This window comes from Dendropsophus ebraccatus, chromosome 9 (genome assembly GCF_027789765.1).
Source record: "Dendropsophus ebraccatus isolate aDenEbr1 chromosome 9, aDenEbr1.pat, whole genome shotgun sequence".
NCBI classification, from domain to species: Eukaryota; Metazoa; Chordata; class Amphibia; order Anura; family Hylidae; genus Dendropsophus; species Dendropsophus ebraccatus.
The window spans coordinates 9,457,412-9,529,500 of NC_091462.1; the positions used below are offsets into that span (position 1 = coordinate 9,457,412).

Sequence of the window (72,089 nt, forward strand, 5' to 3'; positions counted from 1 at the left end):
CTTCTTCCCCCTCTGGCAGCTGACAGGTATATACTACAGAGGCTCTGCTTCTTCCCCCTCTGGCAGCTGACAGGTATATACTACAGAGGCTCTGCTTCTTCCCCCTCTGGCAGCTGACAGCTATATACTACAGAGGTTCTGCTCCTTACTCCTCTGGCAGCTGACAGCTATATACTACAGAGGCTCTTCTTCTTCCCCCTCCGGCAGCTGACAGCTATATACTACAGAGGCTCTGCTCCTTACTCCTCTGGCAGCTGACAGGTATATACTATAGAGGCTCTGCTTCTTCCCCTTCTGGCAGCTAACAGCTATATACTACAGAGGCTCTGCTCCTTACTCCTCTGGCAGCTGACAGCTATATACTACAGAGGCTCTGCTTCTTCCCCCTCTGGCAGCTGACAGCTATATACTACAGAGGCTCTGCTCCTTACTCCTCTGGCAGCTGACAGCTATATACTACAGAGGCTCTTCTTCTTACTCCTCTGGCAGCTGACAGGTATATACTACAGAGGCTCTTCTTCTTACTCCTTTGGCAGCTGACAGCTATATACTACAGAGGCTCTGCTTCTTCTTACTCCTTTGGCAGCTGACAGGTATATACTACAGAGGCTCTGCACTTTCCTCCTCTGGCAGCTGACAGGTATATACTACAGAGGCTCTTCTTCTTACTCCTCTGGCAGCTGACAGCTATATACTACAGAGGCTCTGCTCCTTACTCCTCTGGCAGCTGACAGCTATATACTACTATAGGGTGTTGGGCTGAGAATGAGGCTAGCGCTGTTGTCATTATGTTCAACGCTAATAAAAGATATTTACTCCTGTGTACTTTTACTTTTATTTGTTTTAGCCCAGACAATGAACCCCTGTCCTGACTTGGTGCTGCTGAGGGTTTGTTACACTGTATCATGGTAAGTGGGCGCTATCGGCCCATGATAAGCGAGTGGTTGGCGCTGCTGCTGTATTCGGGTAATTCCAGCAGCGCGTTTCTTCCTGGAGGTGTAAGAGATTGTAGAATATAACCGGAGCGTTATCAGCAGAACAAACATCAAACAGCAGCAGACGGCCAACGTCCCCGGGTTCACCCCGCGCCAATATCGATTTATATTGTTTAACATTTCTACAGCAATGGATCAAAGAAGACACGACTATAGATAAGGTACACATAACAGTACCAGCAGGGGGCAGAGCGTTAGTCACTGACTACAGAATGATGGTATGTAGACATTTATGCATCTAACAGAGACTCTCAGTAGGTTCATGGTGTCCTATCTCAGGGTAACATAAACTAGTGACAGAGAAGCTGAACAGAATGATGGATCACTTACATTGTTCTGTGCAGCTGATCCACAGATATAACATGGACAGTAAGTAGTCCTTTCTATTATGTGCGTGTGCTCAGTAGTCCTGGATATTCATGAGAAAACTCCACCCACCAGCTGCTGATTGGCAGTTATCTATCCATGCTGTGTATAGGCAGTCACCTGTCAATCAGCAGCTGGAGGGCGGGGGAAGGGGTGAGGCAGGAATCCTATTCTCCTGCATATTAGGAGAATGGATAAACAGAATGATGTCAGTAATACACTGATCTGTTCAGCATTTCTGTCACTACTTTATGCTCCCCTCATTTAAGGCGGAATAAACCTAGTGACAGATTCCCTTTAAAGGGACTCTGTCCCCTCCAACCCACCCTCCTCAAAACCCTAAACGTAAGTCATCAGTAAGTAGGATGAAGGAGGCTGATTCCAGATCTGTAATATGTAGTATTTCCCGCTGTAAGCCTGCAGGGTGGGCATGTGGATGCATACAGAGGACGACTTAGGGTCCATTTACACAGAAAGATTATCTGCCAAAGATTTGAAGCCAAAGCCAGGAATGGATTTGAAAAGAGGAGAAATCTCATGCTTTCCTTTATGACCTGATCTGTTTATAGTCTGTTCCTGGCTTTGGCTTCAACTCTTTGTCAGATAGTCTTTCTGTGTAAATGGACCCTTCACTCAGGAATATAATGGAGAGGGCGACTTCACTTGTGGCTTGTAGCAAAGGAATGCTATAAAAACAGCAGCTATAGAATCAGCGTTGTCTGCTCTACTGATCTATAATCTACTGATAAGTTAAGCGGGTGTTTAGGAGGTGACAGTCGCTTTAAAGGGGTTATCCAGTCTTCGTTACATAGGGATTAATTACTCCTTACAATATTCAAATACATTGATACGTTAACTTTCAAAATCTCTGCTTGCTAATTGGCCGTTGTACAAGAGGGATGACAGCACATGTGACTACAGATGAGCGTATTTACAGTAATAACGAATCTGCAATCCGCTCATCCGCTGCTGCCTTCTGACTGACTGCTGCTCCTCCCCGGGGGCTGGGAAAAGCTGGATCCACTTCTGGGAAATATTCATTTCTATGGAAGCAGTAAGAGTGTGCTTAAAGGGGAAATTCCGGGCAAAATGATTTTAAGATCTGTTATTGCCCAACAAAAGTTATAAAAATTACAGACACACCTGTAGTGCATTTCCCCTGCACTTCCTACAGCATGGCGGCTTCAGGTCTCTGTAAAGTTGGTGACGTCACGTCACATAAGCTGCCGACCCTGCTGCTCCAGTCTGTCCCACTGCTGCAGCACTATAGGTGTGTCTCCCATAATAAGTGTACATTATGCTGCGTTTACACGGAACGATTATCGTTCGAATTTTTGCAATAACGATCACATTTAAACGATAATTGGGTCGTGTAAACACAGCAAATGATCAAGCGACGAACGATAAATCGTTCATCATGATCTTTCAACAAGTTCTCAAATCATCGTTGATGGTTCACTGAAAATTTGCAGATCGCTTTGTGTAGACAGTCTTTCATCGATTTACCCTATGTGTGACATGGGCTTTAGAAATTTTCCTAACTTTTGTTGGGCAGTAACAGATTTTAAAGTTATTTTGCCCGCACTTCCCCTTTAAGAGGTTAGTAGCAGCCAGGTGCTGCTGATCACAAGCCCTGGATTAACTGATCCTTAACAGGTGTGATCGGATAAGGTCAGACTGTTTTACAAACAGCTGTCAGTCACTGAGCAGGACCGCCCACTTGACTATTTAGCCCAGAATGAGCAGAGTTACACTGATATATCAGTCTGCTCGGCTCCTCCTGCTCTATAACATGATGGCAGCAGGGGAGGCGGCATTTACAGTGTAACAGGTTCCCTTTAAGAAATGACACAAAGTCTATGGATAGCTGCAGAACGTTTCATCCTCTATCTACGAAGCTTTATTTACAGGAGACTGCGGCCATACTTATTAATGGCTGTCGGTGTCCTCGTGTATATGAGGTTGTGCTGAGCTGTGTCTGCGCACCCAGTGATATGCTGTGGTATCAGACTCCTGCTTTCTATGCATCTATGTCAGCTCCAGGCTCTGTACTGTGCTGATAGTCCAGGAGGAGAATATATATATATGTTATCCTGGGCTCACTCCGGGGGCTATGAAGGCATCATGTGATTCCAGAAAGGCAGCAGTGTTACTATGATGGGGGGAGGGGGGTATACATGTAGCAGTCAGTCTAATATCAGACGGTTGTTGCGGGACAGAAGCTTCATCTGTTTCAGGTTTCCTTGTACTTTATCCACCAGTAAGTTTCCCTCTGCTGGAACATGGGAGTCCTCCCGCTGCTCACAAGTGTCCCTGAGAGAGAGACACACAAAACGTGACTGTGATGTCATAGACTACTGCTGCCCTGTCCTATGATGTCACACTGCACTGCTGCTGCACTTATCTATAATGTCACACTATACTACTGCTGCACTGTCCTATGATGTCACACTTTACTGCTGCACTTATCTATGATGTCACACTGCATTGCTGCTGCACTTATCTATGATGTCACACTGTACTACTGCTGCTCTCCTATGATGTCACACTGTACTGCTGCACTGTCCTATGATGTCACACTGCACTGCTGCTGCACTGATCTATGATGTCACACAGAACTGCTGTTCTGTGATGTCATACAAACCCAATAAACAATACACAAGATTCAGTCATTGTATTCCCCTTGTCTGGATAAGATGAGCCATTGCGGAGCAGTGTAACGGTGTCCGGCGCTGGTATGAGAGGACGCCCTGGGACCTATGACCTGTGCAGTCACTGTACATTTGTCTTCTCTATGTTTAATAAGTAACTTGTGAGTGGCACATTCCTCCAGCGTCAGGAACCAGGAGGCCTTGGGCCGCCACACGTATAACAACTAATGGGCGTCATTAATAATCATCACTATCAACATCACTGCCCGGCCTGTGGGAGAATATCGATCCCGAAGTATGGAAGAGTATGTGCAAGAGGAAATGACAGGACGGCTGCCGGAATGTGTGTGTGTGTGTGTCCTCCTCCACCAGCAAAGCTCTGATGGAGTAGTACTCACAGTGTATGGTGTGCGGCTCTGGCGGAGTAGTACTCACAGTGTATGGTGTGCGGCTCTGATGGAGTAGTACTCACAGTGTATGGTGTGCGGCTCTGATGGAGTAGTACTCACAGTGTATGGTGTGCGGCTCTGGTGGAGTAGTACTCACAGTGTATGGTGTGCGGCTCTGGTGGAGTAGTACTCACAGTGTATGGTGTGCGGCTCTGATGGAGTAGTACTCACAGTGTATGGTGTGGGGCTCTGATGGAGTAGTACTCACAGTGTATGGTGTGCGGCTCTGGCGGAGTAGTACTCACAGTGTATGGTGTGCGGCTCTGGCGGAGTAGTACTTACAGTGTATATTGTGCGGCTCTGGTGGAGTAGTACTCACAGTGTATGGTGTGCGGCTCTGATGGAGTAGTACTCACAGTGTATGGTGTGCGGCTCTGGCGGAGTAGTACTCACAGTGTATGGTGTGGGGCTCTGATGGAGTAGTACTCACAGTGTATGGTGTGCGGCTCTGATGGAGTAGTACTCACAGTGTATGGTGTGCGGCTCTGGCGGAGTAGTACTCACAGTGTATGGTGTGTGGCTCTGATGGAGTAGTACTCACAGTGTATGGTGTGCGGCTCTGGCGGAGTAGTACTCACAGTGTATGGTGTGCGGCTCTGGCGGAGTAGTACTCACAGTGAATGGTGTGCGGCTCTGATGGAGTAGTACTCACAGTGTATATTGTGCGGCTCTGGTGGAGTAGTACTCACAGTGTATGGTGTGCGGCTCTGGCGGAGTAGTACTCACAGTGTATGGTGTGGGGCTCTGATGGAGTAGTACTTACAGTGTATATTGTGCGGCTCTGATGGAGTAGTACTCACAGTGTATGGTGTGCGGCTCTGGTGGAGTAGTACTCACAGTGTATGGTGTGCGGCTCTGGCGCAGTAGTACTCACACTGTATGGTGTGCGGCTCTGCTCTGTAACATGGCGAACTCCGCTCTCAGCATGTCCGGGGTCAGCCACATTTTTGAGTCTGCATCATCTCCATCTCTGACAATAACAAACAAGATTCGGTGAGTATACGGTGATAAGAGGACGAGGAGACGGCTGCGGCTCACTGACCTCCGCTCTGCAGGTTACTATCCAGCAGACAGTGACCCCGCACCATAGCTCATACATATACAATAGCGGATGGTGCTGAGCTAGGGCTCCTCTACTGACTGTCTCCGATGCTCCTCCTGTATCCTGTATTTATAACATTGTGTGGATGGAGTTATGGCTGTAAGCTGCCCGCAGACAGGAGATACGGCCAGTGGCAGAAACAGTCCTGGTCCCCATCCCCGGCAGCTGCGTAACCTAATCTGCACAGGAGTCTCTAACATAAAAGGCCCAGGAAGGATTACATCACATACAATAAAGGTTTATGAGGCTTCATCCTAAGCCTGGCATCTAGCTGAGGAGAACATGAGAGGGAAGCAATGTGCATGCTGCTCTAAAGCCAACCAAACCCCTAGGACAGTGATCACCTGACCTGCGTCACACCTGCACAGCACAGCTCAGGTAATGGCGTATTTATAGGGAGACGGAAAAAAAATCTGTTCTGTCTGGACTTCTCTGCTCCCTATAGACTCCTCTGTCCCCTCCAGATTCTGCTTTCCTCCTCTGTTGCCTATAGACTCCTCTGTCCCCTCCAGATTCTGTTTTCCTCCTCTGTTGCCTATAGCCTCCTCCATCCTTTCTAGACTCTGCTTTCCTCCTCTGCTCCCTATAGACTCCTCTGTCCCCTCCAGACTCTGCTTTCCTCCTCTGCTCCCTATACACTCCTCTGTCCCCTCCAGACTCTGCTTTCCTACTCTGCTCCCTATAGACTCCTCTGTCCCCTCCAGACTCTGCTTTCCTCCTCTGCTCCCTATAGACTCCTCTGTCCCCTCCAGACTCTGCTTTCCTCCTCTGCTCCCTATAGACTCCTCTGTCCCCTCCAGACTCGGCTTTCCTCCTCTGCTCCCTATACACTCCTCTGTCCCCTCCAGACTCTTGTTTTCCTCCTCTGTTTCCTCCAGACTCCTCCGTCCTGTCCAGACTCTGGCTTTCCTCCTCTGCTTTCCTTCTCCATACACCTCTGTAGTCCTTCCTCCAGACCCCTCTAGCAATACTAATCTCCTAGAACAAGCGGGTCAAGGTTGCGACAGGCTCCTCACTGTCCTGTCCTGCTGGATGCCAGGCAGAGGGTGCAGTCGCTGGACTGGGATGTACAGGGGGAGCTCACAGGTGGCACCAGTTTAACCCCTTACTAGCCTCTTATGGACGTCCTGGTATGATGCGCTCAACGTCATTGGCTGTTTCTTCAGGTTGACAGTCTCATCAGTATTTGCAGCCAATCATCTTGGCTCCTCTGGGCTGAGATACAAGTATCAGCGCTTGTTACAGGCAGGTGAAGCTTGTTCTGGCCCAAGCAATTTTACTCTTTCCCATGAAAACATTAATGAAGCTTGCAGTCACTTCCTTCCCCTCACTTACTTTCCATGTTATTCCTACAGCCGGTCGGGGCCCCAGGGGTCGGTGCGTGGATCACTGGAGGTTCGGCCCTCTGCAAGGTATGTCCTGCAGGGGCCCCAGGGGTCGGGGCGTGGATCACTGGAGGTTGGGCTCTCTGCAAGGTATGTCCCGCAGGGGCCCCAGGGGTCGGGGCGTGGATCACTGGAGGTTCGGCCCTCTGCGCGTTACACCCTGTGGGGGCCCCAGGGGTCGGGGCGTGGATCACTGGAGGTTCGGCCCTCTGCGCGTTACACCCTGCGGGGGCCCCAGGGGTCGGGGCCTGGATCACTGGAGGTTCGGCCCTCTGCACATTACGCCCCGCGGGGGCCTGGATCTACCCTCAGGTTGTGTTCATGTGCAGCAGGGGGAGACAGTGAGAATGGAGCACTCACCTTGGCACAATGTTTTCCTTGTCCACCGCCGGTAAGCTGCTGAGTGCCGGGGGGGCGCTCACCGGGAGTAAATCCACATTGAATGGGTCAGACCTGAGGACATCAATGATAAAGGCCGGTTATTGTTTGGGGGTCAGTTCCCCCAGCACTGGCTGCACCAGGGACCCCTCTGATTATTATAAGACAGGACAGTGACATCACATGACTCCATCCGATGTCCCAGCTAACCTGTTATACAGTCAGGACAGGGACATCACATGACTCCACCCCATGCCACAGCTAACCTGTTATACAGTCAGGACAGTGACATCACATGACTCCACCCGATGTCACAGCTAACCTGTTATACAGTCAGGACACAGACTACGCTATGGATACTTACCAGCGAGGCCTGTGGTGATCAGGCGGAGGGAGCGGGATGGACAGGGAGACTGTGGGGAACTTCTTCCAGCTCATGACTCCTCGAATAATCTCCTGCAAATACAATAGATATTAATAGGAGAGACTGGGGGAGGTATCCCCTGAATGTCCGCACTACAATAAGAGTAAGTGGTACCTTCCTGCCTGCGCTGCCCTCCTGATGGGGCGCGTACTTGGGCAGCGGGCACAGGTGATAGTCCAGGTCTGTTTCAGAGTATGAGAGGGGTCTCTTAAAGGCCAGAAGTCCGGGAGCAGGATTCTAGAAGACAAGAAGAAGAATCTGGAGCCGTGCTGAGACGTCAGTGAAGAGGTGAATACTGAGGAAAGGTCAGCATTTACATCCAGAAGCAGAAAACCTATCCTGACCTAGTGCTGCTCGCACAGCTGAGGGTGCGTTACAATGCAGCAGTGCAGGTGCTGAACCCAGCAGCAGTATACATCTCTGCCGGTCCTGAGCAGCATCTACAACCCCTTAATTACTGTTATCTAGAAGTATACAGGATATAGCTGGGGTTCGGGTCTACATCCTGGCCACCATCTCTTCATAGCACAATCCTTTTTCCAGTGTTTGGACTGGGAGGATTATGAGTGACACAAGGGCCGAGAGCCAGTCCGGTAATAGCTGCTCATAAGCCAGGAGGAAAAGGTGAAAAGAATCGTTCCAGGAAACGTCCGGATCTCTGGAAAATGAGAATATATCGACTGAATCCATCCAGAGATGATATAAAGGAGTGTCACCTCTCTATATAATACTACACAGAAGTGTCACCTCTCTATATAATACTACACCGGAGTGTCACCTCTCTATATACTACTACACAGGAGTGTTACCTCTCTATATAATACTACACAGGAGTGTCACCTCTCTATATAATACTACACAGGAGTGCCACCTCTCTATATAATACTACACAGGAGTGTCACCTCTTTATATAATACTACACAGGAGGGTCACCTCTCTATATAATACTACACAGGAGTGTTACCTCTCTATATAATACTACACAGGAGTGTCACCTCTCTATATAATACTACACAGGAGTGTCACCTCTCTATATAATACTACACAGGAGTGTTACCTCTCTATATAATACTACACAGAAGTGCCACCTCTCTATATAATACTACACAGGAGTGTCACCTCTCTATATACTACTACACAGGTGTAACCTCTCTATATAATACTACACAGGAGTGCCACCTCTCTATATACTACTACACAGGAGTGCCACCTCTCTATATAATACTACACAGGAGTGTCACCTCTCTATATAATACTACACAGGAGTGTCACCTCTCTATATACTACACAGGAGTGTCACCTCTCTATATACTACACAGAAGTGCCACCTCTCTATATAATACTACACAGGAGTGTCACCTCTTTATATAATACTACACGGGAGTGTCACCTCTCTATATAATACTACACAGGAGTGTCACCTCTCTATATAATACAACACAGGAGTGTAACCTCTCTATATAATACTACACAGGAGTGCCACCTCTCTATATAATACTACACAGGAGTGTAACCTCTCTATATAATACTACACAGGAGTGCCACCTCTCTATATAATACTACACAGGAGTGTAGCCTCTCTATATAATACTACACAGGAGTGTTGCCTCTCTATATAATACTACACAGGAGTGTAACATCTCTATATAATACTACACAGGAGTGTCACCTCTCTATATAATACTACACAGGAGTGTCACCTCTCTATATAATACTACACAGAAGTGTCACCTCTCTATATAATACTACACAGAAGTGTCACCTCTCTATATAATACTACACAGAAGTGTCACCCATCCTTATATAATAAATGAGTGATTCTAATAAGTCAGAATTGTGTATAGAGATAAATAATTTTTATATTCATAAGATGAAACAAATAAAAAAATAAAATTAACCAGTTAAGAATACAAGCAAAATTAAAAACACACCTGTATCAAGATTCATAAGGCTCTATAGGCATATATATCAGTATATATCTTCATAGTATGATAATCACAGGAGTATATATGTTAAAATTCTTAGTGTAAAACACATATAAAAAACATAGCAAAGCTTGAAGGATGTTTCATAAAAAAAAAAAGGTATCTTTGTGTAGTATATTTCATTAACGACTATTTTTCATAAACGATTATAGCAGTACGGTCTTGTCCATATGCGACTCTGCAGGGCCCTTGCAGGTCGCAGTGGTTTGTAGTCACTGTGCTTATGGTAAATATAGGACTGTTCCTCTGTTAGTTGATTTGAGATATATTATATCACTTATTCTCGTATATGCAGAGGTAATACAGTTAAAATAGAATAAAAGCGGTGAAAGTACACCTGTCCCCAGTCCCAAGTCTCTGGGTTTGCAGGATCTGCGGCCGCAGTTAGAAAGGAGCATGTAGATGGATATGGAACTTCTGCTCAGAGATCCTTCATTCAGGAGGTTCTCCCCAGAGTATTCCACACAGATCTTGTCTCTCCCATTTGTGGAGCTCCAGGAGGTATGTTTCATGTCTGATTGCCTCTCCCAATGTGGCTGGGTGCTCAGATCTGAAGTGCGGACTGGTGATATATTGTGCACAATGCAATTGTGCAAAAGACTTTGCAACATATTACTGAGGAAAGAACAGAGCATCGTTCTGAAACGCTTCTAATAAGAGTTGCAACGTTATATATAGCAGAAAGACGCATTGTGCACAATATATCACCAGTCCGCACTTCAAATCATGTCAATCAGACATGAAACATACCTCCTGGAGCTCCACAAATGGGAGAGACAAGATCTGTGTGGAATACTCTGGGGAGAACCTCCTGAATGAAGGATCTCTGAGCAGGAGAAGTTCCATATCCATCTACATGCTCCTCACTAACTGCGGCCGCAGATCCTGCAAACACAGAGACTTGGGACTGGTGAGAGGTGGACTTTCACCGCTTTTATTCTATTTTAACTGTATTACCTCTGCATATACGAGAATAAGTGATATAATATATCTCAAATCAACTAACAGAGGAACAGTCCTATATTTACCATAAGCACAGTGACTACAAACCACTGCGACCTGCAAGGGCCCTGCAGAGTCGCATATGGACAAGACCGTACTGCTATAATCGTTTATGAAAAATAGTCGTTAATGAAATATACTACACAAAGATACCTTTTTTTTTTATGAAACATCCTTCAAACTATGCTATGTTTTTTATATGTGTTTTACACTAAGAATTGTAATATATATACTCCTGTGATTATCATACTATGAAGATATATACTGATATATATGCCTATAGAGCCTTATGAATCTTGATACAGGTGTGTTTTTTAATTTTGCTTGTATTCTTCACTGGTTAATTGTATTTTTTATTTGTTTCATCTTATGAATATAAAAATTATTTATCTCTATACACAATTCTGACTTATTATAATCAATCATTTATGATATAACCAGAAACGATATATATCTAAGACTATACATATTAACTTGGATAATTTAAGGGGAGTTACGCTAGAGAGCCTACTACTTCTATTACTCATATTTGCTGGTTCTTGCACTCGCTGTACACCCCTCTTCCTAACAGTACTGTTAGGTTGAGTTCTTACACTAGAATATTTCATCCTTATATAATACCACACAGGAGGGTCACCTCTCTATATAATACCACACAGGAGGGTCACCTATCTATATAATACCACACAGGAGGGTCACCTCTCTATATAATACCACACAGGAGGGTCACCCATCCTTATATAATACCACACAGGAGGGTCACCTCTCTATATAATACCACCCAGGAAGGTCACCCATCCTTATATAATAGTATATTATACTGTGTTACAGGACGTCAGACCATTCCCGATGCTCTCCACCCCACCTCCCCATTTTAATCCCCCACAGCTGGGATGTTATGGGGGGCATCACACGGCACTCACAAACACATGCACTGGATGGAGATCTGGGGGGTTCAGCAATGCCTCAGGTGGTCTCATCAGCAGCATCGGGCCTCCGGCTCTCCCCTCCTCTGGTTCTATAGCAGGGGCGCCCGGCTGGGACGTCGTCTCTGGCATCAGCTCATCCTGCAGATAGAGGAAACAGCTCTGATAGGCTCCATTATAGTGGATGTTCCCCGGTGCAGAGCATCGCAGCACAGCCACAGACTACACCTACAGGGGTCTTACCCACAGCCTGGATGAGACCTAAGATCAGGAACATCATCATGGGGTTATAACAATGGCCGTTACCTGGGCTCCTCTCCGCAGCGGTCTCACTAGACGACGGGGCTGGTACATGGAGGACACTTCATATCTCCTCACCGGCTGATACGCCATCACCCGAAAGTGCTGGGGAACCTGAGAAAACATCAACCTAACATTCAGAGAGGCATGCAGTGTATACAGTGCAGAGGACAGAGAGGCATACAGTGTAAACAGTGCAGAGAGGCATGCAGTGTATACAGTGCAGAGAGGCATGCAGTGTATACAGTACAGAGGACAGAGAGGCATGCAGTGTATACAGTACAGAGAGGCATGCAGTGTATACAGTGCAGAGGACAGAGAGGCATACAGTGTAAACAGTGCAGAGAGGCACGCAGTGTATACAGTGCAGAGAGGCATGCAGTGTATACAGTGCAGAGGACAGAGAGGCATGCAGTGTATACAGTGCAGAGGACAGAGAGGCATGCAGTGTATACAGTACAGAGGACAGAGAGGCATGCAGTGTATACAGTACAGAGAGGCATGCAGTGTATACAGTGCAGAGGACAGAGAGGCATGTAGTGTATACAGTGCAGAGGACAGAGAGGCACGCAGTGTATACAGTGCAGATGACAGAGAGGCATCCAGTGTATACAGTGCAGAGGACAGAGAGGCACGCAGTGTATACAGTGCAGATGACAGAGAGGCATCCAGTGTATACAGTGCAGAGGACAGAGAGGCATGCAGTGTATACAGTGCAGAGGACAGAGAGGCATGCAGTGTATACAGTGCAGAGGACAGAGAGGCACGCAGTGTATGCAGTGCAGAGGACAGAGAGGCACGCAGTGTATGCAGTGCAGAGGACAGAGAGGCACGCAGTGTATACAGTGCAGAGGACAGAGAGGCTTGCAATGTCTGTCAGGGAGCAGTGCAGTGTGTATATGATGCTATAATGATATAAATCACCTTTAGGTCATGAAAACCGAGCTCCAGTTTGAGCTGAGCAGCTGCAGGTCTGGGAGGAAGAGACACCAGATCTTCTGCCATCTGCAGATAAAACACAAGATATAAACCTTCGGGCAGGATGGAGCTGATCATGAATGGACAAAATCAGGGGGTCCGGGAGGGATTTATATGTGCAGTGTCACAACTGTACTCACCGACCCGTCAGGCTCAGCGGGGTAAGGAGGGAAGTCATGGAAGAGAACCTGCTGGGCCAACATCAGGGGGATCTCCTCATCGCTGCTCTCTGCACAGGACAAGGGAGAGGTGTACATTATATATTACACACATGGAGCAGGACAAGGGATAGATGTACTAAATATATATATATATATATATATATATATATATATATATATATATATGGAGCAGGACAAGGGATAGATGTAATATATATATATATATATATATATACACACATGGAGCAGGACAAGGGAGAGATGTACATTTTATATATTCATGGAGCAGGACAAAGGAGAGATGTACATTATACATATATATATACACATGAAGCAGGACATGGGAGAGATTATACATCCATGGAGTGGTAACATCCATGTACCCTGCCCCTCCCAGGCCTGCGCTTTTCTTACCCTGCACAGCGATCCCTGATTGTATGTGTTGCACCAGCTTCCTCAGGGATCTCAGCCTGCCATTCACTCTGCCTCGTAGGAGAACCTGGAGCAGGACACACAGACAAGAAGGTGACCCCAGGGTCAGCATGTCTGAGGATCCCCTAATCTGTGGGGAGAACAGTCCTCACCGTGCGGGCGGCCTGCTGGAATCGCCTCAGCACCCGCTTCCTGTTAGCCCACAGATCATTCAGATAGAGGTCAAACTGCGGCTGTATCCTGGGACGCTAGACAGGACATAAAGGGTTAATATTACAGCAGGTGTCAGTATTATGTATAACTATAGTAAGAGCGCTGGTTACCTCATCCACCCGGCGCAGCACTCGGCGAGAATCTGCAGAGACTGCTTCTCGCCTGTACTCAGCGGCCAGATCAGGGCGGCCTCTCATCATCTGCAGGACACACAATAAGAGGGGTGGTAGTGTGACGCTGATGAGTTATGTTCAAGAGTCGCAACAGCATGATGACCCCTGAGAGGACATGTGATCAGTACATACAGGGGTCCCTGAGAGGACATGTGACATTAGTACATACAGGAGTCCCTGAGAGGACATGTGATCAGTACATACAGGGGTCCCTGAGAGGACATGTGACATTAGTACATACAGGAGTCCCTGAGAGGACATGTGATCAGTACATACAGGGGTCCCTGAGAGGACATGTGACATTAGTACATACAGGGGTCCCTGAGAGGACATGTGACATTAGTACATACAGGGGCCCCTGAGAGGACATGTGACATTAGTACATACAGGGGTCCCTGAGAGGACATGTGACATTAGTACATACAGGGTTCCCTGAGAGGACATGTGATTAGTACATACAGGGGTCCCTGAGAGGACATGTGATCAGTACATACAGGGGTCCCTGAGAGGACATGTGACATTAGTACATACAGGGGTCCCTGAGATGACATGTGATTAGTACATACAGGGGTCCCTGAGAGGACATGTGACATTAGTACATACAGGGTTCCCTGAGAGGACATGTGACATTAGTACATACAGGGGTCCCTGAGATGACATGTGATTAGTACATACAGGGGTCCCTGAGAGGACATGTGACATTAGTACATACAGGGGTCCCTGAGAGGACATGTGATTAGTACATAGAGGGGTCCCTGAGAGGACATGTGACATTAATATATACAGGGGTCCCTGAGAGGACATGTGACATTAGTACATACAGGGGTCCCTGAGAGGACATGTGACATTAGTACATACAGGGGTCCCTGAGAGGACATGTGACATTAGTACATACAGGGGTCCCTGAGAGGACATGTGATTAGTACATACAGGGTTCCCTGAGAGGACATGTGATTAGTACATAGAGGGGTCCCTGAGAGGACATGTGACATTAATATATACAGGGGTCCCTGAGAGGACATGTGACATTAGTACATACAGGGGTCCCTGAGAGGACGTGTCATTAGTACATACAGGGGTCCCTGAGAGGACATGTGACATTAGTACATACAGGGGTCCCTGAGAGGACATGTGACATTAGTACATACAGGGGTCCCTGAGAGGACATGTGACATTAGTACATACAGGGGTCCCTGAGAGGACATGTGACATTAGTACATACAGGGGTCCCTGAGAGGACATGTGACATTAGTACATACAGGGGTCCCTGAGAGGACATGTGACATTAGTACATACAGGGGTCCCTGAGAGGACATGTGACATTAGTACATACAGGGGTCCCTGAGAGGACATGTGACATTAGTACATACAGGGGTCTACACATAGTAATAAGCTGAGGTACATGGGAGGACTGTATATGATGTGACAGCCCATTCGATGACGTGAGTCCTCCTGTATCCCCAGTGTGGGAGTCCGGAGTTGCCAGCATTGTGTACAGCCACTGACCTGGTACTCAGCCTCGGCACTCTCGCGCTCCTCAGTTATTATGTGACGCTGTTTTGCAGAGATGGGATCAGAGCCGAGGTGAATCTGCCTGGTGGGAGCAGAAGCATAACCATTACTGTTCAGCATGTTCTGTATACAAAGGATATATGGGGAAGAATATCCTAAGGATCCTGCTCCTATATCAGCTGTATAACTGTATGATGAGACGTATGGTCGCCCTCATGTATCAGAGATGGATCCTATGGATGAGAATGGGCAGTGAGACGTATGGTCGCCCTCATGTGTTAGAGATGGATCATACAGATCAGAGTGAGCAGTAGAGCTGACAGCAGGACACGACTTCTCTGTGGATCCCCACGCTGCCTCTATCTGCCCCTCTGGTGTCTCTCAACCCCCCCCCCACCCGCCCACTTCTATCTGCCCCTCTTGGTGTCTCTTAGCCCCCTGCTGCCTCTATATGCCCCTCTTGGTGTTTCTCAGGCCCCCCCTCCCGCCCCCCGCTGCCTTTATCTGCCCCTCCGCCGGTATTTGTCTAGCTCTGTTTGTGTAGCTCAGATACGGCCTTATCAGCGGAGAGACCTGTGAACAAATCGCATTGTGCTGGAGTATATATATATATATATATATTTTTTTTTTTTTTCCTGGTCTCCCATCAGGGATCTCACTCTATTGAACAGCACAGTAGAACCATTGAGTAAAGAGTCCAATGTGTGGGTAAGGATCTGCTCCCACTACTGCTGCAGCCTTGGTACCACACTCTGCAGGATCCCCTATAGGACAGACCTCACTGTCTTCTTATGACGGCTCTCATTCTGGTTCTGGCGGCAATGCACACAGCACTATACAGCACAGACCCTCACTTACACCGCACTCTCCTAGGAGGATCCCCCCCCACGTGTTCACCAATAACCGGGCCATATTACCCGGACTGATCACCAGCATTGTGCGGCTATTAGGGGTAACATAGGGGTGTGGTTTTGGCTTCATGTGTTCCTAGGTAAGTACGCAACCTAAGGACATTGACAAGATCCGGATTTCTTATCAGGAAATCCGGATACATTTTTGGACCCATTGGCTTGTATAGGGCAGTGACATCCTTCGGCATTTTTCCTAAAGGACGTCGATTCTGGGAAATAGGTAAATAAAAACCTATAGAAGAGCGATAGAACCCATGTGGGAGCATCTGGTATTCTGGATGCACAACAGGAAACAGGCCAGAATTCGGGATGCGTCGCTAGGCACTCTGGGTTGTGGTCAGCCCCTGGACAAGTACCACTGGGTGCTGCGTCTGGCCTTTTAACTGTATGTGCTCACAAATGCGGTGCTGTCATTGACAGGATGAGGAGACATTGACCTCCGGCCACAAGAGGCCGCTCTCTCCCCCAGCACTATATGTGACGTGTGCACTCGCAGAGCAGGAAGAGAGAGTGAGAAGCTGGAGGAGAGCATGCCAGCATCCATGTGGCAGGTGAGTATGGCTTTTTTTTCTTTTCAGTTTTTACTGTCAGGAACCTGACATAAATGTGTTCAAGTTGTGCAAAAAGTCCGCCAACTTTCTAATAACTTTCTGTTTCAAATGTTTGTTCAATGTCAGTGAGCGGGAACCTTCTTGTTTACCCCATAAACTCCTGTGACCCTAATCTCTGACCTGTGCTGACAATCTGTTACAATGTATCAGTGCAGGCGCACAGATCAGTCTGGACTCCTCGCTGTTCAGTTTAGGATGTTGGTTTACATTGGATGTAACTGTAACAAACTTCCAGATGTGTAAGGTCGGTACCATCCAACTGGGGGCATCAATGGCGGAATCCCTACTGCTGCTCCCCCAATTTGTCCTGTGAAAGACCTGACATTGGGGAATTTACCTAACATAACCCAACACAACCGCTAGCATAACGGCTTTAAACTGACGGATTGTTAGTAAATCAGCCCCATGTCTGGACCCTAAAGAAGCGCAGGTACTCACCATCGCAGCTGGTTCGCTTCCTCCTCTGCCACGTTCTGCTGGATCACTTGCTGGAATCGCGTCTCCTTCTCTTGACGAGTCTTTACCTTGTTCTCAGAACCTGTAAGACCTGAAGACATGTAGAGTGATCTCGGACAGGCTCACACAGTATCATGCCCATTATCTCCGTAGAAGGCAGTGTTCACACGTTCAAAGTTTTTTTAATTGCATTTGTTTAACATAATTGGAGCCTAAATGATTATGGGGCCTTTGCAAGTCGTTCTCCATTGACTGTCTGGACTGTCATGTGATAAGCATTACCAGGCTTCATCATGTGATCAGCATTACCAGGCTTCATTATGGTTATACTGATCACATGATGAAGCATGGTAATGCTGATCACATGATGAAGCCTGGCAATGGTGATCACATGATGTGGACCACTCAATATGGTGGTTTTGATGGTTTCCCTACAGGAGCCCCTCCTTGGCTGGGTCCTTCCCGGAGAGATATCTGGCTAGCCCTATGTTTTGAGACTCTTAAATGAGGCCCCACAGGCTCTTCTTTTGCATATTCATGTTTCCCAGAGAGCAATGCAGCTAGGATTTCACTGCATTGAGCACTTTAACCGGCAGCAGGCAGTGTTATCGTTTGGCTGGTCTCCCTAAGATCAGCGATCTGTTTCTCTGAGCACATGATGAAGCCTGGTAATAATGATCACATGATTAGGGCTAGTAATGCTGATCACATGATGTAGTCTGCTATTGCTGATCACATGAGGAAGCCTGGTAATACTGATCACATGATGAAGCCTGGTAATATCAATCACATTATATCTTATACTCCAGTCACATCCAAAGCTGCCATCACATATATTAATGATGTGTGAATGTGATTGGAGCATAAGACCTGACGTAAAAGCAGAATAGTGAGTGCAGCTCTGAATGTGACTGGAGAAGAAGCACTGAAACAAGTGATGAGAACAATTCGTCAATGTGGTGGGCTTCATATACGTCTTTACCTTCCCGGAGGTCTTTGACTTTCAGCTTTCCTGGCTGCTGGTTTAGCACAGTTGACACAGCGTGAGGATTAGACAGATTGACAGGGAATCTTAGATTTTGGAATTCGATGACCTGTAATGGACACATAGGTTAAGGTCACTGTGATGGTGGCTGCGGCTCAGCATCTCTGTCAGGAGACCCTACCTGTGACGCGTTCTGCTGAAGGCTCTGGAGATGGCGCTTCTTGCGCGAGACCCCATGGGATAGATTTTGGCGGGCCTGAGGTCTCGCCCTGGGTGAGGTGTGGATGTCCTCTGAGCACTCCTTCCTGAGGATGGACCACACTGCATTACAGGCCGTCACCTGGCTGCATTATTTATACGGTCACATGACATTACACTAATAACCACAGTCTGGTTACATATGGTCAGGGGGGTTCATACATTACTGGTGACTATGGCTGCAGTGTGACTGTCGACTATGGTTGTGATGTGACTGGCGGCTATGGCTGCGGTGTGACTGGTGACTATGGCTATGGTGTAACTGGTGACTATGGCTGCAGTGTGACTGGCGGCTATGGCTCCAGTGTGACTGGTGGCTATGGCTGCGCTGTAACTGGCGGCTATGGCTGCGGTGCGACTGGCGGCTATGGTGTGACTGGCAACTATAGCTGTGGTGTGACTGGCGGCTATGGCTGTGGTGTGACTGGTGACTATGGCTGGCTGTGGTAAAGATCTAACCCTCACTGTGCCGCTCTTCCATGGAGAGTACATACCTCACATTCAGTTTGGGGGAGCAGGAACCGGTGAACACACAGACGCGGGGTTTCCCATTGAATTCAGAGATCAGCAGCTCTAGTCTGACCTGAGCAGTTCCGTAGCTGGACGGAGTATAGGTCACGGTCACCTCCACCAGTCCACTGGCCGGAATGATCCCTGCGAGGAGGATGGTGAAGAGTGTGATATACAGAGACGCACAGGGGGATACTGCTGACTATAATGGGACCATCATGCAGCCATCTATCGGCCACCATCAGTTATGGACTTTTCCTCGGCTCCTCGCTGTGCTGGTTATGAATAGATATTTGTCAGCGGTGCGGCTCTGACACATTGACTCCAGTAATCGGGTTATTATGACAGCATCTCGTTCATTCAGCCGGATATTATAACCACAAACTGAATTATAAGCCCATTGATTTTAATGCACTGAACTGAACTTGTCCAACTAAACTTTCCAATTCTGCACAATTATTCCGAGTATAGGGGAGATGGCCCTTGAGATGTTGCAAAACTACAATTCCCATCATGCCTTTGGCTGTCCAGGCATGATGGGAATTGTAGTTTTGCTGGAGGGCCGAAGGTTCCCCGTCCTTGTCCCTAGTGCTTCTAACGGTCTCACTGGACCATGGAGACGAACTGCACCGAAAAAGCACCGAGGAGAAAGGTAAGGGTCCTATTCAACCGGACAATTATTGTTTGCATAATCGTTAACGGTTAACGATCTCAAACGACCGCTATTGCCAAAGACCTGAAAACTTTCAGTCATTTCCAAGGAACGATAATCGTTACTTATGATCGTAATGGCGATCGTTTTTTCTTCACTATTTATTCGCTATTGCGTTTGTATCTATTGCGAACGACCGAACGATTTCTTATTCAATGCGAACGATTTGCAAACGTTTTGCGAACAAGCAACGATAAAAATAGGTCCAGGTCTTATAAAGCGATCAACGATTTCTCGTTCGGTCGTTAATCGTTAACTGCATTTCAACCGAACGATTATCGTTTAGATTCAAATGATTTAACGATAATCTGAAAGATAATCGTCCGGTGGAATAGGGCCCTAAGAGCCATTACATCATCCTCGGCGTCTCCAGTGCAATAGGGGCATATCAGCAGGTTAGTTTTGTTTAACCTGCTGAAAGTTCGCCTTTAAATTGTTCCCCATACTGAAAGAGGAGAAGTGTGATGTGGGGGTGAGGGGTTACCCTTGTCTGTACATCAAAAGGAGTAACCACAGGGTCCCAGTGCCCACCACTCGGATACACACCTGAGGTCGGGGAGATGTCAAAGTCTTTGTGCGGCTGAGAACAGATGATGCAGTACTCAAAGTCAACAGGACAACTGCAGCGCAGTGAGAGGACGTAGTGCGCACTGCGAGGAGAGACAAGAGAGGTGTAAGTATAGCGTGACATAAACCCTGCCGCCTCCTCTCTACAAGTATTGTATGATATACGTCAGGCCTTAAAAGGGTTATCCAGGCTTTTAAAAAACATGGCCGCTATCTTCCAGAAACAGCTCTGTAAGCTCTGTTCCATTGAAGTGAATGAAGCCGAACTGTAATACCACATACAACCTGAGGATAGGGGTGGTGCTGTTTCTGCAAGAAAGTAACTGTACTTCTTCTAATCCTGGAGAACCACTTCAGACACTGTCACATCCAGGAGTTATGATCAGGATTTTATGCACAAAATTAGAAAATTATTGTTGATTATAATAGTTGAATTATGATCGATGCTTAAATAGAAACACAGCTCTTAAGAACTGCAGCTCTGGAGGTGACTGGCGTGTAATGTGATGAAACATCCAGAACCATCCATCAGGATCTAGTGGCGGACACGGTGTTTGGCTTCCATCCACTGTTCCCTCATATACACAGACTGAACACTTCATCTCCGCACATGCAGCACTTGTCACCCCAACGGCCCGGACAAATGTCTCAAGTAAACGCAACTGCGGCTGTATAAACAGGTTCCTGTCTGACAGAACGAAAAGCAATGGCTGCTGCCTGAGACATAACAAGACCTGGAAGGCTTCTCAGCCAGAATCATAACCTTAAAGGGACAGAAACCCTCACAGTACAACGCTTATATCAGTACTGGAGCGTTATAAGAGGAGCAGCTGATATCAGTCACATATAATGTAATAGAAGGTTATATCAGTGCTGGAGCGTTATAAGAGGAGCGGCTGATATCAGTCACACAGGACGTATTGTCTGGAGGTTATATCAGTACTGGAGCATTATAAGAGGAGCGGCTGATATCAGTCACATATGATGTAATAGGAGGTTATATCAGTGCTGGAGCGTTATAAGAGGAGTGGCTGATATCAGTCACACAGGACGTATTGTCTGGAGGTTATATCAGTACTGGAGCATTATAAGAGGAGCGGCTGATATCAGTCACATATGATGTAATAGGAGGTTATATCAGTGCTGGAGCGTTATAAGAGGAGCGGCTGATATCAGTCACATAGGATGTAATAGGAGGTTACATCAGTGCTGGAGCGTTATAAGAGGAGCGGCTGATATCAGTCACATATGATGTAATAGGAGGTTATATCAGTGCTGGAGCGTTATAAGAGCAGCGGCTGATATCAGTCACACAGGACGTATTGTCTGGAGGTTATATCAGTACTGGAGCATTATAAGAGGAGCGGCTGATATCAGTCACATATGATGTAATAGGAGGTTATATCAGTGCTGGAGCGTTATAAGAGGAGCGGCTGATATCAGTCACATAGGATGTAATAGGAGGTTATATCAGTGCTGGAGCGTTATAAGAGGAGCGGCTGATATCAGTCACACAGGATGTATTGTCTGGAGGTTATATCAGTACTGGAGCGTTATAAGAGGAGCGGCTGATATACTTCAGTACATTTATTACATGTTATCAGCCAGGAGCACGGTGTATACTGACTGGCGTTTTTATCTTCTCCTCGGTGAATGTTATGCGGCTGTACCAGGTGGTGTATCCGCTCTGATCGCTCCTTTGTCTGAAGCTTTTAGTGGAGCTGCCATTAGGCGCCGCGCACATTTACATACCAGCTCGATGCTGCAGCCACTTGGACAAAGCTTCCATTTTCTTCCAGTATAAACAGAAAATCAATATTTGTCATTCATTTGGCAGTGAGGGCGATGGCGGGCCATGGGCGCTGGGGACTCACCTCTGCCCAAGCCGCACATCTGATATGTTCACATGAGATGGAAAGTCCAGGAGGTCCATGACTGGGTAGGCATGCAGAGGCACCAGCAGCGTCTCATCGCCCTGGGGAAGGGAACACGCAGGTCACTCAACAGCACAACATGAAGATGGATGGAGCCGCCGGGGGACATTAGTGTCACATTAACTACTTGTCCCTGTCACCAGCTGCCAAGACTATGCTGGGGATGACACTGTACTATAGGTGCCAAATACAGCATCCCCCACTATATTCACAGTCACATGTAGAAGGCCGTATAACACTATACACTACATAGTTATATACAGGAGGCCGTATATCACCATACATTGCACAGTCATATACAGGAGGCCGTATATCACCATACACTGCACAGTCACATATATGAGGCCGTATATGACCATACACTGCACAGTCACATATATGAGGCCGTATATCACCATACACTGCACAGTCATATACAGGAGGCCGTATATCACCATACACTGCACAGTCATATACAGGAGGCCGTATATCACCATACACTGCACAGTCACATATATGAGGCCGTATATGACCATACACTGCACAGTCACATATATGAGGCCGTATATCACCATACATTGCACAGTCATATACAGGAGGCCGTATATCACCATACACTGCACAGTCATATACAGGAGGCCGTATAACACCATACACTGCACAGTCACATATATGAGGCCGTATATGACCATACACTGCACAGTCACATATATGAGGCCGTATATCACCATACATTGCACAGTCATATACAGGAGGCCGTATATCACCATACACTGCACAGTCATATACAGGAGGCCGTATATTACCATACACTGCACAGTCATATACAGGAGGCCGTATATCACCATACACTGCACAGTCATATACAGGAGGCCGTATATCACCATACACTGCACAGTCACATATATGAGGCCGTATATCACCATACACTGCACAGTCATATACAGGAGGCCGTATATCACCATACACTGCACAGTCATATACAGGAGGCCGTATATCACCATACACTGCACAGTCACATATATGAGGCCGTATATGACCATACACTGCACAGTCATATACAGGAGGCCGTATATCACCATACACTGCACAGTAATATACAGGAGACCGTATATCACCATACACTGCACAGTCACATATATGAGACCGTATATGACCATACACTGCACAGTCATATACAGGAGGCCGTATATCACCATACACTGCACAGTCATATACAGGAGGCCGTATATCACCATACACTGCACAGTCACATATATGAGGCCATATATCACCATACATTGCACAGTCATATACAGGAGGCCGTATATCACCATACACTGCACAGTCATATATAGGAGGCCTTATATCACCATACACTGCACAGTCATATACAGGAGGCCGTATATCACCATACACTGCACAGTCATATACAGGAGGCCGTATATCACCATACACTGCACAGTAATATACAGGAGGCCGTATATCACCATACACTGCACAGTCACATATATGAGGCCATATATCACCATACACTGCACAGTCAAATACAGGAGGCCGTATATCACCATACACTGCACAGTCATATACAGGAGGCCGTATATCACCATACACTGCACAGTCATATACAGGAGGCCGTATATCACCATACACTGCACAGTAATATACAGGAGGCCGTATATCACCATACACTGCACAGTCACATATATGAGGCCGTATATCACCATACACTGCACAGTCACATATATGAGGCTGTATATCACCATACACTGCACAGTCCCATATATGAGGCCGTATATCACCATACACTGCACAGTCACATATATGAGGCCGTATATCACCATACACTGCACAGTCATATACAGGAGGCCGTATATCACCATACACTGCACAGTCATATACAGGAGGCCGTATATCACCATACACTGCACAGTCATATACAGGAGGCTGTTTATCACCATACACTGCACAGTCCCATATATGAGGCTGTATATTGACGTGTAGCACACAGCTCTATCTTACCTTGCAATGGACTCGGATACAATCATAATAATATCTCCATTCATCAGCTGTGAACTGTACATTGACTGTAAGGGCCAATCCAGGGACCAGCCTGTTCTGTGCGGGAGAAGGGGACAAGTCAGAGGCCTATACCGTGTATCCTATAGAGGAGGCTATACACATATAGGGGATGTTGTTGGTCACAGCCGGTGCACTTTAGAGTCTCTACCATGCGGGAGAAGTTCGCCATACTCACTGCTTTCTTGTAGCTTATGGTGAAGTGCTTGCTCTGTGGGGGGATGATGTGCACATTGGACACGTCCGCTGTGATATTCACCAGTTTCTGAGCAGAAGAACGAGCAAATCATAATTAACATAATGTTACCAGAGAAAACATGCAGACAGCAAGAAATACAAGCCCCAGCAAGAACTACAAGCCCCAGCAAGAACTACAAGCCCCAGCAAAATAGAGACACAGGACGCATCCTACACCTGAGTATTGGAATAAGGATAACCAATGATCAGCGGCGCCTTTAAAAAGAGGCGTGGCCAACTTAATGCAGGCAAATTGCCAGATTTCCAGCTTCTTCCTATGTTCCCTGTAGCGGACTTGTCCCCCGGCCGCCATCGTGTATCAATAGGATTCTGGGAGCGGGGAAACTGTCTGAACATTCACTGAACTGTAATGAAGCAGCCGCAAAGATTCCAACCTGAGCACTGAGTGACCCGGAGAACGCTGCACCATATCAGCCGCTCATCTTCCTGACACCATGACAGTAAGAGGGACAGAGAATAAAGGGGACCCGCCACTCACCAGGACCCGCTGCTGACACTTCCCAAGCTCAAAGCCCCCAAAATGGAGAACTCCAGGGTCTGCCGCAACCGAGACATTACTGCCGAGCTTCCTGTAAACCTCTACAACATAGAAAGAGTCAAAGTCAGGGACAGAGGGTCAAGAGGCAGAGTAAATAAGATTGGGCGAGGGGGGGGGGGATGGGAGGACAGGGGATTAGAACAGGATGGGGTCAGGGGATGGGGCAGGATGAGGAGAGGGGGCACGATGAGAAGAAGGGATCAGGACAGAGGGTCGGAGGACAAGATGACACTGATGGTATTTTCTGGGGCAGGGAGCAGACTACTGGGACCTCACAATCCTCGAACTGAAGAGCTGGTTTCGCATAAATAGTGCCTGCACAGTGCCAGTGCGGACACTATACCAGTTAGGGCTGGGCGATATTGGCCTAAATCAATATCGCGGTTTATCGCGGTTGTAGCTGCGGTAACGATAATTGAACGATAATTATGACACGCCCCTTTTTTGCAAACCACACCCACTTGCTATGCCAAACGAACAATATTTTGATTAAAAAAAGTAAAAAAAATAAAAGTAATGTCGTCGTTATTAGGGGGTCTCAGCAGAGACCTGGACGTGTATCTACAGGGGGTTACATAGGGAAAGGGGTGTATGACTGTAAAGGGAGGGGCAGATATGGGGTGTATTACTATACAGGGGGGCTGATAGCAGTGTATGTCTATATGGGGGGCTGATAGTGTATAACTATACAGGGGGCACGGACAGGGGTGTATGATATACAGGGGGGTGGATAGGGGTGTATGACTACAGGGGGGATGATAGCAGTGTATGACTATACAGGGGGGACGGATGGGTGTATGACTACAGGGGGGCTGATAGTGTATGACTATACAGGGAGGACGGACAGGGGTGTATGACTACAGGGGGGCTGATAGCAGTGTATGTCTATACGGGGGGCTGATAGCAGTGTAAGTCTATACAGGGGGGGCTGATAGGGGTGTATTACTATACGGGGGCGGATAGGGGTGTATGACTATACGGGGGGCTGATAGCAGTGTATGTCTATATGGGCAGATAGGGGTGTATGACTATACAGGGGGTGGATAGGGGTGTATGACTATACAGGGGGTGGATTGGGGTGTATGACTATACAGGGGGTGGATTGGGGTGTATGACTATACAGGGGGTGGATTGGGGTGTATGACTATACAGGCGGTGGATTGGGGTGTATGACTATACAGGCGGTGGATTGGTGTGTATGACTATACAGGGGGTGGATTGGGGTGTATGACTATACAGGGGGGATAGGGGTGTATGACTATACGGGGGCAGATAGGGGTGTATGACTATACGGGGGCGGATAGGGGTGTATGACTATACGGGGGGCTGATAGGGGTGTATTGCTATACAGGGGGCGGATAGGGGTCTATGACTATACGGGGGGGCGGATAGGGGTCTATGACTATACGGGGGCTGATAGAGGTGTATGACTATATAAGGGGCACATAGGGATGGATGGTGGATAGGGGTGTATGACTATATAGGGGGCACATAGGGGTGGATAGGGGTGTATGACTATATAGGGGGCACATAGGGGTGTATGACTATATAGGGGGCACATAGGGATAGATGGTGGATAGGGGTGTATGACTATAGGGGGACGATTAGGGCTTTATTACTATATAAGGGGCACATAGGGATGGGGGTATGGGAAGTACAGTGCTGCAGCTTAGGAGGAATGAATGGGCTGCAGCAGGCAGGATGCCACACACATAACTTATAGGAGACATTGCTGTGTGCTGCAGCCCATTCATTCCTCCTAAGCTGCAGCACTGTACTGTTAATGATGCTGATGGAACTACAGTACGGCAGCCTCCCAAATGCTGCTCCACCATATCCTGCCCGTGTCCTCCCTGCACACACAGGACAACAGGTGCAGCGCTTCCCGGTCATGTGTGTGTGGTGTGAGATCGCTCGGACGGGACTGATGCCGGGGTGGGGGGTAGCTCGGACGAGACTGGGGCCGGGGAGGGGGGGTGCTCGGACAGGACTGATCCGGGAGGGGATACTGGGACGGGTGCAGGCGCATTGGTAACGGGCGGGGGGCGCTTGTACGGGCCGGGTGCAGGAGGATGGGGCACTCAAGACACTCTCACCACTGCGGCTCCTCCTCCACCTCCCGCTCTGATACCGGTGTCCCTGCACATAACGTGCAGCGCTCACGCCGGGCCGCACGTGTGTGTGTGTGTTGGGGGACGCTCTGACAGGGGGAAGGTACTGACAAGCCGGGACTGGAGCGGGGAGGAGGCGCTCCGACAAGTCGGACAGCTCAGACCAGGAGATAAAAATACAAAAATACCGCAGATACCGTCCTGGCCAAGTTGAGGTCGGTTAACCGACGCCAGAGACGGTATCGGTATTTTTGCGGTATACCGCCCAGCCCTAATACCAGTACAGTCCCTGATGGGCAGCTGGTGTAGGGCAGTGGATGAGTCAGCCCCAGTCCTGAGCAGGCACTATGTACCAGTACAGTCCCTGGTGGGCAGCTGGTGTTGGGAAGTGGAGGGGTTAGCCCCAGTCCTGCGCAGGTGCTATGTACCAGTACAGTCTCTGGTGGGCAGCTGTTTCTTGGCAGTGGAGGGGTTAGCCCCAGTCCTGAGCAGGTGCTATGTACCAGTACAGTCCCTGATGGGCAGCTGGTGTAGGGCAGTGGAGGGGTCGGTGCCAGTCCTGAGCAGGTGCTATGTACCAGTACAGTCCCTGATGGGCAGCTGGTGTAGGGCAGTGGATGGGTCAGCCCCAGTCCTGAGCAGGCACTATGTACCAGTACTGTCCCTGATGGGCAGCTGGTGTAGGGCAGTGGATGGGTCAGCCCCAGTCCTGAGCAGGCACTATGTACCAGTACAGTCCCTGGTGGGCAGCTGGTGTTGGGAAGTGGAGGGGTTAGCCCCAGTCCTGCGCAGGTGCTATGTACCAGTACAGTCCCTGGTGGGCAGCTGTTCCTTGGCAGTGGAGGGGTCGGTGCCAGTCCTGAGCAGGTGCTATGTACCAGTACAGTCCCTGGTGGGCAGCTGGTGCTGGGCAGTGAAGGGGTCAGCGCCATGTGGGTTATTATGGGGGCACTCCGGTTAACCCCTTACTTGACTCCAGGAGGTGGTTGGGCACCGGCCGGTTCTGGGGTTTCTCCACCAAACTGTCCAGAAACATGGAGGAGGAGGAGGATGACGCTTCCTTGAGCCTTCGATCCCCATTGGGAAATCTGAAGTTAGTGGGCGGGATGACCTCCATGATGTCCCAGCGATTCGGGCGGGATACACAGACCTGAGGAGGAGAGGGAGACGTCACTACGACCATTATAATAACCAGGAGAGGTCACTACAACCATTATACTAACCTGGAGAGGTCACTACAACCATTATAATAACCAGGAGAGGTCACTACAACCATTACGTCACTACAACCATTATAATAACCAGGAGAAGTCACTACAACCATTATAATAACCAGGAGACGTCACTACAACCATTATAATAACCAGAAGACGTCACTACAACCATTATAATAACCAGGAGACGTCACTACAACCATTATAATAACCAGGAGAGGTCACTACAACCATTATAATAACCAGGAGACATCACTACAACCATTATAATAACCAGGATAGGTCACTACGACCATTATAATAACCAGGAGACATCACTACAACCATTATAATAACCAGGAGACGTCACTAAAACCATTATAATAACCAGGAGACCTCACTAAAACCATTATACTAACCTGGAGACGTCACTACAACCATTATAATAACCAGGAGACCTCACTACAACCATTATAATAACCAGGAGACGTCACTACAACCATTATAATAACCAGGAGACGTCACTACGACCATTATAATAACCAGGAGACGTCACTACGACCATTATAATAACCAGGAGACGTCACTACAACCATTATAATAACCAGGAGACCTCACTACAACCATTATAATAACCAGGAGACGTCACTACAACCATTATAATAACCAGGAGACGTCACTAAAACCATTATAATAACCAGGAGACATCACTACAACCATTATAATAACCAGGAGACGTCACTACAACCATTATAATAACCAGGAGACGTCACTACAACCATTATAATAACCAGGAGACATCACTACAACCATTATAATAACCAGGATAGGTCACTACGACCATTATAATAACCAGGAGAGGTCACTACAACCATTATAATAACCAGGAGACCTCACTACAACCATTATAATAACCAGGAGACATCACTACAACCATTATAATAACCAGGATAGGTCACTACGACCATTATAATAACCAGGAGACATCACTACGACCATTATAATAACCAGGAGACATCACTACGACCATTATAATAACCAGGAGACCTCACTACAACCATTATAATAACCAGGAGACGTCACTACAACCATTATAATAACCAGGAGACATCACTACAACCATTATAATAACCAGGAGACCTCACTACAACCATTATAATAACCAGGAGACGTCACTACAACCATTATAATAACCAGGAGACCTCACTACAACCATTATAATAACCAAGAGACCTCACTACAACCATTATAATAACCAGGAGACGTCACTACAACCATTATAATAACCAGGAGACGTCACTACAACCATTATAATAACCAGGAGACGTCACTACGACCATTATAATAACCAGGAGACGTCACTACAACCATTATACTAACCTGGAGAGGTCACTACGACCATTATAATAACCAGGAGACGTCACTACAACCATTATAATAACCAGGAGACGTCACTACAACCATTATAATAACCAGGAGACATCACTACAACCATTATAATAACCAGGATAGGTCACTACGACCATTATAATAACCAGGAGAGGTCACTACAACCATTATAATAACCAGGAGACCTCACTACAACCATTATAATAACCAGGAGACATCACTACAACCATTATAATAACCAGGATAGGTCACTACGACCATTATAATAACCAGGAGACGTCACTACGACCATTATAATAACCAGGAGACATCACTACGACCATTATAATAACCAGGATAGGTCACTACGACCATTATAATAACCAGGAGATGTCACTACGACCATTATAATAACCAGGAGACATCACTACGACCATTATAATAACCAGGATAGGTCACTACGACCATTATAATAACCAGGAGACGTCACTACAACCATTATAATAACCAGGAGACATCACTACAACCATTATAATAACCAGGAGACGTCACTACGACCATTATAATAACCAGGAGACCTCACTACAACCATTATAATAACCAGGAGACGTCACTACAACCATTATAATAACCAGGAGACGTCACTACGACCATTATAATAACCAGGAGACCTCACTACAACCATTATAATAACCAGGAGACGTCACTACAACCATTATAATAACCAGAGACGTCACTACGACCATTATAATAACCAGGAGACCTCACTACAACCATTATAATAACCAGGAGACGTCACTACAACCATTATAATAACCAGGAGACATCACTACAACCATTATAATAACCAGGAGACCTCACTACAACCATTATAATAACCAGGAGACATCACTACAACCATTATAATAACCAGGAGACGTCACTACAACCATTATAATAACCAGGAGACCTCACTACAACCATTATAATAACCAGGAGACATCACTACAACCATTATAATAACCAGGATAGGTCACTACGACCATTATAATAACCAGGAGACGTCACTACGACCATTATAATAACCAGGAGACATCACTACGACCATTATAATAACCAGGAGACCTCACTACAACCATTATAATAACCAGGAGACGTCACTACAACCATTATAATAACCAGGAGACATCACTACAACCATTATAATAACCAGGAGACCTCACTACAACCATTATAATAACCAGGAGACGTCACTACAACCATTATAATAACCAGGAGACCTCACTACAACCATTATAATAACCAGAGACCTCACTACAACCATTATAATAACCAGGAGACGTCACTACAACCATTATAATAACCAGGAGACGTCACTACAACCATTATAATAACCAGGAGACGTCACTACGACCATTATAATAACCAGGAGACGTCACTACAACCATTATACTAACCTGGAGAGGTCACTACGACCATTATAATAACCAGGAGACGTCACTACAACCATTATAATAACCAGGAGACGTCACTACAACCATTATAATAACCAGGAGACATCACTACAACCATTATAATAACCAGGATAGGTCACTACGACCATTATAATAACCAGGAGAGGTCACTACAACCATTATAATAACCAGGAGACCTCACTACAACCATTATAATAACCAGGAGACATCACTACAACCATTATAATAACCAGGATAGGTCACTACGACCATTATAATAACCAGGAGACGTCACTACGACATTATAATAACCAGGAGACATCACTACGACCATTATAATAACCAGGATAGGTCACTACGACCATTATAATAACCAGGAGATGTCACTACGACCATTATAATAACCAGGAGACATCACTACGACCATTATAATAACCAGGATAGGTCACTACGACCATTATAATAACCAGGAGACGTCACTACAACCATTATAATAACCAGGAGACATCACTACAACCATTATAATAACCAGGAGACGTCACTACGACCATTATAATAACCAGGAGAACCTCACTACAACCATTATAATAACCAGGAGACGTCACTACAACCATTATAATAACCAGGAGACGTCACTACGACCATTATAATAACCAGGAGACCTCACTACAACCATTATAATAACCAGGAGACGTCACTACAACCATTATAATAACCAGGAGACGTCACTACGACCATTATAATAACCAGGAGACCTCACTACAACCATTATAATAACCAGGAGACGTCACTACAACCATTATAATAACCAGGAGACATCACTACAACCATTATAATAACCAGGAGACCTCACTACAACCATTATAATAACCAGGAGACGTCACTACAACCATTATAATAACCAGGAGACGTCACTACAACCATTATAATAACCAGGAGAGGTCACTACAACCATTATAATAACCAGGAGACATCACTACAACCATTATAATAACCAGGAGACGTCACTACAACCATTATAATAACCAGGAGACGTCACTACAACCATTATAATAACCAGGAGACGTCACTACAACCATTATAATAACCAGGAGACATGGTGGGTCCTGTACACACTGCTGGGGGCCTCATGTATATACTGTATATATATATATACCAGTGGTTCTCAGCCAGGGGCTCTTCAGCTTTTAGAAAACTACAACTCCCAGCATACCCCGTTGTAGTTCTGCCACAGCCATATATACACACAGTTATTACACCCGGGTCACCGTACAGCGGGTCCGGGGATCGGGGGTTATAGTCACCGGGTCGCGGTCACATCCTCCGGGTGTCTCCCTGGCTCGCAGTGTCAGGACGCGTTGCTATGGTGACACCGGAAGATGGAGTGTACCACAGACCGAGCGGGGAGAGAGCGGGCGGAACCATCTGGGAGGGGGAGCTGAGTGATCGGTGCGGGGGTGGCTGCCGCCCAATGTGAAGGGAGAGAAGTGACCGCCCTGTGCAGGTGACACCAGTCAGGTGTATGTATCGCGATATAAGGACATGGCTACCCCTCAACCTGTCACGACATTACTGTATTCCATATATATTCACTGTACAAGTCACCAGGAAGTTGTTGGGATGGAACTAGACTTTCTATGTATGATGTAATATATATGTGTGATGTAATATGTGTGATGTAATATATATGTGTGATGTAATATGTATGTGTGATGTAATGTATATATGTGTGATGTAATGTATGTGTGATGTAATGTATGTGTGATGTAATGTATATATATGGGTGATGTAATATATGTGTGATGTAATGTATATATATGTGTGATGTAATATATATGTGATTTAATGTATCTATGTGTGATGTAATATATGTGTGATGTAATATATATATGTGTGATGTAATGTATATATGTGATGTAATATATATATGTGTGATGTAATGTATATATGTGATGTAATATATATATGTGTGATGAAATGTATGTGTGAGGTAATATATGTTTGATGTAATGTATCCTCTCCTCTCCTCAGAAGACTATGAGGACAGGACACTGCATGATCTCTGCAGTTATTACCTCCGCCGCCTCTCCTCTCCTCATTATATATATATATTATACAGAACACTATGCCGGTTATGATGTCATGCTGTAGCGGCCTCCATCTTTCTGTACTGGTCTCTTTGTGTTGTTATACCTTGTTTGGTGTCTCATTCAATAAACATTGATTACTAAATGGAAAACAATGGAGGAGGCCTCCTCATTATACATTGATAAGGCCGTGTTTATATAGTGACCTCTCCATGACGCCCAGGTATGCCGTAGCAGTGTTTATGATGTAGAATAGCTACAGGGTAGTGAATGATCTCTGGGGGGTCCGGGGGTCTCTATGTGTCACAGAGGACACTGTACATTACCCCATATAATAGTCTCAGGACACTGTATATAATCAGCATATAATAGTCTCAGGACACTGTACATTATCCCCATATAATAGTCTCAGGACATTGTACATTATCCCCATATAATAGTCTCAGGACATTGTACATTATCCCCATATAATAGTCTCAGGACACTGTATCTAATCAGCATATAATAGTCTCAGGACACTGTACATTATCCCCATATAATAGTCTCAGGACATTGTACATTATCCCCATATAATAGTCTCAGGACACTGTACATTATCCCCATATAATAGTCTCAGGACACTGTACATTATCCCCATATAATAGTCTCAGGACATTGTACATTATCCCCATATAATAGTCTCAGGACACTGTATATTATACCATATAATAGTCTCAGGACACTGTACATTACCCCCATATAATAGTCTCAGGACACTGTATATTATCCCCATATAATACTGTCAGGACACTGTATATTATCCCCATATAATAGTCTCAGGACACTGTACATTATCCCCATATAATAGTCTCAGGACACTGTACATTATCCCCATATAATAGTCTCAGGACACTGTACATTATACCATATAATACTGTCAGGACACTGTATATTATACCATATAATACTGTCAGGACACTGTACATTATCCCCATATAATAGTCTCATGTTTTTTTTTCCCAGCTGATGATTCCGAGGACTCAGCGATGGGTGAGATGACAGGTGTCGGCGCCTCCGTGTTACCCAGTCACCATTTCTGCAGAATCTCCTGACACTGGATTGTTTGGTGACTGCTGACAGATACTTGGGACGCACAGTACAACTTCTGCAGCCTAGTATAACTATGCAGACTATGATGGGACCCAGAGATGCACAGTACAACTTCTGCAGCCTAGTATCACTCTGCAGACTGTATGATGGAACAGCGGAGATGCACAGTACAACTTCTGCAGCCTAGTATCACTCTGCAGACTGTATGATGGAACAGCGGAGATGCACAGTACAACTTCTGCAGCCTAGTATAACTATGCTGACTGTATGATGGAATCACTGGAGATGCACAGTACAACTTCTGCAGCCTAGTATAACTATGCTGACTATGATGGGACCGCGGAGATGCACAGTACAACTTCTGCAGCCTAGTATAACTATGCTGACTATAATGGAATCACTGGAGTTGCACAGTACAACTTCTGCAGCCTAGTATCACTCTGCAGACTGTATGATGGGAACACGGAGATGCACAGTACAACTTCTGCAGCCTAATATAACTATGCTGACTGTATGATGGGAACGCGGAGATGCACAGTACAACTTCTGCAGCCTAGTATAACTATGCTGACTGTATAATGGAATCACTGGAGTTGCACAGTACAACTTCTGCAGCCTAGTATCACTGCAGACTGTATGATGGGAACGCGGAGATGCACAGTACAACTTCTGCAGCCTAGTATCACTCTGCAGACTGTATGATGGGACCGCAGAGATGCACAGTACCACTTCCTCTGGCCTGGCAGTACATTTCGCAACGTATGTTTATAATAATATTTGATGGATTCCGTGTTCTCCTTTAATCTCCAGTACTTGTTAATCCTGCGGCGGCGGTGCTGTGCATTAACCCTGTGTGGGATCTGCCCTGACCGCCACTTCCTGCAGCTGTCACATCTGGCATCTCCTCTGCTGGAAAGTACACAGGTAATACTGAGCAGGAACAGCTGACATCCAGGACACCAGCTCTCCAGAGATCCCCCCCGGTGATCTGGTCAGTAGTGCAGTGCAGTGATGTGTATCCAGGATCTCCGCTCTCTCTCCAGGTGATCTGGTCAGTAGTGCAGTGCAGTGATGTGTATCCAGGCCCTCCGCTCTCTCTCCAGGTGATCTGGTCAGTAGTGCAGTGTAGTCAGATGTATTCATGACCCCAGCTCTCCATAGATCCCCCTGGTGATCTAGTCAGTAGTGCAGTGTAGTCAGATGTATCCAGGCCCTCCGCTCTCTCTCCAGGTGATCTGGTCAGTAGTGCAGTGCAGTGATGTGTATCCAGGATCTCCGCTCTCTCTCCAGGTGATTTAGTCAGTAGTGCAGTGTAGTCAGATGTATCCAGGACCTCCGCTCTCTCTCCAGGTGATCTGGTCAGTAGTGCAGTGTAGTCAGATGTATCCAGGACCCCAGCTCTCCATAGATCCCCCTGGTGATCTGGTCAGTAGTGCAGTGTAGTGATGTGTATCCAGGATCTCCGCTCTCTCTCCAGGTGATCTGGTCAGTAGTGCAGTGTAGTCAGATGTATCCAGGATCTCCACTCTCTCTCCAGGTGATCTGGTCAGTAGTGCAGTGCAGTGATGTGTATCCAGGATCTCCGCGCTCTCTCCAGGTGATCTGGTCAGTTGTGCAGTGTAGTCAGATGTATCCAGGATCTCCGCTCTCTCTCCAGGTGATCTGGTCAGTTGTGCAGTGTAGTCGGATGTATCCAGGATCTCCGCTCTCTCTCCAGGTGATCTGGTCAGTAGTGTAGTGATGTGTATCCAGGCCCTCCGCTCTTGCTCCAGGTGATCTTGTCAGTAGTGTAGTGATGTGTATCCATGCCCTCCGCTCTTGCTCCAGGTGATCTGGTCGGGAATAATTGATCAGTAGTGAAATGTAATAGGGCTTCCCCTGAAAATCTCGCAGCATCCTGACAGAGATTATCTGACAGATTTATGAAGCCAAAGCCAGGAATGGATTTGAGAAGAGAAAACTCAGGGGGAGATTTATCAAACATGGTGTAAAGTGTCACTGGCTCAGTTGCTCCTAGCAACCAATCAGATTCCACCTCTCATTTTCCAAAGAACCTGAAATGAAAGGTGAAATCTGATTGGTTGCCGGGGGCGACTGAGCCAGTTTCACTTTACACCATGTTTGATAAATCTCCACCTCAGTCTTTCCTGTATGACCTGTTCCTTGTTTATAGTCTGTTCCTGGCTTTGGCTTCAATGATCTGTCAGATAATCTGTCTGTGTAAACGCAGCATTAGGTTGCCATCCAGACTGCTGGGACATGCTGGGTGTTGTAGTCCCTCCTTCTCCTCACATGTTCCTCCTGGACGTAATTCACACCTGACCAGCACTTCCCTGGTTAGTGAGATGATATTGTGCAATTAGAGATGAATGACTTCGTTTGATCAGCGCTCTGCTCACTATGCCGCCGGCCTTTCAGCAGCTCCACCCCGGGTGCTGGGAAAAGCTGGGTCCAATCCTGGGAAAACTGGGAGAAGTTTCCCAGAATTGGATCCAGCTTTTCCCAGCACCCAGGGTGGATCGGCAGGAAGCGGAGCAGCACTGAAAAGCGCAGTGTATGGCACTATTACTGTGTATGGTACTATTCCAGTGTGGGGCACTAGAGGGGGCACTATTCCTGTGTGGGGTACTAGAGGGGGCACTATTCCTGTGTAGGGCACTAGAGGGGCACTATTCCTGTGTGGGGTACTAGAGGGGGCACTATTCCTGTGTAGGGCACTAGAGGGGCACTATTCCTGTGTGGGGTACTAGAGGGGGCACTATTCCTGTGTAGGGCACTAGAGGGGCACTATTCCTGTGAGGGGCACTATTCCTGTGTGGGGTACTAGAGGGGGCACTATTCCTGTGTAGGGCACTAGAGGGGGCACTATTCCTGTGTAGGGCACTAGAGGGGGCACTATTCCTGTGTAGGGCACTAGAGGGGGCACTATTCCTGTGTGGGGCACCAGAGGGGGCACTGTGACTCTGTGGAGCACCAGAGGGGGCACTATTCCTGTGTGGGATACTAGAGGGGGGCACTATTCCTGTGTGGGCTACTAGAGGGGGCACTATTCCTGTGTGGGGCACTAGAGGGTGCACTATTCCTGTGTAGGGCACTAGAGGGGCACTATTCCTTTGTGGGGTACTAGAGGGGGCACTATTCCTGTGTAGGGCACTAGAGGGGCACTATTCCTGTGTGGGGTACTAGAGGGGGCACTATTCCTGTGTAGGGCACTAGAGGGGCACTATTCCTGTGTGGGGTACTAGAGGGGGCACTATTCCTGTGTAGGGCACTAGAGGGGCACTATTCCTGTGTGGGGTACTAGAGGGGGCACTATTCCTGTGTAGGGCACTAGAGGGGGCACTATTCCTGTGAGGGGCACTAGAGGGGCACTATTCCTGTGTAGGGTACTAGAGGGGGCACTATTCCTGTGTAGGGCACTAGAGGGGGCACTATTCCTGTGTAGGGCACTAGAGGGGGCACTATTCCTGTGTGGGGCACCAGAGGGGGCACTGTGACTCTGTGGAGCACCAGAGGGGGCACTATTCCTGTGTGGGGTACTAGAGGGGGCACTATTCCCGTGTAGGGCACTAGAGGGGCACTATTCCTGTGTGGGGTACTAGAGGGGGCACTATTCCTGTGTAGGGCACTAGAGGGGCACTATTCCTGTGAGGGGCACTATTCCTGTGTGGGGTACTAGAGGGGGCACTATTCCTGTGTAGGGCACTAGAGGGGGCACTATTCCTGTGTAGGGCACTAGAGGGGGCACTATTCCTGTGTAGGGCACTAGAGGGGGCACTATTCCTGTGTGGGGCACCAGAGGGGGCACTGTGACTCTGTGGAGCACCAGAGGGGGCACTGTGACTCTGTGGAGCACCAGAGGGGGCACTATTCCTGTGTAGGGCACTAGAGGGGCACTATTCCTGTGTGGGCTACTAGAGGGGGCACTATTCCTGTGTGGGGCACCAGAGGGGGCACTATTCCTGTGTGGGGCACTAGAGGGTGCACTATTCCTGCGTAGGGCACTAGAGGGGCACTATTCCTTTGTGGGGTACTAGAGGGGGCACTATATCTGTGTAGGGCACTAGAGGGGCACTATTCCTGTGAGGGGCACTAGAGGGGCACTATTCCTGTGTGGGGTACTAGAGGGGGCACTATTCCTGTGTAGGGCACTAGAGGGGCACTATTCCTGTGTGGGGTACTAGATGGGGCACTATTCCTGTGTAGGGCACTAGAGGGGGCACTATTCCTGTGTAGGGCACTAGAGGGGGCACTATTCCTGTGTAGGGCACTAGAGGGGGCACTATTCCTGTGTAGGGCACTAGAGGGGGCACTATTCCTGTGTGGGGCACCAGAGGGGCACTGTGACTCTGTGGAGCACCAGAGGGGGCACTATTCCTGTGTGGGGTACTAGAGGGGGCACTATTCCTGTGTAAGGCACTAGAGGGGCACTATTCCTATGTGGGGTACTAGAAGGGGGCACTATTCCTGTGTAGGGTACTAGAGGGGGCACTATTCCTGTATGGGGCACTAGAGGGGGCACTATTCCTGTATGGGGCACTAGAGGAGGCACTATTCCTGTATGGGGCACTAGAGGGGGCACTATTCCTGTGTAGGGCACTAGAGGGGCACTATTCCTGTATGGGGCACTAGAGGGGGCACTATTCCTGTATGGGGCACTAGAGGGGGCACTATTCCTGTATGGGGCACTAGAGGGGGCACTATTCCTGTGTAGGGCACTAGAGGGGCACTATTCCTGTATGGGGCACTAGAGGGGGCACTATTCCTGTGTAGGGCACTAGAGGGGGCACCATTCCTGTGTGGGGCACTAGAGGGGGCACTATTCCTGTGTGGGGCACTAGAGGGGGCACTATTTCTGTGTAGGGCACTAGAGGGGGCACCATTCCTGTGTGGGGCACCAGAGGGGGCACTGTGACTCTGTGGAGCACCAGTGAAGGTCACTATCATTATATTGTTATATACTTCAGGGGGGGATCCTCATGGCGGTCTGGGGTGGATGGACCCCGATCAGGGAAGACGTCACCTGAGATGACCCCTCTCTCAGGAGACCTGTACACTGTGATACAGCAGGCTGAGACCAGGCTGCTGGGCATGCTGGGAGTTGTAGTCCCCCCTGATCCTGGCTCACTGACTGCGATGATGAGGGGTTTCCCTCTCGGGGGTCGCCATACACATACATTCAGCCCGGAGACATTATACTTTCTACAAGATGAAAAGATTCTTTGTATTTTCTTCAGATGCGGGATCGGCGTTGCCAAGGTCTGAAAGGCGATAAGTGGAGTTAATGAGTGTCCAGCCTCAGTGAGTGAGTGTGAGAAGTGTTCAGCCCTCTGCCTCAGTGAGTGAGTGTGAGAAGTGTTCAGCCCTCCGCCTCAGTGAGTGAGTGTGGGAAGTGTTCAGCCCTGCGCCTCAGTGAGTGAGTGTGGGAAGTGTTCAGCCCTCCGCCTCAGTGAGTGAGTGTGGGAAGTGTTCAGCCCTCCGCCTCAGTGAGTGAGTGTGAGAAGTGTTCAGCCCTCCGCCTCAGTGAGTGAGTGTGGGAAGTGTTGAGCCCTCCGCCTCAGTGAGTGAGTGTGGGAAGTGATCAGCCCTCCGCCTCAGTGAGTGAGTGTGGGAAGTGTTCAGCCCTCCGCCTCAGTGAGTGAGTGTGGAAAGTGTTCAGCCCTCCGTGGGATTAAGATTAGTGAGCGGTCAGGAGGGGAGGGCCGGCACTGACACTCGGGGAGATCCAGCACAGACGCTGCACAGCCTCTCCTGCTCCTCATCCTCACCGGTGATGGCTCCTCGCTGACCGCAGCCACATGAGCGCACACTCAATTAACATGGGCACGCTAACACTGGCAGCACTCCTAGCCCTCCTGTTACCTGTGAGTATGGATGATGGGAGCTGTAGTCCTGGGGATCAGAGGGTCAGAGACAAGGAAGACCGGACGAGCCTCATGTGTGGGACCCCGGAGAGGAGAGGGACGGCATATGAGCATAGACTGAGGGGACGGAAACTTTCTGATACTGAAGTAGTAGTTGCTGCCGGCTCCTGCCCCCCTGCAGATACCAGATACTAGAACAAGATGCAGAGGGATGAATGATGAGAGGACCATGCTGGCTGGATGATGGGGGTGGGTGCTGGGATGATGGGAGTATGGGGGCTCTGTGATTAGGGGTGGGTGCTGGGATGATGGGAGTATGGGGGCTCTGTGATTAAGGGTGGGTGCAAGGATGATGGGAGTATGGGGGTCTCTATAATGGGGTGGGTGCAGGGATGATGGGAGTATGGGGGCTCTATGATTAGGGGTGGGTGCAGGGATGATGGGAGTATGGGGGCTCTATGATTAGGGGTGGGTGCAGGGATGATGGGAGTATGGGGGCTCTATGATTAGGGGTGGGTGCAGGGATGATGGGAGTATGGGGGCTCTGTGATGGGGGTGGGTGCACGGATCATGGGAGTATGGGGGCTCTATGATGGGGGTGGGTGTAAGGATGATGGGAGTATGGGGGCTCTATGATGGGGGTGGGTGCAGGGATGATGGGAGTATGGGGGCTCTATGATTAGGGGTGGGTGCAGGGATGATGGGAGTATGGGGGCTCTATGATTAGGGGTGGGTGCAGGGATGATGGGAGTATGGGGGCTCTATGATTAGGGGTGGGTGCAAGGATGATGGGAGTATGGGGGCTCTATGATTAGGGGTGGGTGCAGGGATGATGGGAGTATGGGGGTTCTATGATTAGGGGTTGGTGCAGGGATGATGGGAGTATGGGGGGCTCTATGATTAGGGGTGGGTGCAGGGATGATGGGAGTATGGGGGTCTCTATAATGGGGTGGGTGCAGGGATGATGGGAGTATGGGGGTCTCTATGATGGGGGTGGGTGCAGGGATGATGGGAGTATGGGGGCTCTATGATTAGGGGTGGGTGCAGGGATGATGGGAGTATGGGGGCTCTATGATTAGGGGTGGGTGCAGGGATGATGGGAGTATGGGGGTCTCTATAATGGGGTGGGTGCAGGGATGATGGGAGCATGGGGGTCTCTATGATGGGGGTGGGTGCAGGGATGATGGGAGTATGGGGGCTCTATGATTAGGGGTGGGTGCAGGGATAATGGGAGTATGGGGGTCTATGATTAGGGGTGGGTGCAGGGATGATGGGAGTATGGGGCTCTATGATTAGAGGTGGGTGCAGGGATGATGGGAGTATGGGGGCTCTATGATTAGGGGTGGGTGTAAGGATGATGGGAGTATGGGGGCTCTGTGATTAGGGGTGGGTGCAGGGATGATGGGAGTATGGGGGCTCTGTGATGGGGGTGGGTGCACGGATCATGGGAGTATGGGGGCTCTATGATGGGGGTGGGTGTAAGGATGATGGGAGTATGGGGGCTCTATGATTAGGGGTGGGTGCAGGGATGATGGGAGTATGGGGGCTCTATGATTAGGGGTGGGTGCAGGGATGATGGGAGTATGGCGGCTCTATGATTAGGGGTGGGTGCAGGGATGATGGGAGTATGGGGGCTCTATGATTAGGGGTGGGTGCAGGGATGATGGGAGTATGGGGGCTCTGTGATGGGGGTGGATGCACGGATCATGGGAGTATGGGGGCTCTATGATTAGGGGTGGGTGCAGGGATGATGGGAGTATGGGGGCTCTGTGATTAGGGGTGGGTGCAGGGATGATGGGAGTATGGGGGCTCTGTGATGGGGGTGGATGCACGGATCATGGGAGTATGGGGGCTCTATGATGGGGGTGGGTGTAAGGATGATGGGAGTATGGGGGCTCTATGATTAGGGGTGGGTGCAGGGATGATGGGAGTATGGGGGCTCTATGATTAGGGGTGGGTGCAGGGATGATGGGAGTATGGAGCCTCTATGATTAGGGGTGGGTGCAGGGATGATGGGAGTATGGGGGCTCTATGATTAGAGGTGGGTGCAGGGATGATGGGAGTATGGGGGCTCTATGATTAGGGGTGGGTGCAGGGATGATGGGAGTATGGGGGCTCTGTGATTAGGGGTGGGTGCTGGGATGATGGGAGTATGGGGGCTCTGTGATGGGGGTGGGTGCACGGATCATGGCAGTATGGGGGCTCTATGATGGGGGTGGGTGTAAGGATGATGGGAGTATGGGGGCTCTATGATTAGGGGTGGGTGCAGGGATGATGGGAGTATGGGGGCTCTGTGATGGGGGGTGCAGGGATGATGGGAGTATGGGGGCTCTATGATTAGGGGTGGGTGCAGGGATGATGGGAGTATGGGGGCTCTATGATTAGGGGTGGGTGTAAGGATGATGGGAGTATGGGGGTCTCTATAATGGGGGTGGGTGCAGGGATGATGGGAGTATGGGGGTCTCTATGATGGGGGTGGGTGCAGGGATGATGGGAGTATGGCGGCTCTATGATTAGGGGTGGGTGCAGGGATGATGGGAGTATGGGGGCTCTGATTAGGGGTGTGTGCAGGGATGATGGGAGTATGGGAGTATGGGGGATCTGTGATTAGGGGTGGGTGCAGGGATGATGGGAGTATGGGGGCTCTGTGATTAGGGGTGGGTGCACGGATGATGGGAGTATGGGGGTCTCTATAATGGGGTGGGTGCAGGGATGATGGGAGTATGGAGGCTTTATGGTGGGGGGTGGGTGCAGAGATGATGGGAGTATGGGGGCTCTGTGATTAGGGGTGGGTGCAGGGATGATGGGAGTATGGGGGCTCTATGATTAGGGGTGGGTGCAGGGATGATGGGAGTATGGGGGCTCTGTGATTAGGGGTGGGTGCAGGGATGATGGGAGTATGGGGGCTCTATGATTAGGGGTGGGTGCAGGGATGATGGGAGTATGGGGGCTCTGTGATTAGGGGTGGGTGCAGGAATGATGGGAGTATTGGGGCTCTGTGATGGGGGTGGGTGCAGGGATGATGGGAGTATGGGGGCTCTATAATAGGGTGGGTGCAGGGATGATGGGAGTATGGGGGTCTCTATAATGGGGTGGGTGCAGGGATGATGGGAGTATGGGGGCTCTATGAATAGGGGTGGGTGCAGGGATGATGGGAGTATGGGGGCTCTATGAATAGGGGTGGGTGCTGGGATGATGGGAGTATGGGGGCTCTATGATTAGGGGTGGGTGCAGGGATGATGGGAGTATGGGGGCTCTATGATTAGGGGTGGGTGCAGGGATGATGGGAGTATGGGGGCTCTGTGATGGGGGTGGGTGCAGGGATGATGGGAGTATGGGGGCTCTATGATTAGGGGTGGGTGCAGGGATGATGGGAGTATGGGGGCTCTATGATTAGGGGTGGGTGCAGGGATGATGGGAGTATGGGGGCTCTGTGATTAGGGGTGGGTGCAGGGATGATGGGAGTATGGGGGCTCTATGATTAGGGGTGGGTGCAGGGATGATGGGAGTATGGGGGCTCTATGATGGGGGTGGGTGCAGGGATGATGGGAGTATGGGGCACTATAATGGGGTGGGTGCAGGGATTATGGGAGTATGGGGGCTCTGTGATTAGGGGTGGGTGCAGGGATTATGGGAGTATGGGGGCTCTGTGATTAGGGGTGGGTGCAGGGATGATGGGAGTATGGGGGCTCTGTGATAAGGGTGGGTGCAGGGATGATGGGAGTATGGGGCACTATAATGGGGTGGGTGCAGGGATGATGGGAGTATGGGGCCTCTATGATTAGGGGTGGGTGCAGGGATGATGGGAGTATGGGGCCTCTATGATTAGGGGTGGGTGCAGGGATGATGGGAGTATGGGGGCTCTATGATTAGGGGTGGGTGCAGGGATGATGGGAGTATGGGGGGTCTCTATAATGGGGTGGGTGCAGGGATGATGGGAGTATGGGGCCTCTATGATTAGGGGTGGGTGCAGGGATGATGGGAGTATGGGGGCTCTATGATTAGGGGTGGGTGCAGGGATGATGGGAGTATGGGGGCTCTGTGATGGGGGTGGGTGCAGGGATGATGGGAGTATGGGGGCTCTATGATTAGGGGTGGGTGTAGGGATGATGGGAGTATGGGGGCTCTATGATTAGGGGTGGGTGCAGGGATGATGGGAGTATGGGGGCTCTATGATTAGGGGTGGGTGCAGGGATGATGGGAGTATGGGGGCTCTATGATTAGGGGTGGGTGCAGGGATGATGGGAGTATGGGGGCTCTGTGATGAGGGGTGGGTGCAGGGATGATGGGAGTATGGGGCACTATAATGGGGTGGGTGCAGGGATGATGGGAGTATGGGGGCTCTATGATTAGGGGTGGGTGCAGGGATGATGGGAGTATGGGGGCTCTGTGATTAGGGGTGGGTGCAGGGATGATGGGAGTATGGGGGCTCTATGATTAGGGGTGTCTTCTATGACCATGACAGGAATGTTTATTCATTGGCCGCAGTTATAGAATGAATTGTGCGTTTCGGGGACTATAAATAGGAGACAGATGGTTTCATTTACTGTAAGAATAAATCCAGAGAGGAGATCTGCCCCAAGACGCTGGGAGGTGACGCTGCTCAGGGGGCGATAGATACAGAGAGTAATACTGTCCATACTATACAGGGGGATAGTGAGTGTCTGTATATATAGGGGAGGGGGATAGTGAGTGTCTGTATATATAGGGGAGGGGGGATAGTGAGTGTCTGTATATATAGAGGAGGGGGGATAGCAAGTGTCTGTATATATAGGGGAGGGGGGATAGTGAGTGTCTGTATATATAGGGGAGGGGGATAGTGAGTGTCTGTGTATTTAGGGGAGGGGGGATAGTGAGTGTCTGTATATATAGAGGAGGGGGGGATAGCGAGTGTCTGTATATATAGGGGAGGGGGGATAGTGAGTGTCTGTATATATAGGGGAGGGGGATAGTGAGTGTCTGTGTATTTAGGGGAGGGGGGATAGTGAGTGTCTGTATATATAGAGGAGGGGGGATAGCGAGTGTCTGTATATATAGGGGAGGGGGGATAGTGAGTGTCTGTATATATAGGGGAGGGGGATAGAGAGTGTCTGTGTATTTAGGGGAGGGGGGATAGTGAGTGTCTGTGTATATAGGGGAGGGGGATAGTGAGTGTCTGTATATATAGGGGAGGGGGGATAGTGAGTGTCTGTGTATATAGGGGAGGGGGGGATAGTGAGTGTCTGTATATATAGGGGAGGGGGGATAGTGAGTGTCTGTATATATAGAGGAGGGGGGATAGTATTAGTGAGTATCTGTATATATAGGGGAGGGGGGATAGTGAGTGTCTGTGTATATAGAGGAGGAGGGATAGTGAGTGTCTGTATATATAGGAGAGGGGGGGATAGTGAGTGTCTGTATATATAGAGGAGGGGGGATAGTGAGTGTCTGTGTATATAGAGGAGGGGGGATAGTGAGTGTCTGTGTATATAGGGAAGAGGGAATAGTGAATGTCTGTATATATAGAGGAGGGGGGATAGTGAGTGTCTGTGTATATAGGGGAGGGGGGATAGTCAGTGTCTGTGTATATAGGGGGGGGGGATAGTGAGTGTCTGTATATATTGGGGAGGGGGATAGTGAGTGTCTGTAAATATAGGGGAGGGGGGATAGTGAGTGTCTGTAAATATAGGGGAGGGGGGATAGTGAGTGTCTGTATATATAGAGGAGGGGGGATATTGAGTGTGTATATATAGGGTAGGGGGGATAGTGAGTGTCTGTAAATATAGGGGAGGGGGGATAGTGAGTGTCTGTAAATATAGGGGAGGGGGGATAGTGAGTGTCTGTATATATAGAGGAGGGGGGATATTGAGTGTCTGTATATATAGGGTAGGGGGGATAGTGAGTGTCTGTAAATATAGGGGAGGGGGGATAGTGAGTGTCTGTATATAGAGGAGGGGGATAGTGAGTGTCTGTGTATATAGGGGAGGGGGGATAGTGAGTGTCTGTATATATAGGGGAGAGGGGGATAGTGAGTGTCTGTATATATAGAGGAGGGGGGATAGTGAATGTCTGTATATATAGGGGATGGGGATAGTGAGTGTCTGTGTATATAGAGGAGGGGGATAGTGAGTGCCTGTGTGTATATATAGGGGAGGGGGGATAGTGAGTGTCTGTATATAGAGGAGGGGGGATAGTGAATGTCTGTATATATAGGGGATGGGGATAGCGAGTGTCTGTGTATATAGAGGAGGGGGATAGTGAGTGTCTGTGTATATAGGGGAGGGGGGATAGTGAGTGTCTGTATATATGGGGGAGAGGGGGATAGTGAGTGTCTGTATATATAGAGGAGGGGGGATAGTGAATGTCTGTATATATAAGGGATGGGGATAGTGAGTGTCTGTGTATATAGAGGAGGGGGATAGTGAGTGCCTGTGTGTATATATAGGGGAGGGGGATAGCAAATATGTATATATGGGTATAAATATAGAAACCTTTCAGGGGTTCACAAACTTTCCAGCAGCAGTGTAGAGCGGGCGAGGTTGGGATGATGCTTTCTGGATATGGAACGGCTTCTGTCTCCTCTATCAGTCTCCACTGAGGAGTTTCTTGCTCCCACAGGTAGGGGGCGCTCACCTGCTGTGTGACCTGCTGAGTGTGATGGACAAGGAGAGGCAGATGTGTGCAGAGTCTCTGGCCCAGTTCAATGTCTCTGCTGCCACCTGGCTCCCAGAAGGTGACTTATCACTACTGTCACTACTATTACTGCTGTCACTACTATTACTGCTGTCACTACTGTCACTACTGTCACTACTATTACTGCTGTCACTACTATTACTGCTGTCACTACTATTACTGCTGTCACTACTGTCACTACTATTACTGCTGTCACTACTATCACTGCTGTCACTACTATCACTACTGTCACTACTATTACTGCTGTCACTACTATTACTGCTGTCACTACTGTCACTACTGTCACTACTATTACTGCTGTCACTGCTGTCACTACTGTCACTGCTGTCACTGCTGTCACTACTATTACTGCTGTCACTACTGTCACTGCTGTCACTACTATGACTGCTGTCACTACTATCACTACTGTCACTGCTGTCACTACTGTCACTACTATTACTGCTGTCACTACTATCACTACTGTCACTGCTGCCACTACTATCACTGCTGTCACTATTACTGCTGTCACTACTATCACTACTATTACTGCTGTCACTACTATCACTGCTGTCACTACTATTACTGCTGTCACTACTATCACTACTATTACTGCTGTCACTACTATCACTGCTGTCACTACTATTACTGCTGTCACTACTATCACTACTATTACTGCTGTCACTACTATCACTACTATCACTGCTGTCACTACTATTACTGCTGTCACTACTATCACTACTATCACTGCTGTCACTACTATCACTGCTGTCACTACTATTACTGCTGTCACTCCTATAACTACTATCACTGCTGTCACTACTATCACTATGATATCTGTCACTACTATCACTACTATTACTGCTGTCACTACTATCACTGCTGTCACTCCTATAACTACTGTCACTGCTGTCACCACTATAACTGCTGTCACTACTATCACTATGACATCTGTCACTACTATCACTGCTGTCACTACTATCACTGCTGTCACTACTATCACTACTATTACTGCTGTCACTACTATGACTACTATTACTGCTGTCACTACTATTACTGCTGTCACTACTATCACTACTGTAACTGCTGTCACTACTATTACTGCTGTCACTACTATCACTACTGTCACTGCTTTCACTACTATCACGGCTGTCACCACTATCACTGCTGTCACTACTATCCCTGCTGTCACTACTATCACTATGACTGCTGTCACTACTATCACTGCTGTCACTACTATCCCTGCTGTCACTACTATCACTATGACTGCTGTCACTACTATGACTGCTGTCACTACTATCACTACTGTCACCACTATAACAACTATCACTGATGTCACTACTATCACTGATGTCACTACTATCACTATGACTGCTGTCACTACTATCACTACTTTCACTGCTGTCACTACTATCACTGCTGTCATTACTATCACTACTATTACTGCTGTCACTACTATTACTGCTGTCACTACTATCACTACTGTCACTACTATCACTACTATCCCTGCTGTCACTACTATCCCTGCTGTCACTACTGTCACTAGTATCACTACTATCACTACTATCACTACTATTACTGCTGTCACTACTATCACTGCTGTCACTACTATTACTGCTGTCACTACTATTACTGCTGTCACTACTATCACTACTATTACTGCTGTCACTACTATCACTACTATTACTGCTGTCACTACTATCACTGCTGTCACTACTATCACTAGTATCACTACTATGACTGCTGTCACTACTATCACTAGTATCACTACTATCACTGCTGTCACTACTATCACTGCTGTCACTACTATCACTAGTATCACTACTATCACTGCTGTCACTACTATCACTGCTGTCACTACTATCACTAGTATCACTACTATCACTGCTGTCACTACTATCACTAGTATCACTACTATCACTGCTGTTACTACTATCACTAGTATCACTACTATCACTAGTATCACTGCTGTCACTACTATTACTGCTGTCACTACTATCACTGCTGTCACTACTATCACTAGTATCACTACTATCACTGCTGTTACTACTATCACTAGTATCACTACTATCACTAGTATCACTGCTGTCACTACTATCACTGCTGTCACTACTATCACTAGTATCACTACTATCACTGCTGTCACTACTATCACTAGTATCACTACTATCACTGCTGTCACTACTATCACTAGTATCACTACTATGACTGCTGTCACTACTATCACTGCTGTCACCACTATCACTGCTGTCACTACTATTACTGCTGTCACTACTATTACTGCTGTCACTACTATTACTGCTGTCACTACTATCACTAGTATCACTACTATCACTGCTGTCACTACTATCACTAGTATCACTACTATCACTGCTGTCACTACTATCACTACTATCACTGCTGTCACTACTATCACTAGTATCACTACTATCACTGCTGTCACTACTATCACTAGTATCACTACTATCACTGCTGTCACTACTGTCACTACTATCACTGCTGTCACTACTATCACTAGTATCACTACTATTACTGCTGTCACTACTATCACTAGTATCACTACTATTACTGCTGTCACTACTATCAATGCTTTCATTACTGTTACTTACTGCTGTCACTTCCGCCACTTCTGTCATTACTGCCACCTCATTGCTGGATGCAACAAACTAGTTCTTTATACACACACTGTGGTATGTACACTATATATCACACCCTGCACTGTATATACACCATATATGACATCCTGTTCTGTATCTCCACTATATATGATATCCTGCACTGTATATACACTATATATGTCACCATGCACTGTATATACACTATATATGACACCCTGCACTGTATATATACTATATATGACACCCTGCACTGTATATACACTATATATGACATCCTGCACTGTATATACACTATATATCACACCCTGCACTGTATATACACTATATATGACATCCTGTATTGTATATACACTATATATGACATCCTGCACTGTATATACACTATATATGATATCCTGCACTGTATATACACTATATATGTCACCATGTACTGTATATATACTATATATGACATCCTGCACTGTATATACACTATATATGACATCCTGCTCTGTATATACACTATATATGACATCCTGCTCTGTATATACACTATATATGACACTGTGCATTGTATATATACTATATATGACATCCTGCACTGTATATACACTATATATGACACCCTGCATTGTATATACACTATATATATATATATATATATATGACACCCTGCACTGTATATACACTATATATGACACTCTGCACTGTATATACACTATATATATGACACTGCACTGTATATACACTATATATATGACACTGCACTGTATATACACTATATATGACACTCTGCACTGTATATACACTATATATATGACACTGCACTGTATATACACTATATATGACACCCTGCATTGTATATACACTATATATGACACCCTGCAGTGTATTTACACTATATATGATATCCTGCACTGTATATATACTATATATGATATCCTGCACTGTATAGACACTATATATGACATCCTGCACTGTATATACACTATATATGACACCCTGCACTGTATATACACTATATATGACAACCTGCATTGTATATACACTATATATGACATCTTGCACTGTATATATATGACACCCTGCATTGTATATACACTATATATGACATCCTGCACTGTATATATACTATATATGATATCCTGCACTGTATATACACTATATATGTCACCATGCATGGTATATATACTCTATATGACACCCTGCATTGTATATACACTATATATGACGCCCTGCATTGTATATACACCATATATGACATCCTGCTCTGTATATACACTATATATTATATCCTGCACTGTATATACACTATATATGTCACCATGCACTGTATATATACTATATATGACATCCTGCACTGTATGTACACTATATATGACATCCTGCACTGTATATACACTATATATGATATCCTGCACTGTATAAACCTCTATATCTGACACCCTGCATTGTATATACACTATATATGACACTCTGCATTGTATATACACTATATATGACATCCTGCACTGTATAGACACTATATATGACACTCTGCACTGTATATACACTATATATGACATCCTGCACTGTATATATACTATATATGACACCCTGCATTGTATATATACTATATATGACATCCTGCATTGTATATACACTATATATGACATCCTGCACTGTATAGACACTATATATGACACTCTGCACTGTATATACACTATATATGACATCCTGCATTGTATATATACTATATATGACATCCTCCACTGTATATACACTATATATGACATCCTGCACTGTATATATACTATATATGACACCCTGCATTGTATATATACTATATATGACATCCTCCACTGTATAGACACTATATAAGACACCCTGCAGTTTATAGACACTATATATGACACTTTGCACTGTATATACCCTGTGCTGACTGTCTGATGTGTTGCAGGTTGTGCAGGGTACTGGGATAACATCAGCTGCTGGCCCTCCACCCCCATTGGTCACACCATCTCCATCCCGTGTCCCGAGATCCTGCAGATCATTACAGGGATCAAAGGTGAGTGCAGAGAAAATATGACACACATATAGATGTACATGTACTGTATACACTGTGAGCTGGAATCCATGGCTCCATACAGAGGCATACATACATATGTACACACATAGGGCTGGCCCCTGTGGATGCTCCTGGACCTCTGAACAGTTGCTCAGCCATGGTTGCAGTGTCAAGTTTCGTGTGGTGGCAGCACCCAGTACTAGATGGGGTCCTAACCGCTGTGTGCCCCCCTATAACCACTTCATAGTGGTCTATGGGGGTGAGGGGTCTGTGACCTGTGCAGGGAGAAGGGGGCTGTGACCAAGGCAGCAAGGCGAGGAAGAGGCCCTTACCCTTACAGGGAGGTAAGGAGGAGCATGTGACCTTTGCAGGGAGGGGAGGAGGGGGCTGTGACCTGTGCAGGGAGGGAAAAGGACTGTACCCTGTGCAGGGAGGGGAGGAGGGGACTGTGACCTGTGCAGGGAGGGAAAAGGACTGTACCCTGTGCAGGGAGGGGAGGAGGGGACTGTGACCTGTGCAGGGAGGGAAAAGGACTGTACCCTGTGCAGGGAGGGGAGGAGGGGGCTGTGACCTGTGCAGGGAGGGAAAAGGACTGTACCCTGTGCAGGGAGGGGAGGAGGGGGCTGTGACCTGTGCAGGGAGGGGAGGAGGGGGCTGTGACCTGTGCAGGGAGGGAAAAGGACTGTACCCTGTGCAGGGAGGGGTGGAGGGGGCTGTTACCTGTGCAGGGAGGGGTGGAGGGGGCTGTTACCTGTGCAGGGAGGGGAGGAGGGGGCTGTTACCTGTGCAGGGAGGGGAGGAGGGGGCTGTGACCTGTGCAGGGAGGGGGCTGTAACCTGTGCAGGGAGTGGAGGGGTCTGTGACCTACGCAGGGAGTGGGCTGTGACCTGTGCAGGGAGGGGAGGAGGGGGCTGTGACCTGTGCAGGGAGGGGAGGAGGGGGGCTGTAACCTGTGCAGGGAGGGGAGGAGGGGGCTGTGACCTGTGCAGGGAGGGGAGGAGGGGGCTGTAACCTGTGCAGGGAGGGGAGGAGGGAGGCTGTGACCTGTGCAGGGAGGGAAGGAGGGAGCTGTGACCTGTGCAGTGAGGGAGGAGGGGGCTGTGACCTGTGCAGGGAGGGGGCTGTGACCTGTGCAGGGAGGGGAGGAAGGGGCTGTGACCTGTGCAGTGAGGGGAGGAGGGGGCTGTGACCTGTGCAGGGAGGGGAGGAGGGAGCTGTGACCTGTGCAGGGAGGGGAGGAGGGGGCTGTAACCTGTGCAGGGAGGGGAGGAGGGGGCTGTGACCTGTGCAGGGAGGGGAGGAGGGGGCTGTAACCTGTGCAGGGAGGGGAGGAGGAGGCTGTGACCTGTGCAGGGAGGGAAGGAGGGAGCTGTGACCTGTGCAGTGAGGGGAGGAGGGGGCTGTGACCTGTGCAGGGAGGGGGCTGTGACCTGTGCAGGGAGGGGAGGAAGGGGCTGTGACCTGTGCAGTGAGGGGAGGAGGGGGCTGTGACCTGTGCAGGGAGGGGAGGAGGGGGCTGTGACCTGTGCAGGGGAGGGGAGGAGGGGGGCTGTGACCTGTGCAGGGAGGGGAGGAGGGGCTGTGACCTGTGCAGGGAGAGGAGGAGGGGGCTGTGACCTGTGCAGGGAGGGGAGGAGGGGGCTGTGACCTGTGCAGTGAGGGGAGGAGGAGGCTATGACCTGTGCAGGGAGGGGAGGAGGGGGCTGTGACCTGTGCAGGGAGGGGAGAAGGGGGCTGTGACCTGTGCAGGGAGGGAAAAGGACTGTACCCTGTGCAGGGAGGGGTGGAGGGGGCTGTTACCTGTGCAGGGAGGGGAGGAGGGGGCTGTTACCTGTGCAGGGAGGGGAGGAGGGGGCTGTGACCTGTGCAGGGAGGGGGCTGTAACCTGTGCAGGGAGTGGAGGGGTCTGTGACCTACGCAGGGAGTGGGCTGTGACCTGTGCAGGGAGGGGAGGAGGGGGCTGTGACCTGTGCAGGGAGGGGAGGAGGGGGCTGTAACCTGTGCAGGGAGGGGAGGAGGGGGCTGTGACCTGTGCAGGGAGGGGAGGAGGGGGCTGTAACCTGTGCAGGGAGGGGAGGAGGGGGCTGTGACCTGTGCAGGGAGGGGAGGAGGGAGCTGTGACCTGTGCAGTGAGGGGAGGAGGGGGCTGTGACCTGTGCAGGGAGGGGGCTGTGACCTGTGCAGGGAGGGGAGGAGGGGGCTGTGACCTGTGCAGGGAGGGGGCTGTGACCTGTGCAGGGAGGGGAGGAGGGGGCTGTGACCTGTGCAGGGAGGGGAGGAGGGGGCTGTGACCTGTGCAGGGAGAGGAGGAGGGGGCTGTGACCTGTGCAGGGAGGGGAGGAGGGGGCTGTGACCTGTGCAGGGAGGGGAGGAGGGGGCTGTGACCTGTGCAGGGAGGGGAGGAGGGGGCCATCACACCTGTGTGCCTACCCGGCACTGGCTTCACAAAGTAACACTCCAAGGTCCGGCTGTATCTCGGCCAACCACCTCTGGAGTGGCGTCACACTTCACCACCTAGCAAGTGATCGGCTGCTCCTCCGATATAACATCACCCCTCTATATCACTATGTGTGACCCCTCTCTATATCACTATGTGTGACCCCTCTATATCACTGTGTGACCCCTCTCTATATCACTATGTGTGACCTCTCTATATCCCTATGTGTGACCCCTGTATATCACTATGTGTGACCCCTCTCTATATCACTATGTGTGACCCCTCTCTATATCACTATGTGTTACCCCTCTATATCACTATGTGTGACCCCTCTCTATATCACTATGTGTGACCCCTGTATATCACTATGTGTGACCCCTCTCTATATCACTATGTGTGACCCCTCTCTATATCACTATGTGTGACCCCTCTCTATATCACTATGTGTGACCCCTCTCTATATCACTATGTGTTACCCCTCTATATCACTATGTGTGACCCCTCTCTATATCACTATGTGTTACCCCTCTATATCACTATGTGTGACCCTCTCTATATCACTATGTGTTACCCCTCTATATCACTATGTGTGACCTCTCTATATCACTATGTGTGACCCCTCTATATCACTATGTGTGACCCCTCTATATCACTATGTGTGACCCCCTCTATATCACTGTGTGTGACCTCTCTCTATATCACTATGTGTGACCCCTCTATATCACTATGTGTGACCCCCTCTATATCACTGTGTGTGACCCCTCTCTATATCACTATGTGTGACCCCTCTATATCACTATGTGTGACCCCCTCTATATCACTGTGTGTGACCTCTCTCTATATCACTGTGTGACCCGTCTATATCACTATGTGTGACCCCCTCTATATCACTGTGTGTGACCTCTCTCTATATCACTGTGTGACCCGTCTATATCACTATGTGTGACCCCCTGTATATCACTATGGCTGACCTCTATATTACAGGTATCTGGCATTGTTAGCAGTGTACCTTTGTGTATGGTGAATATTAGAAACATGTAAGATTGTCAGCAGGAAAAGACCACCTGCTCCCTCTAGTCTAGTTGTGAGTTGTTCAGGACATGGAGGCTGGAGACTGGCTGCATCCACTGCACACACAGGAGAAGCTGCTTTATATCTTTCCTTATTCCTGTTCATATTATCTATTCAGTCTCCTTCCCCCAGTTCTCAGCTGCTGCTTTCTGCTGAAGACACAAAAACCTGTGTGTGAGATTTTCTCTCTGTCTCCCCCTTCTCCCTCCTCCCTTCTGAGACGGCTTATGTAAACAAGCCCCTGGCAGGCTGTATCTGCAACATTGTAGCTTCTTTGCATTGCTGTGAGGGTTATTCTGAAGTCAGGTTGCTGATGACCTCACTGTGATCAATCCTCCCAGCATTACAAAGAAGCTACAATGTTGCAGATACAGCCTGCCAGGGGCTTGTTTACATCAGCTGTCTCAGAAGGGGGGGAAGTGGGAGACAGAGAGAAAAGCTCACACACAGATTTTTTTGTATTGAGCAGAAAGCATCAGCTGAGAACTCGGGGAAGGAGACTGAATAGATAGTAACAAGTATTGAAGGAATTGTTAGTCTCACCATGGGCAGCAACATATCAAAAGTGTGAGTGGAATAAAGGGTTAAATCACTAAATCCACACATAAATCTCATATATTAATAAAAATCAGTCCATTATTTATAGACATAGATGACAGTATGGAGCCAGGTACACGTGATAAGCGGGAAACGTGATGTCATCAGGAAGACGAGATCTTGAATAATTCAGTGATACAGGTGATATCATTACAGATAATTATCAGGTGATACATCCAACTATTATAATACCAGGAGAGACTCACCCTGATATCATACAGCACAATCCACAGAGCTATCATCTATCTATCTATTTATCTATCTATCTATCTCCTATCTATCTATCTATCTATCTATCTATCTATCTATCTATCTATCTATCTATCTATCTATCTATCTCCTATCTATCATCTATCTATCTATTTATCTATCTATCTACCTATTCCCTATCTATCTGTCTCCTATCTATCTGTCTGTCTGTCTATCTATCTATCTATCTTTCTATCTATCTCCTATCTATCTATCTATCTATCTATCTCCTATCTATCTATCTATCTATCTATCTATCTATCTCCTATCTATCTATCTATCTATCTATCTATCTATCTCTCCTATCTATCTCTCCTATCTATCTATCTATCTATCTATCTATCTATCTATCTATCTATCTATCTATCTCCTATCTATCTTCTATCTATCTCCTATCTATCTATCTATCTATCTCCTATCTATCTATCTCCTATCTATCTATCTCCTATCTATCTATCTATTATCTATCTATCTATCTATCTATCTATCTATCTATCTATCTCCTATCTATCTATCTATCTATCTATCTATCTATCTATCTATCTATCTCCTATCTATCTTCTATCTATCTATCTCCTATCTATCTATCTATCTATCTCCTATCTATCTATCTCCTATCTATCTATCTATCTATCTCCTATCTATCTATCTATCTATCTATCTATCTATCTATCTATCTATCTATCTATCTCCTATCTATCTATCTATCTATCTATCTCCTATCTATCTATCTCCTATCTATCTCCTATCTATCTATCTTCTATCTATATATCTCCTATCTATCTATCTATCTATCTATCTATCTATCTATCTATCTATCTATCTATCTATCTATCTCCTATCTATCTATCTATCTATCTCCTATCTATCTATCTCCTATCTATCTATCTATCTATCTATCTATCTATCTATCTATCTATCTATCTATCTCCTATCTATCTATCTTCTATCTATCTATCTATCTATCTCCTATCTATCTATCTATCTATCTATCTATCTATCTATCTATCTATCTATCTATCTATCTCCTATCTATCTATCTATCTATCTATCTCCTATCTATCTATCTATCTATCTCCTATCTATCTATCTATCTATCTCCTATCTATCTCCTATCTATCTATCTCCTATCTATCTCCTATCTATCTATCTATCTATCTATCTATCTATCTATCTCCTATCTATCTTCTATCTATCTATCTCCTATCTATCTATCTATCTATCTATCTATCTATCTATCTATCTATCTATCTATCTCCTATCTATCTATCTATCTCCTATCTATCTATCTTCTATCTATCTATCTATCTATCTATCTATCTATCTATCTATCTATCTCCTATCTATCTATCTATCTATCTATCTCCTATCTATCTATCTATCTATCTATCTATCTATCTATCTATCTCCTATCTATCTATCTATCTATCTCCTATCTATCTCCTATCTATCTATCTCCTATCTATCTCCTATCTATCTATCTATCTATCTATCTATCTATCTATCTATCTATCTATCTCCTATCTATCTTCTATCTATCTATCTCCTATCTATCTATCTATCTATCTATCTATCTATCTATCTATCTATCTCCTATCTATCTATCTATCTATCTATCTTTCTATCATCTATCTCTCTAAATAGAAGAATACAGTAAAGGGCATTAGTGATACCATGGACGCTGTTATTTATAATAGGTTTGGCTCAGGATATGTTTTAGATATAAGGCCTTATTCTTTCTGTAGGTTAGTTTTATGGGAGAGGGCAGTGAGCATACTCTGTGACCAATGCAGTGGTTACTGTGCAGAGAGATGAAGAGGAGAGCTGTGACCATCATGTGATGACTTCTGTGGGAGAGTGTTGTGGTCATGCTCTATGACATGGAGGGAGATGGAGAAGGGGAGCTGTGACTGTCATCTATGGTGAATGGTGGATCCTACATTATCTAAAAACCAGTGTCACCTATCGGTGATAATATTGAGTTGTCTACTGATCCCGCCCTCTTATGCTAATGAGATGGCTAATGACTCCGCCTTATGATGATACTGAGGTGAATAATAAGAAGTGAAGCTGCGAGAATTTTGGATTCATCTTCTATATAACCAGGATGTATAAAATAACATTACAAACAATAGAGGATAATGTGATGGGGGCGCTGTCCCTGACCCCAGAGGTGACCCTCTGCTATGGGCCGTATGTATCAGCTCTGCAGGGAGAGCGCCCCCTGCTGTAGATGTGTGTGCAGACAGCTGTCATACCCTGTCTTCTCTATCAGGCACCGTGCATCGGAACTGTACAGAAAGCGGCTGGTCGGAGACCTTCCCCCCGGTGGTTGTAGCCTGCGAGTATAACATCAGCGACACCGAGTACGAGGACGTGGTGAGTGTCAGCGCCAGGCAGATTATCCTGCACTATGACCACCAGGGGGCAGCAATGTCCCGGGGTAATAATCACCTAAACACAGGTGTCAGGGGTTTTATCTGGTGGTGATGCAGCATGAAAATAGCCGTATACTACTACTGTACTAGAATTATTAATGTGATACTGCCACCTGGTGGTCACTTACAGCTACAGTCACTACACCACGCCATGCCGACATACTACAGCTGTTACATCACTACACCCTGATATACTAGAGCTGTAATATACATCACTACACCCAATATACTACAGCTGTAATATACTGATATCATCACACCCCGATATACTACAGCTGTTACATCACTACACCCCGATATACTACAGCTGTTACATCACTACAGCCCAATATACTACAGCTGTTACATCACTACACCCCAATATACTATATCACTACACCCCAATATACTTCAGCTGTAATATATATCACTACACCCCAATATACTACAGCTGTTACATCACTACACCCCAATATACTATATCACTACACCCCAATATACTTCAGCTGTAATATATATCACTACACCCCGATATACTTCAGCTGTAATATACATCACTACACCCCGATATACTTCAGCTGTAATATACATCACTACACCCCGATATACTTTAGCTGTAATATACATCACTACACCCCGATATACTTCAGCTGTAATATATATCACTACACCCCGATATACTACAGCTGTAATATACATCACTACACCCCAATATACTACAGCTGTAATATACATCACTACACCCCGATATACTACAGCTGTAATATACATCACTACACCCCAATATACTACAGCTGTAATATACATCACTACACCCCGATATACTACAGCTGTAACATACATCACTACACCCCAATATACTACAGCTGTAACATACATCACTACACCCCGATATACTACAGCTGTAATGTACTGATATCACTACACCCCAATATACTATATCACTACACCCCGATATACTACAGCTGTTACATCACTACACCCCGATATACTACAGCTGTTACATCACTACACCACGATATACTACAGCTGTTACATCACTACACCCCGATATACTACAGCTGTTACATCACTACACCACGATATACTGCAGCTGTTACATCACTACACCCCGATATACTACAGCTGTAATATACTGATATCACTACACCCCAATATACTATATCACTACACCCCAATATACTTCAGCTGTAATATATATCACTACACCCCAATATACTTCAGCTGTAATATACATCACTACACCCCGATATACTACAGCTGTTTTATACATCACTACACCCCGATATACTACAGCTGTAATATACTGATATCACTACACCCCAATATACTATATCACTACACCCTGATATACTACAGCTGTTATATACATCACTACACCCCGATATACTACAGCTGTAATATACTGATATCACTACACCCCAATATACTATATCACTACACCCCGAAATACTACAGCTGTAATATACTGATATCACTACACCCTGATATACTATATCACCACACCCCAATATACTACAGCTGTAATATACATCACTACACCCCGATATACTACAGCTGTAATATACATCACCACACCCCGATATACTACAGCTGTAATATACATCACTACACCCCGATATACTACATGATTACACCCCAATATACTACAGCTGTAATATACTGATATCACTACACCCCAATATACTACAGCTGTAATATACTGATATCACTACACCCAATATACTACAGCTGTAATATACATCACTACACCCCAATATACTACAGCTGTTATATACATCACCACACCCCGATATACTACAGCTGTAATATACTGATATCACTACACCCCAATATACTACAGCTGTTATATACACCACACCCCGATATACTAGCTGTAATGTACTGATATCACTACACCCCGATATACTACAGCTGTAATATACATCACTACACCCCGATATACTACAGCTGTAATATACATCACTACACCCCAATATACTACAGCTGTAATATACATCACTACACCCCGATATACTACAGCTGTAATATACATCACTACACCCCGATATACTACAGCTGTAATATACATCACTACACCCCGATATACTACATCATTACACCCCAATATACTACAGCTGTAATATACTGATATCACTACACCCCAATATACTACAGCTGTAATATATTGATGTCACTACACCCCCATATACTATATAGCCTCCTTATTATGGTGGTTATATACAGACCTGCCTCCCTATCTCTTATATTACAGCAGGAGTATTATATGCACCTGAAGACCCTGTATACAGTGGGATACGGGACGTCCCTCGGCTCCCTGGCTCTGGCTCTTGTTCTCCTCCTGTCTTTTCGGTAAGATGAAATTTAGTTGATGTAGATAGATGTGTTGTATATAACCTGCAGTACATCAGTCGGCCTGGTTGGTCATGGGGCAGTATACCGCCGTGCTTCTTATATCCCTGTTTCTGGCTGCAGGAGATTGCGCTGTACACGGAATTACATCCACATGAACCTCTTCTCATCCTTCATCCTTCGCGCTTTGTCCATCTTTATCAAGGACGCTGTGCTCTTCTCTGTAGATGATGTCAACCACTGTAACGTCTACCTGGTAAGGACGCCTCTGGGGGGGGGGGGGGGGGGGGGGGGGGGGTTTGCTAACCAATGAATTAATAGGGTATCAGAAAGTTATAGAGATCTGTAATTTACATCTATTTAAAAATCTCCAGTCTTCCAGTACTTATCAGCTGCTGTGTGTCCTGCAGGAAGTGGCGCAATAATAGCATGGCAAATATCCACCAAAGCCAATTCAAGCTCCTAGAAGGGGCACCAATATCTCCTTCCATGGCTGTTCTGCCTTATTACTATTCATGTGCTGGGATGGGAGGAGCTAACACTGCATGGGGGGTGCTGAGCCCGCCTCTAGCTCTGCTAATTTGCATAGAAAGATGAAAGGCCATACCTCCTGAACAGGGCGGCGGATCAATGAAAGACCGCTACTCAGTGTGACACAGCCAATCCATCAGTATATAGCACTTATATATACTCACACGCTGTACCCAACCTAATACAAACACATACATATATACATAGGTACACACATACGTAGATTATATACATACATTATATAGACACATACACATATTATACACACACACATACATATATACATAGGTACAAGCATACGTAGATTATATACATACATTATATAAACACATACACATATTATACACACACACATACATATATACATAGGTACACACATACGTAGATTATATACATACATTATGTAGACACATACACATATTATATACACACACATACATATATACATAGGTACACACATACGTAGATTATATACATACACGTGTTATATATGGTACATAACTGATAAGCCGCTGGCAGGTAAAGTCAATATATTATCTGGTGACAATTGATGTGTGTGTGTGTGTCTGGGGGGGGGGGAGGGGTGAAGGCTGGCCTGTCTGCTACGATCCTTTAGAAGAGCTGCTGTAAAGCAAACTGCTGAAAAACTTCCTGCTGATTAAAAAGTCAGATGACACAGGACACGGCAGCTTGCTGTGTATGGGGCCCCGGAGAGTGGTCAGAGCCCATGTGATCCCTGTCACCCCCGATAGTGTCTACCATGGGTACCGGACTGGAGCAATGGGTGAAGGCGGCCTCATGAGCTGTATAATTCATCGCTGCTCTAATGTCACTAGATAATGCGTATTACTTCAACCGTCAGTCTGTTATGCCTGGATAGTGTATATACATATAGGGAGGACACATATATACATGTATACTGTGTCTCCCCTTGTCCTTTGTGGCTATAGGGACCCCATTTGTTGTAGTATTATAGTAAGATGCATCAGCCATAGAACCGAGTACAGTGATGATACATCCATAGTCCGGGGGGGTGGGGGGCACAGCGGCCCCCACTATAGCGTCCTCTGCTCTTCTCTCAACAGAACGACTGTCACTACGTCATGATCTTCTTCCAGTACTGCATCATGGCCAACTACAGCTGGCTGCTGGTGGAGGGGCTCTACCTGCACACGCTGCTCGTCGTCTCCTTCTTCTCCGAGTGGAAGTATTTCTGCTGGTACATCGCCCTGGGGTGGGGTGAGTGCAGGGGGCAAGGGCCCATCCCAAGAGCCGGGACCCCAACTCATCCTGTTCTGTGTATTACAGGGTCTCCCCTGGTCTTCATCATCGCCTGGTCCATATGCCGACATCTGTATGAGGACGCTGGGTGAGCCCCCCATAACTTTACTAAGTGCCCTTATATCATCCTCCATCTATAGTGACCCCCATTATATTTTCCATAACCCCTACATAATCCCCCTCTATTATATTACTCATAACCCTCCATTATATTACCCATAACCTCCCTCCATTATATTACCCATAATCCCCCTCTATTATATTACCCAGACCCCCCCATTATATTATGCATAACCCCCTCCATTATATTACCCATAACCCTCCATTATATTACCCATAACCCTCCATTATATTACCCATAACCTCCCTCCATTATATTACCCATAATCCCCCTCTATTATATTACACATAACCCTCTATTATATTACCCAGACCCCCCCATTATATTATGCATAACACCCTCCATTATATTACCCATAACCCTCCATTATATTACCCATAACCCTCCATTATATTACCCATAACCCCCCTCCATTATATTACCCATACCCTCCCTCCATTATATTACCCATAACCCCCCTCCATTATATTACCCATAACCCCCTCCTAGGATAGGTTTATGGCGGTGTTAGCCAGTCACAGTATGGCGGTATTGGTCATGTCTGGTGTGGCAGTGTTATCCAGTCACAGTATGGTGGTACTGGTCAGGTCTTATATGGCGGTATTGGTCAGGTCTGGTCTGGCGGTGTTATCCAGTCACAGTATGGCGGTATTGGTCAGGTCTGGTGGTGTTATCCAGTCACAGTATGGTGCTATTAGTCAGGTCTGGTCTGGCGGTGTTATCCAGTCACAGTATGGTGTTATTGGTCAGGTCTGGTGTGGCGGTGTTATCCAGTCACAGTAAGGCAGTATTGGTCAGGTCTGGTATGGTGGTGTTATCCAGTCACAGTATGGCATTATTGGTCAGGTTTGGTATGGCGGTGTTATCCAGTCACAGTATTGTGGTATTGGTCAGGTCTGGTATGGTGGTGTTATCCAGTCACAGTAAGGCAGTATTGGTCAGGTCTGGTATGGCGGTGTTATCCAGTCACAGTATTGTGGTATTGGTCAGGTCTGGTATGGTGGTGTTATCCAGTCACAGTATGGTGGTATTGGTCAGGTGTGGTGTGGCGGTGTTATCCAGTCACAGTATGGTGGTATTGGTCAGGTGTGGTGTGGCGGTGTTATCCAGTCACAGTATGGCGGTATTGGTCAGATCTGGTATGGTGGTGTTATCCAGTCACAGTATGGTGGTATTGGTCAGGTGTGGCGGTGTTATCCAGTCACAGTATTGTGGTATTGGTCAGGTCTGGTATGGTGGTGTTATCCAGTCACAGTAAGGCAGTATTGGTCAGGTCTGGTATGGCGGTGTTATCCAGTCACAGTATTGTGGTATTGGTCAGGTCTGGTATGGTGGTGTTATCCAGTCACAGTATGGTGGTATTGGTCAGGTGTGGTGTGGCGGTGTTATCCAGTCACAGTATGGTGGTATTGGTCAGGTGTGGTGTGGCGGTGTTATCCAGTCACAGTATGGCGGTATTGGTCAGGTCTGGTATGGTGGTGTTATCCAGTCACAGTATGGTGGTATTGGTCAGGTGTGGCGGTGTTATCCAGTCACAGTATGGCGGTATTGGTCAGGTCTGGTGTGGCGGTGTTATTCAGTCACAGTATTGTGGTATTGGTCAGGTCTGGTGTGGCGGTGTTATCCAGTCACAGTATGGCGGTATTAGTCAGGTCTGGTCTGGCGGTGTTATCCAGTCACAGTATGACGGTAATGGTCAGGTCTGGTATGGCGGTGTTATCAGTCACAGTATGACGGTAATGGTCAGGTCTGGTGTGGCGGTGTTATCCAGTCACAGTATGGTGCTATTAGTCAGGTCTGGTCTGGCGGTGTTATCCAGTCACAGTATGACGGTAATGGTCAGGTCTGGTATGGCGGTGTTATCCAGTCACAGTATGACGGTAATGGTCAGGTCTGGTATGGCGGTGTTATCAGTCACAGTATGACGGTAATGGTCAGGTCTGGTATGGCGGTGTTATCAGTCACAGTATGACGGTAATGGTCAGGTCTGGTATGGCGGTAGTAAATGTGACGCCTGGAGCTATTCCCTACCCATCCTGTGGTTAGAATTCCCTCACACAATATGCAAATAAAATTCATTTCTGTTTTAAGCCGTTAAAAACCATGAAAAACGTGATTCCGTCAATGTTTCTACATGTAGAGAAATGCATGTGGCCGAAACCACTGAGGGGGTCTTCAGGTTTATAGCCTAGGGCAGCAGCAGCTGGTAATACGGCCCTGCTTCTCTCAGTAGTGCAGCCTGAGACTCCGTCACCTCTGATGTTGGTTTTGGTTTCTTTTTCAGCTGCTGGAACATCAACTCCAACGCCAGCGTGTGGTGGATAATCCGCGGACCCGTCATTCTCTCCATATTTGTAAGTGATATGGTGTAACCTGTATACTCCATATATCATCTATATACAGGACCATGCTGGGAAACACTGCCGCACTGCTCCTGCAGGGAGGTGTGGTCAAGAGCGGCAGGGAGGTGATATCAGGGGTCAGGGGCGGCAGGGAGGTGATGTCAGGGTTCAGGGGCTGCAGGGAGGTGATGTCAGGGGTCAGGAGCTGCAGGGAGGTGATGTCAGGGGTCAGGGGCTGCAGGGAGGTGATGTCAGGGGCTGCAGGGAGGTGATGTCAGGGGTCAGGAGCTGCAGGGAGGTGATGTCAGGGGCTGCAGGGAGGTGATGTCAGGGGTCAGGAGCTGCAGGGAGGTGATGTTAGGGGTAAGGAGCTGCAGGGAGGTGATGTCAGGGGTGGCAGGGAGGTGAGGTGATGTCAAGGGTCAGGAGCTGCAGAGAGGTGATGTCAGGAGCTGCAGGGAGGTGATGTCAGGGGTCAGAAGCTGCAGGGAGGTGATGTCAGGGGTCAGGAGCTGCAGGGAGGTGATGTCAGGGGTCAGGAGCTGCAGGGAGGTGATGTCAGGGGCTGCAGTGAGGTGATGTCAGGGGTCAGGGGCTGCAGGGAGGTGGGGTAAGGGGCTGCAGGGAGGTGTTGTCGGGTCAGGGGCTGCAGGGAGGTGATGTCAGGGGTCAAAGGCTACAGGGAGGTGATGTCAGCTGTCAGAGGTTGTGCGGAGGAGGGTGTTCTTAGCTGTCATGCAATAACCTTTATGTGTTCCCTTCAGATAAACTTCATTCTTTTTGTGAGAATTATCCGGATTCTGATGAAGAAGCTCCGGACATCGGACGTCTGGGGAAACGACTTCAACCAGTACAAGTGAGTGCGGCCATTCCTGCAGAGTGAGGAGGCCAAAGTCTTCTAAAGATGGCCCCTCCCCCTCATAATGATGTCATTGTGAGGATGTGATGTCATTGCCCGCAGTGCTCATGTGTCCTGTGTGGTTGTTGCAGGAGACTGGCCAGATCTACCCTCCTCCTCATCCCGCTCTTTGGGGTCCATTACATCATCTTCGCCTTCTTCCCGGAGGATGTGAGCAGCGGCACGGTGGAGATCCGCTTATCCTTTGAGTTGGCGCTTGGCTCTTTCCAGGTGATTGTAGACGCCAGAGGTCACAGAGAGTGCCGGAGCATCAAATGTGTGTGCTCCCCTAGTGGTGAGGATGTCTCCTGTGTGTGCTCCCCCTAGTGGTGGGGATGTCTCCTGTGTGTGCTCCTACTAGTGGTGGGGATGTCTCCTGTGTGTGCTCCCCCTAGTGGTGAGGATGTCTCCTGTGTGTGCTCCCCCTAGTGGTGGGGATGTCTCCTGTGTGCTCCCCTAGTGGTGGGGATGTCTCCTGTGTGTGCTCCCCCTAGTGGTGGGGATGTCTCCTGTGTGTGCTCCCCCTAGTGGTGGGGATGTCTCCTGTGTGCTCCCCTAGTGGTGGGGATGTCTCCTGTGTGTGCTCCCCTAGTGGTGGGGATGTCTCCAGTGTGTGCTCCCCCTAGTGGTGGGGATGTCTCCTGTGTGTGCTCCCCCTAGTGGTGGGGATGTCTCCTGTGTGCTCCCCTAGTGGTGGGGATGTCTCCTGTGTGTGCTCCCCCTAGTGGTGGGGATGTCTCCTGTGTGTGCTCCCCCTAGTGGTGGGGATGTCTCCTGTGTGCTCCCCTAGTGGTGGGGATGTCTCCTGTGTGTGCTCCCCTAGTGGTGGGGATGTCTCCAGTGTGTGCTCCCCCTAGTGGTGGGGATGTCTCCTGTGTGTGCTCCCCCTAGTGGTGGGGATGTCTCCTGTGTGTGCTCCTCTAGTGGTGGGGATGTCTCCTGTGTGCTCCCCTAGTGGTGGGGATGTCTCCTGTGTGCTTCCCTAGTGGTGAGGATGTCTCCTGTGTGCTCCCCTAGTGGTGGGGATGTCTCCTGTGTGCTCCCCTAGTGGTGGGGATGTCTCCTGTGTGTGCTCCCCTAGTGGTGGGGATGTCTCCTGTGTGTGCTCCCCCTAGTGGTGGGGATGTCTCCTGTGTGTGCTCCCCCTAGTGGTGGGGATGTCTCCTGTGTGCTCCCCTAGTTGTGGGGATGTCTCCTGTGTGCTTCCCTAGTGGTGAGAATGTCTCCTGTGTGTGCTCCCCCTAGTGGTGGGGATGTCTCCTGTGTGTGCCCCCTCTAGTGGTGTGGATGTCTTCTGCGTGCTCCCCCTAGTGGTGGGGATGTCTCCTGTGTGCTTCCCTAGTGGTGGGGATGGCTCCTGTGTGCTCCCCCTAGTGGTGGGGATGTCTCCTGTGTGCTCCCCCTAGTGGTGGGGATGTCTCCTGTGTGTGCCCCCTCTAGTGGTGCGGATGTCTTCTGCGTGCTTCCTCTAGTGGTGGGGATGTCTCCTGTGTGTGCTCCCCCTAGTGGTGGGGATGTCTCCTGTGTGCTCCCCTAGTGGTGGGGATGTCTCCTGTGTGTGCTCCCCCAGTGGTGGGGATGTCTCCTGTGTGCGCTCCTCTAGTGGTGGGGATGTCTCCTGTGTGTGCTCCCCCTAGTGGTGGGGATGTCTCCTATGTGTGCTCCCCCTAGTGGTGGGGATGTCTCCTGTGTGCGCTCCTCTAGTGGTGGGGATGTCTCCTGTGTGCCCCCTCTAGTGGTGCGGATGTCTTCTGCGTGCTTCCTCTAGTGGTGGGGATGTCTCCTGTGTGCCCCCCCCCCAGTGGTGGGGATGTCTCCTGTGTGCTCCCCTAGTGGTGGGGATGTCTCCTGTGTGTGCTCCCCTAGTGGTGGGGATGTCTCATGTGTGTGCTCCCCCTAGTGGTGGGGATGTCTCCTGTGTGTGCTCCCCCTAGTGGTGAGGATGTCTCCTATGTGTGCTCCCCCTAGTGGTGGGGATGTCTCCTGTGTGTGCCCCCCCTAGTGGTGGAAATCTCTTGGGCCTCCTCTAGTGGTCAGGATGTCTCCTGTGTGCCCCCTCCAATGGTGGGGATTTCTTGGGCCCCCTCTAGTGTTGGGGTTTGGAGTTGCACTCTTGTCTTATGTTAATTTCATCAGTAATTAGTTCTGGGAGGGATAAACCCCTGATGTCACCCCTGGACCCCGCCAGCCCTGCAGCCTGATGTCTCCTCTGATCAGCGATCAGTAATCACTACTACTCTGGTTCCTTTTTTTTCTCTAAGATGAAGGGAAGGTTTCTCAGAAATAAAGTTTCTCTGTCTGACTTGTTTCTGCTTTAGGTCGTGTTCACACCTGCTCCAAAATCCCCCGCAGCTGGAGAGGATTCTGGGGAACTTTTCACTGGGTTTTCAGCAGTTTCAGTTTTGCTCTTAAAAAAACACAAAAAGACACAACTACAGGTGGAGGGAGGCTGGGATCTGTGACTACAAGGAGGCTGGGATCTGTGACTACAAGGAGGCTGGGATCTGTGACTACAAGGAGGCTGGGATCTGTGACTACGAGGAGGCTGGGATCTGTGACTACGAGGAGGCTGGGATCTGTGACTACGAGCAGGCTGGGATCTGTGACTACGAGCAGGCTGGGATCTGTGACTACAAGGAGGCTGGCATCTGTGACTACAAGGAGGCTGGCATCTGTGACTACAGGGAGGCTGGGATCTGTGACTACAAGGAGGCTGGGATCTGTGAGGTCTTTGGTTGAGGGGAGGCTCTGGGTGGAGGGAGGCAGGGGATCTGCAGGGAGAGGTTCACTATACGTTGTGTGTACAATGCTTCCATCTACACATTTTGGGCTCCTCAGGTGCAGGTCTTGAGGTTGGGGGCAGGTCCTGAGGTTGGTGGACAGGTCCTGAGGTTGGGGGCGGATCCTAAGGTTGGGGGCGGATCCTAAGGTTGGGGGCGGATCCTGAGGTTGGTGGATAGGTCCTGAGGTTGGTGGACAGGTCCTGAGGTTGGTGGACGGATTCTGTGGTTGGTGGACAGGTCCTGAGGTTGGGGGCGGATCCTGTGGTTGGTGGACAGGTCCTGAGGTTGGTGGACAGGTCCTGAGGTTGGGGGCGGATCCTGTGGTTGGTGGACAGGTCCTGAGGTTGGTGGACGGATCCTGTGGTTGGTGGACAGGTCCTGTGGTTGGTGGACGGATCCTGAGGTTGGGGGCGGATCCTGAGGTTGGGGGCGGATCCTGTGGTTGGTGGACGGATCCTGTGGTTGGTGGACAGGTCCTGAGGTTGGTGGACGGATCCTGAGGTTGGTGGACAGGTCCTGAGGTTGGTGGACAGGTCCTGAGGTTGGTGGACAGGTCCTGAGGTTGGTGGACGGATCCTGAGGTTGGGGGCGGATCCTGAGGTTGGGGGCGGATCCTGAGGTTGGTGGACGGATCCTGTGGTTGGTGGACAGGTCCTGAGGTTGGTGGACGGATCCTGTGGTTGGTGGACAGGTCCTGAGGTTGGTGGACGGATCCTGTGGTTAGTGGACAGGTCCTGTGGTTGGTGGACAGGTCCTGAGGTTGGGGGCGGATCCAATGTTGGGGGCGTGTCCCAAGGTGGGGGCAGGTCTTGAGGTCAGTGACATTGTAACATTCTCTCTTGCAGGGCTTTGTGGTCGCTGTGCTCTATTGCTTCCTGAATGGTGAGGTGAGTAGTCCTGCTCTCCACCCTTACGCAAGGCACGGACAGTATGCACATATAATCACCCCTGGGGTCATATATGTATATAACCAGCCCATGTTTCTGCCCCTCCTAGGTGCAGTTTGAGATCCAGAGGAAGTGGCGCAGATATCACCTGAGGAATTACTCCTGGCTGCGACACAACAAGCAGACGATGAGTAATGGCGGCAGCGTCCTGACCCAGGTGATACAGCTCAGCCAGGGGAGCCAGAGAGAGGGGAGGAAGAGCTCCACCCCCATGACCAGCCTCATCTGATCGGGGAGGACGCCGCCATCACCTGACTTATAGAGACCGTACTGAGACTGTACGACCAGCGCGGCCCGGATGATGGAGAGTCCGGCCTGGGGGAGCTCAGACCCCGCCATGGACCATGAAACGGAACATTGTAATCCAGATATTATAACTTATAAGGACTGTGTGTCGGGGGAGGGGCGCTCGGCTGTGCCGCGAGGGTTAACCCAGCTGGGGATTTGTACAGACGTTCTTGTAATCTGCTGGAGAACTTGGCAAGTCCGGGCCGGTCGCTGACTAGAAGCCAAGGGAGTCCTGCAGAGCTGGAGGTCAGCATGGAGCAACGCAACCACGTTACAGTCAACAACACAGGTCACATGACGCGGTGAAGCTCCAGTGTATATCCAGTGTGTACCATACAGTGTATCCATGTTCTGGGGCGTGGAGTGTGCTGACTGCCATGACACCTCCGCACCCAGTGTTATATAGTGAGCCACAATAATAAACAAGTCTGTCCCAGTACGTCCGGTCACTCCAGACCAGTCAGCCCCACACAGCGCCCCCTGTAGTCAGTGTTACACTCTGGGGGTCTCTACAGTGATGCAGCTCCTGGATCCCCTGACACTAGTAACAGGTGTCAGACTCCGCCCCGAGCGTGATACACACTTCCTGCTCTCATAGTCCCCGCACGATCCCCGGATCTCAGAGTCCCCGCACACTTCCACTATCTCAGAGTCCCCGCACGCTCCCTGGATCACATAGTCCCTGAACGCTTCCACTATCTCAGAGTCCCCGCACACTTCCACTATCTCAGAGTCCCTGCACACTCCCTGGATCTCATAGTCCCTGCACACTTCCACTATCTCACAGTCCCCGCACACTCCCCAGATCATAATGTCCCCGCACACTTCCACTATCTCAGAGTCCCCGCACACTCCCCAGATCATAATGTCCCCGCACACTTCCACTATCTCAGAGTCCCCGCACACTCCCCAGATCATAATGTCCCCGCACACTTCCACTATCTCACAGTCCCCGCACACTCCCCAGATCATAATGTCCCCGCACACTCCCCAGATCATAATGTCCCTGCACGCTTCCACAATGTCAGAATCCCCTTACACTTCCCGGCTCTCAGAGTCCTTGTACACGCTCTGGCTCTCAGAGTCCCCGCACACGCCCCGGATCTCATCGTCCCCTTACATGCCCCGGCTCTCAGAGTCCCCGCACACTTCCCAGCTCTCAGAGCTACACACACAGCCAGTCAGGGCCCCCTGCAGGTCTGAGGCTACACACACGGTCAGTCAGCGCCCCCTGCAGGTCGGAGCCCACACACACGGTCAGTCAGCGCCCCCTGCAGGTCGGAGCCCACACACACGGTCACTCAGCGCCCCCTGCAGGTCTGAGCCCACACACAGTCAGTCAGCGCCCCCTGCAGGTCTGAGCCCACACACGGTCAGTCAGCGCCCCCTGCAGGTCTGAGCCCACACACGGTCAGTCAGCGCCCCCTTCAGGTCTGAGCCCACACACACGGTCACTCAGCGCCCCCTGCAGGTCTGAGCCCACACACACGGTCACTCAGCGCCCCCTGCAGGTCTGAGCCCACACACAGTCAGTCAGCGCCCCCTGCAGGTCTGAGCCCACACACGGTCAGTCAGCGCCCCCTGCAGGTCTGAGCCCACACACGGTCAGTCAGCGCCCCCTGCAGGTCTGAGCCCACACACACAGTCACTCAGCGCCCCCTGCAGGTCTGAGCCCACACACAGTCAGTCAGCGCCCCCTGCAGGTCTGAGGCTACACACAGCGCCCCCTGCAGGTCTGAGCCCACACACACAGTCAGTCAGCGCCCCCTGCAGGTCTGAGCCCACACACACAGTCAGTCAGCGCCCCCTGCAGGTCTGAGCCCACACACAGTCACTCAGCGCCCCCTGCAGGTCTGAGCCCACACACAGTGTCAGTCAGCGCCCCCTGCAGATCTGAGCCCACACACACAGTCAGTCAGCGCCCCCTGCAGGTCTGAGCCCACTGGCAGTCAGTCAGCGCCCCCTGCAGGTCTGAGCCCCCACACAGTCAGTCAGCGCCCCCTGCAGGTCTGAGCCCACTCACAGTCAGTCAGCGCCCCCTGCAGGTCTGAGCCCACTCACTGTCAGTCAGCGCCCCCTGCAGGTCTGAGCCCACACACAGTGTCAGTCAGCGCCCCCTGCAGATCTGA

General features: G+C 48.3%; 2 protein-coding genes across 5 annotated transcripts; one reads left to right on the forward strand and one right to left on the reverse strand.

Annotated features, from left to right (window-relative positions):
• Window positions 1-3,203: 3,203 nt before the first annotated feature.
• CFAP221 (cilia and flagella associated protein 221) lies at window positions 3,204-32,698 on the reverse strand. Of its 4 annotated transcripts, none has more exons than XM_069982497.1 (24): window positions 32,563-32,698; window positions 28,290-28,470; window positions 25,150-25,250; window positions 24,592-24,678; window positions 24,357-24,452; window positions 22,317-22,417; window positions 20,422-20,525; window positions 19,148-19,307; window positions 18,577-18,700; window positions 18,393-18,504; window positions 17,393-17,501; window positions 15,427-15,514; window positions 13,858-13,947; window positions 13,687-13,782; window positions 13,517-13,601; window positions 13,082-13,170; window positions 12,888-12,968; window positions 11,970-12,077; window positions 11,661-11,804; window positions 7,865-7,987; window positions 7,691-7,782; window positions 7,309-7,401; window positions 5,336-5,431; window positions 3,204-3,674 (listed from the first exon to the last, which is right to left on the reverse strand). In XM_069982497.1, the coding sequence occupies exons 2-24, from the start codon at window positions 28,435-28,437 to the stop codon at window positions 3,548-3,550; spliced, it is 2,454 nt and encodes an 817-aa protein (XP_069838598.1). In that variant the 5' UTR covers window positions 28,438-28,470; window positions 32,563-32,698; the 3' UTR covers window positions 3,204-3,547. The 4 variants fall into 4 exon arrangements, with proteins under 4 accessions (XP_069838598.1, XP_069838597.1, XP_069838600.1 ...); XM_069982496.1 differs by having other exon boundaries at window positions 32,588-32,693; XM_069982499.1 differs by lacking the exon at window positions 25,150-25,250.
• A 7,255-nt stretch (window positions 32,699-39,953) lies between these two features.
• SCTR (secretin receptor) lies at window positions 39,954-70,429 on the forward strand. The gene is made up of 13 exons (XM_069982501.1): window positions 39,954-40,354; window positions 46,952-47,066; window positions 51,539-51,646; window positions 58,276-58,379; window positions 60,672-60,769; window positions 60,893-61,025; window positions 62,386-62,539; window positions 62,609-62,669; window positions 64,987-65,056; window positions 65,809-65,900; window positions 66,035-66,173; window positions 69,571-69,612; window positions 69,722-70,429. Exons 1-13 carry the CDS (start codon window positions 40,289-40,291, stop codon window positions 69,899-69,901), a joined length of 1,362 nt encoding a protein of 453 aa, XP_069838602.1. The 5' UTR covers window positions 39,954-40,288; the 3' UTR covers window positions 69,902-70,429.
• Window positions 70,430-72,089: the final 1,660 nt, after the last annotated feature.

What these genes read in the sequence shown, in the direction of transcription:
- CFAP221 (XM_069982497.1), bottom strand. Translation starts at nt 28,437, where the DNA reads ATGGAGGTCATCCCGCCCACTAACTTCAGATTTCCCAATGGGGATCGA. An exon ending in AGTGTCAGCAGCGGGTCCTG is followed by an intron (nt 24,679 to 25,149) that starts GTGAGTGGCGGG and finishes TCTTCTGCTCAG; the next exon opens with AAACTGGTGAATATCACAGC. An exon ending in CCGCTGAGCCTGACGGGTCG is followed by an intron (nt 12,969 to 13,081) that starts GTGAGTACAGTT and finishes TTTTATCTGCAG; the next exon opens with ATGGCAGAAGATCTGGTGTC.
- SCTR (XM_069982501.1), top strand. Translation starts at nt 40,289, where the DNA reads ATGAGCGCACACTCAATTAACATGGGCACGCTAACACTGGCAGCACTC. An exon ending in CCGTCATTCTCTCCATATTT is followed by an intron (nt 65,057 to 65,808) that starts GTAAGTGATATG and finishes TGTTCCCTTCAG; the next exon opens with ATAAACTTCATTCTTTTTGT. An exon ending in AACGACTTCAACCAGTACAA is followed by an intron (nt 65,901 to 66,034) that starts GTGAGTGCGGCC and finishes TGGTTGTTGCAG; the next exon opens with GAGACTGGCCAGATCTACCC.